Source organism: Helobdella robusta (genome assembly GCF_000326865.2).
Source record: "Helobdella robusta unplaced genomic scaffold HELROscaffold_67, whole genome shotgun sequence".
Classification (NCBI taxonomy): Eukaryota; Metazoa; Annelida; class Clitellata; order Rhynchobdellida; family Glossiphoniidae; genus Helobdella; species Helobdella robusta.
In genome coordinates, this window is record NW_008705379.1 from 255,635 (window position 1) to 327,723 (window position 72,089).

A 72,089-nucleotide genomic window follows, 5' to 3' on the forward strand; every position below is an offset into this window, starting at 1 on the left:
CGACCGGAACTAGCCGTAAATATAACAACTGTCCATGCGTAAACAACAACAACAACATCATCAACAACAACAACAATAACAACAACAGCATTATCAACACCAACAGTAGCAGCAGCAACAACAACAACGGCATCAACATTATCATCAACAACAGCAACAACAACAGCAACAACAATAACAACATTATCAACAGCAGCAACAACAATAACAACATCAACAACATCATCATCAACAACAACAGTATACAAACATATAAACAAACACACAGGCTGACAAATGACGGCCTAAACAATATAAACTGCTCAATAAACAACATAGGCAGCTGGCTAAACAACCATAATTATCTTAATAATAATAATACATACATACATACATACATACATACAACTGAATGCCGACATGTGCAATTAACGACAAATCAAAGTGTTGATCCATTTGTTACTTGATGTTTGACGGTTCAGTGTGACGATGTTTTGGTTTTAACTTACATACATACATACATACATACATACATACATACAAACTTCCATACATACATACATATATACATACATACATACATACATACATACATACATACATACATACATACATACATGCATACATACATGCATGCATACATAGATACTCACAAGATGTATGAAGAGGATAATATTTCTTTGGCGGCAATTAAAAGCGCAACAATGGGTCGTGTCGGATTGTGCCGTGTTGTTTTGCATTAAAATGCCTGTATGTATGTTTGTATGTATGAATGTATGTATGTATGTATGTATGTATGTATGTATGTATGTATGTATGTATGTATGTATGTATGTATGTATGTATGTATGTATGTATGTATGTATGTGTGTATGTATGTATGTATGAATACATGTGCAAAAGCATCAACAACTAAAACAACAACAACAGCCACAACAACAACAAATACAACAACAACAACAAAACAGCCACAACAACAACAACACTAAGTAAACATGGCAATTCTTTGAGAGTACGCTGAGGTAAGAGGAACTATTAAGTGTGGCATGTTACGTGCTAGACATACAAACATACATACAAGTCAAACAGACGTGCATACAAACAAACAAACAATCGCAATCATACATACATACAATACATACAAACAAACACACCAAAAGAAAAACCTATACATACAAAAACATGATGTCATTAAATTAGATACAACACACAAGAAGAGAAACCTTCTAATTAAAAGGAACTGAAGAAAAACATTTTTAAAAAATAACTGTAAACTACACTTTTTAGATTTTCAACATACAAACAAACACACAAACAAACAAGACTAAACACACCAACACACACACACACACACAGACCAGCGAACATACACACACACAGACTCACACATACAGACAAAAAAGTATTTAACAGCAAGCAAACTAACTAACAAATAAAAAACCAGATAAACAAGAGCACCAGCAAATAAAAAAACAACAAACATAAACAAAAACAAACAAGCAAAATCACAGACAGACACACAGACAGACAAATACACACACACAGACAGAAAAGCAGACAGAGTCAGACATGTATAAGACATTAGTCTCATTGCTATAATGTTCTTAAAAGAGATTTCGATTTATAGAAGGTAGCATTAATAACAGCAGACGTTCATCCATCCATCCATCCATTTATTCATTTATATACATTCTTTTTCCTAGCTTATCAAGTAAGTTTCTTTCTTGTATAGGATATAAAAATACAAAAATGGTATGTATGTATGTATGTGTGTATGTATGTATGTATATATATGTGTGTGTATTATTATTATTATCAAAAGATTTATCTAGGGCTAGTTAGTTAAAATTCAAAAGCGCCATCAAAATATAAAATAACACAAAATTAAACATAAGATTAAACATGTCATCACTAAAATAAAGTTAAACGTAGAAATAATTGTCTGGCTGCAAAAAACTGTATCAATTCAACACAATTACTAAAAAAAACACTATAGAACAATTGAAAAATTAAGATATCACTGTAACGAAAACAAAAATGTTTTGAGTTGTATGAGTATGTATGTATGTTTGTTTGTTTGTTTGTATGTTTGTATGTATAATCTTGGAATACAAATTCAAAGAGCAATTTTTTCCAGATCGGAATGAGTAGGGCGGAATGCCAACATTATTCCGTGGCCACGGGGAATGCATTGGCTACCTAACACATGTGTGTGTGTGTGTGTGTGTATCTCTGTGTGTACGTGTGTGTGTGTGTGCAATCGTTTCTGTAATGTTTTTGTATGTGTATTGGTTATACTTTCTTTTGTTACTTTTGCGTTAATTTGTTTGTGATTTTTTCATTTTTGTTTTTTTGTGTGTGTTTGTTTGTGTTTGTTTGGGTGTGTTTGTTTGTTTGTGTTTGTTTGTATGTTTGTTTGTTGGTGTGAGTACGCTCATTAAAAAATTTCTTAAAAAAAAATGTAATCATTCAAAGTCCATTCTTTCGGGTGCTAATTTTTGATAAGATTTTAAAGATTTGAAATACCCTTTGAAATAATTTTTCATTTTTCATCTGTACAGAAAAAATTAATACTACATTGTATTATTAGAGTTGAATAAAATATAATTAATCTATAGTTATTAGTAATGTGTTGTATTATACGGTATTGTATCGTATTGTAAAACATTGTATTGTATTGTATTGTATTGTATTTTATTGAAATGTATTGTAATACATTGTATTGTTTGGTAATAGGTAATACATTGTATGGTAATTCATCGTATTGTATTGTATCGTATTGTATTGTAATAAATTCTATTTTAATATATTGTATTGTATTGTATATAGTACATTGTATTGTATTGTATTGTATGATGTATTGTATTGCATAATTTGCACACCTGCAATAATTGCCTGATCCCATGTTTAATAACTTTGCACCGTGCTTGTTTTTTTTAAACTCCCGAAGAACAGAGCAAAAATTCGTAATTATTATATATGGCACGCCAAGATTTCCAATGGAAAACTTTTCCAAATGTAGGAAAATAAAAACTTTGGAAAGATTTACAACACACTAAAAAGTAAGAGAAAAAAAGAGAGAAAAAGAAAGAGAGAGAGAGAGAACGTAAGAGAGAGAGAGAGAGAGAGAGAGAGAGAGGGGGGGGGAGAGAGAGAGACAGGAAAGAGAAAAGAAGAGATAAAAAGCTGTACACACGTTATCTTATAATAATACTTGGTATTATCATCATCTGCACGTACAATTTTTGAATAAAGCAGGTATGAAGATAAATCCATCTAATGCATTTAAAATGCATTAATGCTTTTGAGATGTATTAATGCATTAGGATGAGGAAAAATTATTTTGTCTCCCTTATTTAGCGAGTTAGCGAGTTCGAAAAAAAGGTCTTCAATCAGTTAATCACTTGTTCAGTCAATCAATTAATCACTTGCTCAATCAATCAATCACTTAATCGCTCAATCAATCAATCAGTGGATGAATGAATCAAACAGTTCTTCCTTCCATCAATCATTCAGTGAACGATCTCAGGTATCCTGTTCTAAGCCGACTCGAAGAAAAGCATGATTATAATGAATGAGTCTTTTATCTGGCTCTTTCACACATACAACCACAAATACAAACACACATGCAAACACAAATACTTACACTCGTACAAACACACATACAAACACATATGCAAACGCACATACATACACATATACATAACACACACATATACATATATCCACACGTTCACACATACACTTTACTAGTTTTCCTTACAGTGAAATTTAAAAATTTCTCATTTATTGGTGAAAAATAAAATAAATTCTAATTAAAATTTAAGATTTGAAAAATGCACAAAACGTTTTTTGCGTACCCAAACAAATTTTTAAGCAAAAACAAAAATTTAATTAGAAACATTTAACAGTCCTAAGCATGAAAAACATCCTCTATTTGCTGAACTCAGGTGTGATAAACTGTCTGTCGGTTTTCTTTCGTGTTTTCAAATTTATTGTTGTTTGTATATCTTTGTATGTTTTGTATTTTTTGCATATTTGTATATACACACGCACACACACAAACACACGCAAACTCAAGCATCTACATGCAAACACATACACGTGACATCCAAGTCCATATAAATAGATTTTAATTTTTTTTTGTAAACTTTTGTCTGTGCGTGTGTGTATGTATGTGTGTATGTATGTGGTCTATGGGTGTATGTATGTGTGTATGTATGTGTGTGTGTATGTGTATGTGTGCGTGCCTCGTTTAATTAAATAAACGTTCACTAAAACAGGCTTTTTGACTCGTTTTACAGAGCCAAATGACCATTTCCAGAATTATTTATAAACAGTGTTTCATTATTTTTTTGTTGACAGCCCATTGAAAAATATTAATTTGAAAAAATTTTTGTCTCCAAATGTGTGTGCCGTTGTTGTTCTCTTTGAAGGGTTGAAGGATTTTAATTGTTTGTACGCATGTATGTTTATGTATGTGTGTGTGTGTGTGGTGTGTGGTGTGTGTTTGTATTTCTGAACGTATATAAGGATCTCCGAGTACATAGAAGTTGGATATTTGTGAATGTCTATATGTGCTTATAGGTTTAAAGTGTGCACACACACATTGTGTGCATTCATGTGTATGTGTATATACTTTGATTAGTACACACGCACACACACACGCACGCGCACACGCACGCGCACACACTTAACTAGATGAACACGAATGGGTTGGTTAATAGTTACATTAAAGAACCAATTCAAAGGAACTAATGATCCAGTGCGTTTACATACATGCAGCTGTAGGGTTGGATGGATGAATGAATGAATGAATGAATGAATGAATGAATGAATGAATGAATGAATGAATGAATGAATGAATGAATGAATGAATGAATGAATGAATGAATGAATGAATGAATGAATGAACGAACGAACGAACGAACGTACGAAAGGATAATTAGATGAATGGATGCTAAATGGATAGATAATCAGATGAAAAACTGCAATTAAAAAACTTTTTAAAATGTCATACAAAAACAATATAATACCATTCCATGGACAGACAGACAGAGAAATTATACCTAATAAATATGAAAAAAAATTTCACTGAAAAACGTAAAAAAACGAAACGCAGTCGCAACTCACGGATGAATGAATGACTCGCCGCTTATTTAAAACAAACGCTCGGCTGAAGTGAATGATGAAACGATGATAGGGGAAAAATTCAGTTGGCTGTATTGAACCTTCCAGTGCAATTTTTGCTCAAGTAACCTCAAAATGACTATTTAGGTGACCTAAAAGTGACTGCTTTTTATTATCTCAGAGCCACCGCCACTTACTTTAAATAAGTCAGACAGGGGTGGCATAAAATAAGCAAAAAAAGCCCGTAACGTAAAAAAAGTTATTTCGAATATTTCCATAAAGTTGGCACTAGAAAAATACGAACTCGTAAACAGCAAATGTGACGTACGTCGTATGCGTGTGTGTGTTTTTTTGTCTTTTTGATATTTATTTATTTTGCCTTGCTATGCACGTTCCACGCAATTTACAAACGCAGATGCAATAATTCTGTTCTTCTGACGTATTCCAAAAATTGGTTTCTACGTAACTGCCTTGCGTATAAATATGTAACGGTATGTATGTGTTTCTCTGTGTTTGTGCTTGCCTGCGTGTGTGTGTGTGTATGTGTGTGTGTGACATGATTATATATGTCACATCTATGCAATGTCAATAAATTTTACACATAAATAAACAATATTATCACCAGCAAAACTTATATACTTATAGACACACACACACACACAACAAACACACATGGACACACGCACGCACACACACACACACACACACACACGCGCACACACACAGAGCTCACATACTTATACATATAAAGTGACGCTATTGATTCGTCCGTCTAACATTCATTCTTTCTGTCTTTCCTAAGGCGCTACTACTAAAATACTATGTTTATTTATTTGTTCGTTTGTTCATTTGTTTGTTCGTTTGCCTGTTTGCTTGTTTGTTTGTTTATTGTTTATTCATTCGTTCTTTCATTCATTCGATTGTTCATTCATTTATTCATTCATTAAATTACCCATTCAAACATTCATCCATTTATTCAGTTACAATCAAAATAAGCATAATAAAAGAAACGCTAATAGGAATAATAATAGCAAAATCAATAATAGTAATAATAATAATAATAATAATAATTCATAGATGACTTGACTCATTCCAAAAACTACCGACCTATCATCGAGAGAATCCTCGTTTCTACCGCGTGATTTATGGCACGTACGAAAGATGAATTATTATTATTATTATTATTCCAAAAATATTATAATTATAGATAATTATGAATAATATAATAATGACATAATAGAATCGTGTAGATTGTAATAAAGAAAGCACACCTATAAACATGAATATCTATATACTACTATACTACTACTACTACTATTACTATTACTACTGCCGCTGCTGCTGCTGCTGCTACTACTACTACTACTACTATTACTTCTATAACTAATATATACTACTGCTACCACAACAACAACGACAACTAATGATATTATTACTACTAATAACATTACTACTAATTACTACTAATACTACAAATAACAACAACAACAACACAATAATAATAATAATAATAATAGTGGTGATGATGATGATGATGATGATTAGAAGAAGAAGAAAATTCATTAGGTACAATGTAAGAATAACATTGTCTAATTTAGAGCCAGGCATAATGGCAGTGGGTTCGACTTTTTTTTCAACATTGTACCTTCTTGTATTTCAAAACATGGCCTCATCTGCTTGAAAACATTTAGCTGTCCATTTGGCAATTAGAATAATTATCTTTTGTTGCTATTTCCAATATTATTATTTATTATTATTATTTATTATTATTATTACCATTATTATTGTCATTACCAATATCATCATCATTTGTGTTTCAATAATTACAAATGACATTCTGATAAAAATGTAAAAGAGTTGATTACTTAATAATTATGATTCCATTTTTGATTTTTTAGGATTTGTAATATGAATGTGAGTTAACATAAATATATATAAAATATTTAAAATATGCTTTCTTTTTTACAATTGTCACTGGCGATCATTACAAGAAAACCATATTTTCTTTTCGATTTCCAGATCATTTCTTTTCATTGATATCATTTCTTTTATTTCTTTGTTTTGATTTGATGAAATGAAAAATGTCAAATGTCAAATTATCATTATTATTATACACACACTCGCTACACGTGCACGTGCACACACACTCCCTCACACGCACACGCAGCAGCCAAGATGCGGCCGTTGAAGCGACCACACAAGGAGACGAGGGACCGATTGAGGTTGATGACGTCATCCGGTTCAGCCCCTGCTGCCGTCGAGGAAAAACTCAAAATATTAAGTGAGTGAGAGAACGAATAGGGGAATGAATGAATAAATAAAATGAACGAACGAACGAACGACGAACGAACGACGAACGAATGAACGAACGAATGAACGAACGAATGAATGAATGAATGAAAGAATGAATGAATGAATGAAATGAAAGAATGAAAAGAAAGAATGAATGAATGAATGGACGAATGATGGATAGATAGATGATAAAAGGAGTGAATGAATGTTCTTAGCACGACACGATATGATAAGGTGACTTTTTGCACATGTAACCTTCATCATCGTCGTCGTCATCTTCACTATGTTTGAATGCGTGTGCGTGTATGTACGTACGTACGTACGTACGTGTTTATGTATGTATGTATGTATGTGTGCGTGTGTGTGTGTGTATCTGTTGGTCATACAACTAAGTGTAATTGAATTTCTAAGTTCCAGCACATTAATAATATTTTTACCTTTTTTTTTCAATCACATCGTCATCATTTTCGTGAACTTCTTCTTCGCCGTCACCATCATCAGCATCATAATCATCATCCCTATCATCTTCAACATCTCGACTAACATGTGAGAATGGTTTTACCTGCCATTGAACCGGTGACAAGCGAGTAACGCAACTTTCACTGCAGACTTTTCTCATCACAAAAAAATAGAGTGAAGGCTGTTGACAAATTTACATTTTAAACACAACACCCCGTCTTACAGACGCAAGTTGAGTACATTGTGTTAGGTTAGATGCATGTTTGTGTGTGTGTGTGTGGCGTGTGTTTATGTGTGTGTGTGAGTGAGTGTGTGTATGCTGGTACATTCGAAAATGCACTGGCGATTAAAATTTACCATTTTTGATGTATATCTAATGGAATCATTGAAAAAAATCAATAGATCACTTTGAACGTGTGTATTTAAATATTTCGTATAATGTATTTCATGGCGGGTACTGGCAATGTATAGCTGGGTATTTTTACCTGTATTTGCAAAGTATATGTTGTATTTTGGTATTTTCAGTGCTTTTTAGGTGCAAATTAAATGCAGTTTCACTTATTTTAAAAATCAAGTAGAAATTTCAAATAATTTGGGGAGTTGAAAAGGTGAAAATGGAATGTGAAACTTTAAAAATTTTTATACCTGTGATGATGATAATAAAATGTTGTCAATCAAATGCCAGAGTATAATGATTATTTGGATTTCAGTTGAGTTATTTGACATCAGTAGCATAGTAGAAGTAAGTTGATGACACCAACACAAACAACAACATAAACATCAACACAAACAAACAGCACCAACAAACAACACAAACAACAACACAAACAACAACACAAACAAATAACACAAACAAACAACACAAACAACAACACAAACAAATGATCCAAACAACAACACAAACAAACAACACAAACAATAACAACACAAACACAAACAACAACACTAACAATCAACAAACAAACAAACAACAATGCAAAGAACGGTGCAAGTCACAGAAATGCATTCATTGTTTTGAAAACAACACGGATGATAATTTAAATGGGCAGTCTATATAATAGAAGACATAAAAATAGAAATAATATGATTATAACAGCAATAACAACAACAATAACAATAATAACAACAACAACAACAACAATAACATCAACAATAACAACTAAAACAACAACAACTACAACATCGACAACTACAACAACAACAACTACTACTACAATAATAACAACAACAATAACAACAACAATGACAATAATAATAGCGTTGTCAAAGACTTGACATGAAAATTGAAATGAATGATTTTTGTAAAGTAAAAAAGGAACGGTAACATCAAGATTATTATTATTATTGTTGTTGTTGCTGTTATTATTATTATTATTATTACGGTATGGCAGGCTGGTAGTCATTATTTGAATGGCTATTACGTATGACACTGATAGGAATGTTGACTACAACTGTAACATTGCCCATGATGATGACAATGATGAAGAAGAAGACGACGACGACGATGAAGAGGAAGAAAATGATGAAGAAGAAGATGATGATGAAGAAGAAGAAGATGATGATGAAGAAGAAGAAGAAGATGATGATGATGACATCGTCGGGTGCGGAAAGAGATGATGAAAGGGAGGCTGATAGATCCATGTTGGTAGGAAGTGCATGGAAATGAACTGAACGCTTGTATGCACAACTGAAATATCTCCACTGTACATACTAAAGTATGTTCTGCTGCTTGTAAGTTAAGGTTGGATCGCTTTTCAGCGCTACTAATGACTGCATAGACTGACTGACTGACTGTGTTGAGGTTGTGTTTTAATTTACATAAATACGAAGCGAAACGAAACGAACTTTTATTTGCTTCTCAAAATAACAATTAAAAAGGCAGAATGATTGTGATCGAGCTCATGATGAGCTCATCTTGCACAGCCACCTTGCTACAGATAAAACCACAAATTTCATAACATTTAGAAAAAGTGTCTTCAGTTAGCGTAATTAGAAATCAGATTCTATACATACCTATACGTACACACACACACACACACACACACACACACACACACACACACACACACACACAAGCACACTCACACAAACACACACACATACACACACACATACATACATACACGTACACACACACATAACACATAACACATATTCAATACCTACTTACGTACATTTACACAGGTTGGGTACTTAAATTTTGTAGCACTTCACTCGTCACGTCCTGACTCTCTGTTCCAAGAATGTTCAGTCTCTTTGGGTTCCTCTTTGCATATCAGATTTTATCATCTTTTTGCTTGCATGTGTGTATATATGTATGTTTGTTTGTATATTTGTTGGTTTGTATGTATGCATGTTTGTTTTTTTGTATGTATTTATGTCTATTAGTTTATTTGTTTGGTTACATGTTTGTTTGCTTGTTTTATATTGTTTATTATGTAAGTTTTTGACCCTGGTCTTTTATCAGGAGAATATTTTTTTGTTTCTTTATTATTTGTATTTTTTACTTTAAAATATTTTATTTATTCGAGAAAAATTTTATTTAATTTTAAGATTTTATAAAAAAATCATTTTAAAATAAAATAACATGAAAAGAAGCTTTCCGAGAATTATTTTTCTGAAGTTTAATTGTATTTACAGCAGAGATTAGTTACCTTGTGAAATGATGCGCGCGCACGCACACACACACTCACTCACACACATATAAACTCATACATAAATACATACACATACTATATACGCGTATTTGTGTGTGTTTGTATGTATGTGTGTGTGTGTGTGTGTGGTGTGTGTGTGTGTGTGTGTGTGTGTTTAAGTTGAATAGTAATGGTATAAGTGAATTTAATGAAGACATTTTATGGGCAAGATTCCTGGTGACTATAAGTATGTGTGTGTGCTTGAAGCAACAGTCTGTTGGAAGATGATTGCATGTATGTATGCATGTATACATGTTTGTATATATGTTTGTATGTTTGTTTGTATGTATGTTGGGTTTGTTGCATGTTGTATCAAATCATATTCCTTTTATTTAATAATCTCAAATAATTTATAATGTATAATTAAATGTATAATTCAATTTATGTATGTATATATGTGTGTGTATGTTTTTATATATGTGTGTATATGTGTATATGTAGATATATATGTTTGTTTGTTTGTATGTGTCTAGTGTGCGTATACAAACACTTCATCATTAGCGCTTAGTGGTTGCAAAGAATATATTAATGTTGATTTATCTGTGCAGTTTTTTTTTCTACGTCATGTGAAACAACCCTCAACCCCCCCTCAAACAGGACTGGCACGTTTGATCATACTTCCTCCAGTCGCTCTTCTCCTTTCTTACTTTCTTTCAATCTATTTTTTGCTCCTTTCTTCCCTCTTTTTTAACTCTCTTTCTATCTTTTTACATTTTTTTTATTTCTCTTATTTTATGCTGTCTTTAAGGCTTAGTAAAACGTACTTTACTGTACTTTACTGTAATGTCGCCCTGACGGCTGCTACATGCGCGCTTGTCGCTTTTATACGCTTGTGTGTATGTGTGTGTGTGTGTGTACGTGTGGATGTGTGTAGGTTTGTTAATGTATACTTGTGTGTGTGTGTGTGTGTGTGTGTGTGTGTGTGTGTGTGTGTGTGTGTGTGTGTGTGTGTGTGTGTGTGACAAATTCATCATCATTGCAATTATCCTCACCGCAGCCAAAGTTTTATCACAACCATCGTCATCATCAGCAACATCATCACTATCATCATCATCATCATTACCATCATCACCATCATCATCGTCGTCATCATCATCATCATCATCGCGACAAACAGCCGCCTACGTGTTCAGAGACGCTACAAACGAAGAGCGCTTACTAGCTTACCTCTTCCAAGACTACGAGCCGATAGCTAGAGCGGTAGTCGACAACGAAAAAGCTGTTGTAGTTGATGTTAGCTTCGTTCTACTAAGAATACATGGATTGGTTAGTGTTGTTGTTGTTGTTGTTGCTATAGTTTTTTTTAATGTTGTGATAAGTTGTTGGTTTGTTGTCGTCTGCATAACTATCGTCATCATCTTCCTCATCATCTTCCTCATCATCTTCCTCATCATCATCTTTCTTCCTCAAATCGTTTACTTGAAAGGCAAAGATGATGACGACGACGACGACAATGATTATGATGTCGATAGTAATGATAATGGTTGTTACGTAACGAATTTTATTCTCCAAATTGGCAACTACTTAGCTCGCCCGGTTAACAAGGTGTTTGTGTATAATAAATAGCAATAAAAAAGTGTAGTTGTGGAAGCCGCTGCTCTGGTTGTTGTTGTCGTTGTTGCTGTTGCTGCTAAAGCTCTTCTTTTCGTTGTTGTGTTTCAATGATACCGTTTAAAAATTGCCGAAAAATTGTGGTCGATGGACATAGAATGAATAATGTTTATGGGCATCTCATATGTTTTCAACAACCTCCAATCAACAAAAATTATAAACACCATAAAAATAAACATTACAGACTAAAACTACCACAAGAACACACATCCACACACACACACACACACACACACACATATATAAATAAATATATACTCATATAAACTCACACATATACGCACGTACACTCGCACACAAGCATTAACAAAAATTGTCAACAAAGTTTCAACAGTAAAATGCTTTCTAGCAAATCAACTCCGCATTATAGATCGGTCTCTAATACATTGATTGATAGCGAAACTTTAATTAGCAGCTGTAAAATAAGAAAAAAAAGAGACGGGGTAAAATTTGGCGGAAAAAAATTGGCGGGAAAATAAATTCAGAAGAAAAAGAAAATAAAGAGAATGACAATGATGACTGGTGATATGCAATAAACAATATGTCTTAATCAGTGACGTGACGAGGCATGCCACCGCACCACCTACATTCTTCATAACTGTTTCCCCTCTTTCTTTTACACTCTTCTTCTCTTTTTCTCTTTGTCTCTCTCTTTTTTCTGTTTTCTCTCTTTCTGTTTGCTTGTTCTATTGTTTCTATTTCTCGCACTTTCTTTTTCACTTTTTTATGTATTCAGGTCCACAAAACCCACTGTTGTTTGTTCCGTGCCTTGTGTTTGTCTGCATTTGTGTGTGTGTGTTAATATGTGCGTTTGAATGCACGTGTATGTATGTATATGTGTATGTGTGTCTGTGCGTGTATATGTGACTGTGAGTGTGTGTGTATGTGTGTGTGTATGTTTGTGTGTTGTGTGTGTGTGACTGTGTGTGTGTGTTTGTGTGTGTGTGTGTGTAACATATGCACTAGTAAACATGTAAATGTTAACATTAATTTTAATGTACGCTGCTGAAAGTATGTATATGAATCCTTTCCATGCGCGGTGTTCATATTTATGTACGCTACTTTATGTGTACGGGCTATACAGTTTATGTATACGTGGTTAGTGCTCCGTCCTGCCAACATCCATCTTTCGGGCTGTTTAATTTTTAAATGGATGAATTGTTCATTTTCCGCTTGTGTGGCTGGTCATCATCTTCGGTGGATTCGTATAAATGGAAGATGTTTATGTTGTTGTTTATGTTGATCTTTATGTAGAACGTATTCATTTGCGAGTATTATATTGCTGAGTTAATATTTTTCGCATTTTACTTTTAATTATATCTTGATTTTGCAAAAAACAATGCAAATATTTGCACGCATTCGAACCAGGACACGATGCAAAGTCTGCAACCTCATACGTTATACGTTGACGGCGCTTCTGTCGTCTGAGCTATCCCACCCTCATATATTAACAGATTTTATGTTTAGGCACAATTTTTTGTGCACGCATAGAGCACATATTTGTGTGTACAACTTCGTGTGTGTACCTATTTGTGTGTACAACTTCGTTTGGATAGAAGTGTGTGTGCGTGTGTGTGTGTCTGTGTTTGTGTGTGTGTCTGTGTGTGCTACTTGTTAGTCTTGCGGCTCTTGATTTTTAATGGAGAGGCAATAATTTGTCGGCCTGGTGTTGAATTACGTTCTTCACTTCTTTTAATGTTCTTGCACTGTTCACTTCAACATGTTTATGTGTGTATGTGTGTGTGCGTGCGTGTGTGTGTGCGTGTGACTAAGATTAAATAAATTTAGGTATTGATGAATAATAATGCCCACTTGTTGGGAATTTGGACAGTGCAAATAAAAGCGAATGAGCGTTGTACGATTTGATTGGTGGGTAGTAATAATTACCTGTAGTAATCTCTCTTTTTATCTTTATTTTATTTTATTTTTACTCTTATTTTCATTTTTGCTTTTACTTGGAATTTCAATTTTTCAGAGTTGGCGTTTCAAAGATTTCAATTCTCAGAGGGAATGATTTGATTTTGAATTCGTTCGACTGATTAAAACAAAAGAATATAAAACCAAGAAGCTTCTTCTATGAAAAAAATTAAATTAATTTTTTTCATTTATGGCTCATGTTGGTTGGGCGGCGTGATGGCTCAATGGTTAAAGGCGCCTGGTCATGCTGCTGCAGTGACTGGGTTCGAGTGCGCAAAGAGATCATATGCAATGTGTATGATGCGTGGTTTTCACGCGTATTCATATACGCTGTGTATGTTTGTCGTTAAAACCTCTGAAGCAAGCGCAAAAGAAAAAGTAACCTTTAACCTTTACATTAATTTATTTAATAATTAATTTAGACATTTAAATATTTTATTTATTTACGAAAATCTGAAAGTTGAAAAATGTTGTGCTCTTACAGGAAGAGAGGAATCAAGTGTTGACAACGACCGGGCTCATTATAGCGGTAAAAAATTTATTCACTATTTCACTCATACATAATTCAACTCCATCTCATATCAAAGAAAAATTTCTGTATTTAATTTCTCTCTCTCCCCTCTCTCTCTCTCTCCCTCTCTCTCTCCTCTCTCTTTCTCTCTCTCTCTTTCTCTCTTACATCATTCATTCGTTTTCATTTTTAATTAAGCTATTAACGCCAGTACTACTGATAATAAATTTTGCACGCTCGAAAAATTACTCAAATTTTTACCTACTATTTGAATGCTTAACACACACACACACACACACACACGCACACACACACACGCACATACATACATACACACACAGATACTTATACGCACACAAAGGTACACACACACGTATGAACAAATATTAATAAGCAGACGGATGCAAAACGTGTACATAAACTTTGGCTTGTTTACGGCTCCAAAAGGAACGTCCATGCAAAGGACTGCTCTCTCTTATTATTTTTCCAAAGAGGATTTTATTTATCAAAGAAAGTTGCTGTAATTGAAGAAGACACACACACAAACACACACACGGAGAGAGAGAGAGAGAGAGAAACGAACATGTACACACGCATATATGTAGCAACATTTGTTCTATTTATACCAAAGAAGTTAATTAATTTGAACATGCAAACGTCCAGCCTTTGAATTTTTAAAATTTAAATTAATCAAGTTTTATGTAATTTAAGATTTTCTGGATTATAAAAAGTTTTTTTAGGAATATGATTTTTTTTCTATAAAGTGTTTTTCGCGTGATGTTGGCAACGCGTCGTCCAATTTGTTTTAGGGATCCATTTTGTGTGGACGGACATGCGCTTTCGACGATTTAATATTTCATGACTGGCCGGCACTGACCGATGGACACTTTCAAAGAATTCACAGAAAAAAATGAAGAGAAAAATGCGCACGGCATTTAGAAAACTTGTGAAATAAAAATTGCTCACGAAGTTCGGGAAAAAATTTGAGATTCTATCTGCAACTGGCGAGAAATTGTTTTTTTTATTTATTTTAATTGAGATTTGTCAAAACTATAACCAAATAGAAACTAAAAATTTAAGAAAAATGATGTGCCAATGCGTTCGTTGCATAGGTGTTCATGTAAATATGTGTGTGTGTGTGTGTCTGTGTGTGTGCGTGTGTGTATGTATGTTCCCGGTACGTGCAAATGACATAAATAACCAAACTTAAAAAACAACACCACAGATTGCAAAATTTTTCTCTGGGTTCACCGGGGTCAAATGTCAAGCAGCTTTTTTCGGCGTGTATAAGAATGTATTTGTAGATTACTAACACACGTTCGTGTATGATTTAAAAACGTCTGTGTACAATCAAATACGTCTGTGTACAGTCAAATACGTCTGTGTACAGTCCAATACGTCTGTGTACAGTCAAATACGTCTGTGTACATTCAAACACGTACATACTTTTGCGTGTTTGTGTGTGTGCGGTGTGTGTGTTTGCTTGAAATTTGTTCTTAATTTGTTTCCAAAAACGTGCTGATAAAGAACAACTATTAAATTTCACAAATTAACGTGAATAACTTAAATCTATCAACCAGCTGTTTAAACCCTCAAGGCTAATCTGAATAAGCATCAAATTCGAACAAGAAAAATTAATCTCCCATGATATAACTCACAAACGATGCGAAAGCATTATAATAAAGCAAAATGACAAATAAGATAGCCCATCACTCTGACGTCACTATGGAAACGATGAATTGCTTTTGCCATTTTATCGGCGTTACTATAACGTCACGTAATTGACATTCTTCCGTCTCTTAATTATCATTCATTCGTCCGCTGCCAACTTTTAACTTGAGGTAATCCAATTTATTCAACGACTTTCAATCTCAGATCCTCACATCACCATTTTAAATGTTTTAAATGATATCTACCTCGTTCTTACTACTACTTACAACACATTCGCGACACATATACAATACAGTTTACATACACATCATCATTACGTCATCAATTTACGTTCGTGACGTCACAAAAACAGGAATGGACTGACGAACGTTTGACGTGGAAACCGGAAAAGTTCGGAGGTGTCCAGGACATCATCCTCAAATCCGAGATGATATGGTTGCCAGAACTTGCCGTGATGAACGGGTGGGTGGGTTGCCATCGTGTTTTATCGTGTGTGTGTGTGTTTGTATGTGTGTGTGCGTGTGTGTTTGTATGCGTGCGTGAAATTTGTGATGATTTTGAAGGGTCAGTGAGACAAAATATCTATACACGAGTAAGATTTTATGGGTAGATATAGACATATAAATCAAGAGAGAGAGAGAGAGAGAGAGAGAGAGAGAGAGAGAGAGAGAGAGAGAGAGAGAGAAAGAAGTAATTGAATTGATAACGCAAAAGAGAAAGAGAGAGAGGAAGAAAATTGAGAGAGATCAAAGCTTAAAAACAAATCCTGTTTTAATACCAGTAAACTTCCCGCTGGAAATTATCTCCGAAGGAATCTCCACCATGATGCCACACGGATCGGGATTGGGATAAAGATTTAGCGCTTGGACAATTTTATTACTCACACACGTTTTTTTGTTCTATATATCACTCGCAAGCATAGATATAAATAAATTGCTTTTAAATATCCGAGATTAGGAGTTCTATGCTGGGAAAGCATGTTTTTGTTGATGCTGCTGTTGTTGTTGATGATGACGTTGTTGTTGTTAATGTTGTGGTTGACGTTGTTGTTGTTGTTAGTGTTGTTGTTAGTGTTATAACAGAGGAGTACGAATAGTGTTAATGTGGTTGACATCATATAAAACGTTCATGTCTTTGTTGTTGCAGTGTTGTTTTAAATGGTTGTTAATGTTGTCGTTGGTGATGTTGTTGCTGCTGTTGGGTTTCATTTTTTAATTTTTAGTTTTGGTTTTATTAACTATTTTCAATTAAACAACCAACCAACAAACAAACCAACAGACAAACAAACAGACAGACAAACAAACCAACCAACCAACAAACAAACATCGTAAATTAACAATTAATATAAACTTACGACATATACGCATTATGTAGGTAGGATGATTGTATTGTGTATTGTATGTGCTCGCACACACACACACACACACGCACACACACAAATACACATACACACGCACACACGCATATAGTTTCACACACATAAATATTCATAAACATCACACTCATACCGTAATACCCTGCGACAGTTTTAAAATTGCGTATTGATGAGACAGTGCTCAACTGACCCCAATAGAAAAAATATCTCAAAGTATAGAAAAACGTGTTTTACTTTTTGTATTTCTAGAAAAAAATGTATAATTTAACAAAAACATTATACATATCAATATGTGTACAGTTAATCTTAATGCTATGCAAACATGTTTCACGATTAAGTTTCACAGGTATGTTTGAATGGAGATGTGTGTTTGCATCTACACACACAGACACACGCACGCACACACACACACGTACACATATAAACACATACACGCACATGCACACGTGCATAACATACACACCTTCGTATATTTCCAATGCAATAATACGCCTGTAGCTGCAGAACTACAATTAATCATCTATTACAAAGTACCTTATGAACACAGGAGGAATTATTAAATTTTTGCTTTATTGATGGCTACTATGTTATTTACCATGTATGTTTCTCTTCATTATTTATTGTTTATGTGATTGAGATGAATTTTAAATGCATGAATGCATTGTGTTTGCTCGTGGAAGGAAAGGATATGTACAGTGCACACTCATTAGTATGCACGTACGTACGCACGTGTAAAACAATGTGTACGCCCGAATTCAAAACACAAACGCAGAGCTGAAGAGCTGATGCCAGATTTCGACCGGATCCGAATCCTGTTGAACCACACGGGGAAGTTGCACTGGGAGCCTGGCGGGATCTTCCGGACAACGTGTGACATCGATATCGCCTTCTTCCCGTTCGACGTTCAGACGTGTCCGATTCTCATCGGAGCATATTCGTACTATTCGAATCGCATGAACATCACTTCGACGCTCGATTATGTGGCCACTTATGATTTTCAAGTCAGTTGGTCGCCTGCTACAGCTAGGAGCAATATTTTCATTATATTTTTTAATCATTTATGTTGCTCTTTTGTTAATTTTTTGATAATTTTACGAGAAATATTGAATGAATTGCAAATTTTACGAGAAATTATCATCATGTGGCTAACATCGTCGTGTCGTCATCATTTTCGAGGCGCGTCAAATAGCCGACGTTCGTTCGTTTGTTCGTTGAAAGAAAATACGCTGAGATATAGAGTTTCAGTTGATGTGTATTATGCATCTATGTATGCGTACATTCCTGTCATAACTCTGTTTTTCATTTTAAGAGTTAAAAATTAAAACATTTTCATCTAATTATTTGTGTCTCGTCACTATCAATCATTACATGGCAGCATCAAACAAATTTTTGAAAATTTCCTCAAAAGGAGAATGGCGAATGGCAGGTTGAGAACACCAGTGCATCGTGGGCCATCACTATCCTCGATTGCTGCCCCGGAAACGGATATGCTCACGTACATTTCACCTTGACATTGAGGAGACGATGCAGGTTCGTTGAATGCACCACGCATTTTTTGGCACAACTATTCAGTTACGTAGGCGAGGGATAATAAACCGCAAATTTTTTTGACAAAAATTTGAAATATATTTATTGAATTAGTTCATTCAATCGTACAAGTCAATTACAGAAAGATGTTATGCAAGAAATTCTTCAAGTTTAAAAAACTCTCTAGAACAAATTGAAAAATAAATCACTAAATAAATTGAAGCATCTACCTTTCAAGATTCTACCTGATGAACATAGTCCTGCCATGCATAATGCTCTCCACGCTAATTATGATCGGATTCTTTCTGCCGCCAGAAGCAGGTGAGAAAATTTCTCTCGGCATCTCCGTCCTGTTGGCCTTCACAGTCTTCCTGCTCATGATTGCCGACAGCATCCCTAGGACATCACTTGCCATTCCGCTCATTGGTGGGGTGATTCGATGTTTGTTTGTTCGTTTATTTGTTAGGTCCTGGTGGGTTTCTAGTACATTTTTTCCTTTATCGTTTTTGAATTGCCTGTCTTAATTTGTTTATTCATTTGTATTCTGTGTTTTTATTTTTTGATAGTAATTTGTATATGATAAGAATTTTCTTTGAAACATCTCTTGAATTTCGTAATCAAACTCTAAAAATGAAAGTTTTTAATTACCCCCCCATCAAAACGGTAGTGGTCTACCTGATGACGACGATGACGTTGGGGACGATCTCGATCTGCATGACGGTCCTCGTGCTCAACGTTCACCATCGGGACCCCAAATCCACCAAGCTTCATCCCCTCATCAAATCCATATTCCTCATCCACGTTGCCAACTTAATCGGCGTTGAAACGGGCGCCAATCGAAACCTCAAAAATGAATTGGCGAAATGTAAAAAAGAGCAAGAGGCTTCAGATAACTGCAATGTTTTAAATAATTTAAACAAATCCAGCAAACAACTGAACAGCGTACGCGCCAACGTCTGCGATAAGAAATCATTAACGAAAGAAAATTTACTGGAAAACGTGCAGCTTCAGAGCACAAACTTGAAAAGACGGAAAAGTATACGCCCATTCACAAATCCCTCCTTTTGTATGGATAAACTGCAGCCCGCCACACAGGACCGATCGAAATATCTGAAACAGCGCATCAAAACTTCCAATATCATCGACCCGCTGAAGTACAGAATATCATTCCAAAGAGTGGACAAGGGCAGGCCAGTGCTGGACAACAAGCAAGAACTCATCTGGAAGAGAAGAATCTCCCTGCCTGAGAACAGTCGAACATCCGAATCGACAGAGAAGTTGAAGGAGAAAATATATGAAGGCGAGGTGTTCAGCGTCAACCTCTGCATGTCCAACTACAACGGTCGGATGAAGAGCGCCAACAACTGCACCAAGCAGTCGGTTCATAATTTCTCGCAGGAAGGCAGCCACCCTCGGACGGTTACTTCTCCACTACCTGCCATCCAACAACAATCTCTTTTCATCGAACCACACCAACCCGTCTTCAACTGCATGCAACTCAACAACACATCCACGAAAGCCACAGAGATTGAAAGAAATCAAACGAACATCTCTGAGCAGAAACAATTCGACAGAGACAAGTGCTACATTCGACAAATTGCCAAACAACATTTTCTAAACAAATTTCATTTCTACAACAAATTAAAAAATCAAAAAACCACGCAACAAAACGACCAACAAAAATTGGATGAAGCCAAATTCCTCGAAGAATCGAACTCCGTCGAAAATTCCAAACCTGCCGCAAACTCCATGACGAAAGACGAACTGAGGGACTTTGTAAAAGTATTGGACCGTATGTTCTTCTGGTTCATATGCATCCTTATGACCCTGACCTCAACCTTAATTCTCCTCTACCCCGTCTACATGGGCTCGTAAAAACAGGGTACATAACATTTACACCACGTAGCACACGACAGACACTCAACTTTCCATTGAATTCAACGATGAATAAATTAACTTTTTAACAATTAATCTCCATCTGTCATGTTTCGTTAATAAGTTAAATTGTTTTCCAGCAAGAAATGGAGCCATCTTTGATAATGCTGGACAAGTTTCTTCAAAGTTTCACGCATACACACAAGGCAAACTGAACAGTTGTCGATGTTTCACGTTAAGTCGCACTTGTATGTTGCTTATAAAATCGAGTCGACGCTACCAGATCTCTTCAAATACAAATCTGTATATTAACAACATTTCACACACACTTACACACACACACACACACACACAAACCACACACACACACAAACCACACACACACACACTACACACACACACAAACCACACACACACACAAACCACACATGCACAAACACACACAAACAAACATTTGTATACGCAGACATGTTAAAAAATATCTATTTTTTCAGTGATTGATAATGCGGGCATTGTATGTACGAGTGACATCATATATTTTTCTGTTGTGATGTATCAAAATAATATTTCAAGAACATAATACCGTTTCGTTACAAAGTATCGTATCGGTACACAATTTATTTCGTTTTAAATTTTAACGGTAATATAAAGATCTGATAAAAATATTATATATATGCAAAACGTTTGTGTGCGTGTGTATGTTTGTGTGTGTATGTCTGTTTGTGTGTGTTTGCGTGTGTGTGTGCGTATATATGTGTACACAATATCTGTAAAATCGCAGCTTCAATGTACACTAGTACATGAGTAATGAAGATAATTGCACAACTGTGATCTCTGGGATAAAAACTCTACATACATTCATTTAAAAACACGCACGCAGACACAAAAATAATATTGCCCGATAAAACTAACGTCTCATTTCACACACACACACACACACACACACACACACACACACACACACACACACACACATTGACATACACACACACATACACACAGGCAAATAAATTTATATACAAAAATTTATTAATTATACATGATAAATATGCGTACTAATAGCCGTAACAATAAAATGGAATAAAAACTGTCCGGGCGAAAATTATTTTAAAAAATAAGCGTATGTTTTGAAAAATAATTATCTATGAACAATATTCGATTTAAATAAATAACTTTTAAATACTGAAAAATATATTAAAACGCATTTAAATTAGCACACAAAACAAAAAAAAAACAAACAAAAATAATATGAGAAAATCAAATTATCATATCCTAAGGCACGATAATAAGCGTAAGATGACGATCGATCGATCAATCAGGAACTGGCAGAAGCCTGGTTCAATTCCTGTCTCATCCTATAGAATTTTGAATTCCTATCAGCCAACAAAACACTGGGACTATCGCATTCCACAACGCGTCCATCTTCCAAAACCAGGATTCTGCATGTGCGCGCGTGTATTGAATAGAAAGGGAATGGACATGAATGATGAAAAAATTATGCACCGGACGAGTTTTTTCCATGGTTGGTTCGGTTAGCAATAGAAGCGCTTGTGACATGCATGCACGTGTTCATAAGTGTATAGTGATATAATAACTGAGCGTTAAATGCATTGTGCTATGTAGAAGATAGACAGACAGATAGACAAACAGACAGACAGACAGTTAGATAGATAGACAGACAGACAGTTAGATAGATAGACAGACAATTAGATAAATAGATAGATAGATAGACAATTAGATAGATAGATAGATAGATAGACAGGTAGACAATGTATAATGTAGATAACTCCTAATAACACTTAACTATTCGAGGCGTGATGAAATTTATCAGGTACAAATTTGTTTAAAAATTCTAACAAATAACAAGAAGCCGAACTCCAAAAAGTGCACATAGCATTTTTTTGAAATCATGCGAGTGCGTGTCACAGAGCAGTAACGCAAATAACATCTTGTCGCAACTAAGAATAACAACATCTCACATGTTGCTACTGCCACTGCTACTACTACTACTACTACTACCACTACTACTACTACTACTACCACTACTACTACTACTACTACCACTTTTACTACTGCGGTTATTGTGGTGTTACTACGGCTGTTGTCGTTACCACCACCACCACCACCACTACTACTACCACTACTACTACTACTACTGCTACTACTACTACTACTACTACTACTACAACTACTACTACTGTTGTGGTTGTTACGAGCGTTTGATGAGAGTGAGCAATTAATAAAAAACTAAAGCGACTCTTTATTATGAATAAAGAACATTCATGCTAGTTATTTCCCGCCTAATCAGAGCGATAATGAAAGCAGTAAGTACCTCATAAGAGCCAACGTACTCGAGTGTATAATGATCGTGACTAACTTAATGAACGTTATCTTCCCAGCAACCATCCTACGCTCTATAAAAATAACTCTTTCATATTCATCGCCATTCACTTACTTGTCGCAATTTAGAACGTTGTCAGTACGGTGTGCCACTATTATTAGAGTTCCCTCTGCATGCGCCGATGACAAAGGCTCGTCTAATGTAGAAACCTCTGATGAATTAGTAGCCAGAGTAGTTTCTGTAGGGAGTTTAAACTCATGAGGTGAAAATTTTGAGATGGTGATGGATTGCTAAGCAATGTCTAAGCAATCTAGTCTATCAATTTGCCGTTACTTCATTTTATATTCCATCGTCAATTACTTTTCTTTTATTTCTCTTCTTATTATTTATTTTATTCTAACATATTTTATTTTTCATGTTTTATCATTTCTCTTCCTCACTTTTTGTATTTATTTTCTCACTTATTTGTTTAATTTTGTTTTACTGCCTTGCATGTTGTTACAGCTTTTGCGTCTGTCAGATCCTGATTTTTAAAGAATAATAATAAAAAAAAAATTTCTAAGCAATGGATTACAAACCTGTCTCGTGATTAGTTTTGTCTCGGGACGGTTTTTTATCCTTTTTGAATTTTTTCTCTATTAAATTCCGAATTCTCTCTTCGGTTTTGCTGTCGACAGATGCAGTCGACTCGTCTAAGATTAGTAGGAAGCTGTTTCTCAGCAGCGCCCGACACAAACACAACAGTTGCTTCTGTCCTAAGCTGGATAACAATAAAAATAATAATAAAATAATAATAATAATAAAGAATAGTAAAAATAATGAGAAATTATGGATGAAATGTACATTCACATTTGCTGTACGAAGGTGTGTTAAGATTGGGGAAAGAAATGTAGTTTTTAATGAAATAATAAAGAATAAATATCATTACCTAAATACATTGTCGTCGGTGAGGCATTCAAAATCCAGGCCACCCTTCAAATCTCTCACCATCTCACTCAATCCAGTACTCTCCAAATGCGTCCATATCTCTTCGTCCGTGTATGAATTGGTCGGGTCGAGATTGAAGCGGATTGATCCGGAAAATAATTGTGGATCCTGTGAATTCGTTAATTCATTCACTCATTCATACATTCATCTGCAAATCCATCCATCCATTCAACCAACTAACCAACCAATCCATCCATCACAAACCTGCGGAATAATTGTAATTTTTCTCCTCAACAACTTGATAGAGATAGCAGCTAAGTCGCTACCTGCAATGGTTACGAGACCCCCAGGCACCGGGTTCAAAACCCTCGTGAGACACATCAGAATCGATGACTTGCCAGACCCCGTTCTGCCAACTATGCCCAACTGATTTTGAAATTACGAATATCTTTTTTTTATCATTATTACTCCTTTTTTAATTAATAATGATAACAACAACAACAAAAACATACACAGCAAGCAACTGACCATTTGACCTTGAGGAAGGTGAAAGTTCAAATCCTTAAGAACAAGGTCACGACCCGAACCATATCCGGCCGACACGTTGGAGAAGCTTACCTCGCCATTTTGTGGCCAGTTGTCGTCGCGATGATGATGATGATTGTGATGATGACGACGATGATGACGATGTTTTTGTTCTGAATCTCCGTCGTTCATTATATCTGGCTGTTGTGAAGATTTAGGTGAGAACAAATAAACGAACGAACAAACGGACGGATGGATGGATGGATGGAGAGATGGATAGTAAGAAGGATCAATGAATGAATAATAAATGGATGGATTCACGAATGAACGATCGAAGAGCGAATGAATATATGACTGATGAATAATAATAAGTAATTTTTCAATAATAACAATAACAATAATAATGATAATAATAACAATAATAATAATAATAATAATAATATAATAAACCTCTTCGTCGATGTCGATATACTCTTTCAATCGCTCAACAGCCACAAGGTTGGTCTCGAGTTCGCAGGACATTGTGACGAGGGTATTCAGGTTCTGTATGATCTGTTCATCATCATCATCATCATCATTATTATTATTGCTATTATTATTATTATTATTATTATTATTATTATTATTATCATTGGTAGTAGAAGTACCAGCAGCAATAGCCACAGCGGCAGTGGTAGTAGCCGTAGTAGCAGTTGTGCGAACGAATGTAAATACATTTGCGAATAAATAATACAATGAGCGATAATAATAAAAATGATGATAAAATGATAGCACTCACATCTAGAGCATAGACAATGGACAGACCGACCACCCCAGAACTAAGATTTTCTCTCTGCAGAACGGCAAAAACCCCGACAAATCCGACCAACGTGTTGCCGATAAACTCGAGCCATAGGCCCAGCCATCTTGTAAAATTTGGTAAGAAAAATTGATTGTAACAATCAATCAATCACTGAATGTTCTTTCGTTCGTTCATTCGTTCATTCATTCATTCATTCATTCACTCATTCACTCACTCATTCATTCATTGGACAGTTTTAAAATAAGTGGAACCTTTGTGAAACTACGTAGAGGTAATGAATACTCTGCATCTTATCGATCTTACTGTACATGCCATTTATGAACTTGTCGCTAACACGAAATGCCCGAATTGTTGACAGACCTGATTAGTTGGTTGGTTGGATGGTTGGTTGGCTAGCCGATTTAATGATTGATTGGTTGGTTGACTGGCTAGTAGATAGATTGATAGACTGATTGGATGATAGATTGATGGACTAACTGATTGATTGATTAAGTGATTGATTGATTAATTAATTGATTGATTGAGTGATTGATTGATTGACTAATTGTTGTTTAATACATGCTTCATACACCGAATTTACACACATTTCATTACGAACTTTTCACAACAAATTTACTTGAAATAAATTTAAAAAACCAATGACGACGACGACAATAACGATGATGACGTCACGATGACGTAAAGTACAACCTTGTAGAGCCTCACTGAAATGAGAGAAGACATGCGACCGACTGTTCGACTCCAACCTTCGCAGATGTCTGGCCGTCACCACAAAATATTTCTACATCGTTATTATTTTCAATCGTGAAAAAAAAGAAGAAATTAAAAGTAAGAAAGTAAGCGAAGTAGAGAGAGATTTTGCGAGAGAGGGAGAGAGAGAAAAAGAAAAGAAGAAATTAAAAGTAAGAAAGTAAGCGAAGTAGAGAGAGATTTTGCGAGAGAGGGAGAGAGAAAAAAAGAAAAGAAGAAATTAAAAGTAAGAAAGTTGAAGTAGAGAGAGAGATAGAAAGAGGGAAAGAGAGAGAGAGAGAGAGAGAATAAGTAAGAAAGAGAAACAAAAGAAAGAGGGAGAGGGAGAGTAGAAAACAAACCTGTATCAAAATATACCCAACGAGTAAGATAGCAAAAGGAAGAAGGAAGAGCGGGATATTTACAACGATCACCAAGACACTTAAGGACGTCATTATTGCGATATTGAAGAACCCGGATATGGTGAAGGGCATGACGTAATCTAAGGTGGCGACGTCGCTGGTTGCCCTGTTTAATATGCGACCTTTCGGGGTGAGGTCAAAGAAGGGAAGCGGAGCACGAAGAAGTGATTGCAGGAAGGATGAGTAGAGTCTTTTAGAAACTCGGCAACAGGCCAGTGATGTGACGAACGATCGAATTAGAAGAGTGATTCCTGGTTAAAAATAACTCAACCAATTATTAGATTATTATCACACCAACACACGCACACACATAACACACACACGCACGCACACGCACACACACACACACACACAGCTTACCAAATAACAGACAAAGAGACGCATAAATGGCAATTCTTTGCTTGTTATTATCTTCAATATTTTCGTTCAGAGTTTGACTGCAATTAAAAAAATTATTCCTTACATCGTTGTTGTTGCTGTTGTTGTTAATGTCATCTTTACTGCCGTTGTTGGTGTTACTGACAATGCTAGTGTCATTAATGTTGCTATAACTGTTGTTGTTCGGGATGATGATGCGATTTTCGTCGTTGTTGACGTTACTTCCATTATTGCTGTTGATGCAACCAACACCACCGTCACGTGATGCAGAAGAAGAAGAAATGACGTCATCATCATCGCTCCACCTACTGAGCCAAATATTTGTGGACACCGATAGCACGTTGTTTAGCACGTAAAATGTAAACATTAGGGCTACCATCAACGGACCAATAGAATATAAATAGGTCAGGAACACTTTTGAACTGACCTAATTAAAATATTTTTAATTGATTTTTTAGTCATAATAATGAGGCATAATTATTATAGATGATAAATAAATAAGCAAATGAATGAACGAACGAATGAATGATTGAATGAATGAATGAATGAATGAACAAAAACCAACTTTGCCGATATTGATGATTTCTTTTTTAGAAACTCCCGCCACTTTTGGTCTGTTCATCTCACTACTCGAGTCTTCCACCATCATCTTGTCATCATCCTCACTCATCTTAACATCAACATCATCGTCATTAACATCAGCAGTGGCAGCTGTAGTAGCAGCATCAGCAGCAGTAGCAGCAACATCATCGGCCACATTAATCACATTATCAGCACTATTATCAACACTACCAATTTCCTCATCATCACAATCCACTTTATCATCATCATTGTTATCCCTATCGTCATCTTCATCATCTTCGTCGTCTTCACCGATGACGTCATTTGATAATTTTGATGACGTCAATTTGACGGTGTTCAGCAACAGTTCCTCCATTGATGCGTATGATCTTGTCGTCAATCTGTTATCACTTTGCAGCTGATAATAATAACAATAATAATAATAAAAAAAAATAATAATAACAATATAAATAATAATAATAAATAATATTAATGTGAACTCTTTTATTATTCAAAGAAAACCATTAAAATTAAAACAACCGAAATAAAATAGGTCAATAGAAATGTTAAAATTAGCTATGTATAAATCAAAAAATGATAAATTTATGATAAAATAATTATGAGTAGCCATCAATGTTAGTTAATCTAAAATAAGTACAATGATGATGGCTTGTATGAAAATAGGAGAGAGTTTATTCACGCAATGTTTCTATCGCAATACAAGCACACGATGACGATATTACGCTATCGATTAGGCTAGATCTAAAATTATAAGTCCAATTTATATCGATTAAAGACAACTTGAAAGGATTATAAAAACCTATAAGCGATATTTCAAAAGTTTTATTAATAGTAATAATAATAATAATAACAATATGTCATTTATATAGCGCTTGAAATCAGCTCTTTAAAAACACATTTTGTGCGCGTGTGAAAATAAACGCTATACACCACATTCACTTTAGAATTGTGTGTGCGTGTGTGTGTGTGCGTGTTTATGTGTGTGTGTGTTTGTGTGTGTGTGTGTCATATGAATATGAAACTATATAGAAACATACGTAAAAATTGTCATCGTCGTCGTCGTCTTCATCTTTCCGAACGCATTCGTAATTAATGTTCGTCCACGATTTAAAAATAGACTTGCATCTGCAATTATGATGATGATTATAACGATGATGGTCATGATAATGATGGCGCGATTTGTCGACTAGATTAACTGAGGCTGACGATGACGATGACGTCATTCGGATGTATGGAAGACTTAAGGCCTTTTTACGGCTGTCATCATAATCTTCGGTAACATTCTCTCTACTCGACTCTGTTATATGTAAATTATCACTTCATCATTACCATCATCATAATCATATTAATAATAATAATAACAATTATTATTATTATTATCATCGTCATCAGCAAAATCATCACCACAACCTGCATGCACTGAGCTCTTCTCGATCAACTCTAGCAATATCTTTTTATTATTATTATCGGCATCATTATTGCTATTGTTGTTGTGGTTATTATTATTATTGTTATTATTGTTATTTTTATTATTGTTGTTGTTATTATTGTTGTTGTTGTTGTTATTATTATTATTATTATTATTATTATTGTTATTATTGTTATTTTTATTATTGTTGTTGTTGTTGTTGTTGTTATTATTATTATTATTATTATTATTGTTATTATTGTTATTTTTATTATTGTTGTTGTTGTTGTTGTTGTTGTTGTTATTATTATTATTATTACTCAGATGACTAAGCGACCCGACAACAAGATCGTCGGTGGTGAAGATGATGACGTTGTTATCACCTGACATGATGACGACCTGGTCAAACTTCGATAGGAACGTCAAATGGTTGGTGGCTATGATTCGCGTCTGTTTTTTTGACGTGATGATGACGTAATTAACATCTGATGATGATGTAATTAAAGTGATGATCTGACTATGTGATGACGACATGATGACCAACCAGCCAACCAACCAGCCAACCAACCAGCCAACCAACCAACCAACCAACCAACCAACCAACCAACCAACCAGCCAACCAACCAGCCAACCAACCAGCCAACCAACCAACCAACCAACCAACCAACAAACCAATCAGCCAACGAACCTTATCTCTCAGCAATCCATGATCATTACTGAACAACTTGTCAAACAGATAACTAGCAACGTTATCGTCAACAGAGCTAAAAGGGTCATCGAACAAGCAAATGTCCATAACCTCTGCGTAGGCGGCGCGGGCCAAACTGACCCGCTGCTTCTGCCCACCACTTAGTGTTACGCCCTGTTCATTTTGATGGTGACGACGACGATGATGAAGATGATGACGACGGCGACGATGTAAATCATTATCATCATCATCGTCATCATCATAGTCATCATCATCGTCATCATCATGAACAACAATCACGTCATCATTATCACCAATAACATCATTATCATCATTATCCTCATCCCCATCATCATTACTATCACCTTATCTCCGACTTCAGTCAGATCGCCGGCGTTTAGCTTTTGAAGATCGGGCAGTAGGGCGCAGGCCTCCAAGGTCCGCTGGTACCTAGCAGAATCCATGCCACTCGTGAACAGTATGTTTTCCTGTGTTTGTTCGTGTGCGTGCGTGCGTGTGTGTGAAAAAGAGAGAAAGAGAGAGAGAGAGAAAGAAAGAGAAAGAGAGAGAGAGAGAAAGAGAAAGAGAGAGAGAAAGAGAGAGAAAGAAAGAAAGAGAGCAAGAGAGAGAGAAAGAGAGAGAGAAAGTGAGTTAGTAAGTGTAATACGGTGTTATCGTCATCATCACACGTGCTGATGCGAGAGATTTAGCATGATGTGATGTGACATGATGTGATGTGACATGATGTGATGAGAGTTAACATCATCGTCGTCATCAACATCGTCGCTACAAAGAAATGAAAACCTGAATGGTCATATTCTGCAGCCAGGGCTCTTGGCTAGAGTATGTAACTGCACCCTTACGTGTCGATTTAAATTCATCATCATCATCATCTTCTTCATCTTCACAATCATCACCACTATCACCATCATCTTCTCCTCATCATCATCATTATCATCATCATCATCATCACCAACATCATCGTCTTCTTCATCACTATCATCACCACCCTCATCATCTTCTTCATCACAATCATCACCACCATCATCATCTTCTTCATCACAATCATCACCACCATCATCATCTTCTTCATCACAATCATCACCACCATCATCTTCTTCATCATCTTAACCGTCGTGTAGATGCACCCACTAATGCACCTGACCTCCCCAATTAAACTCTGCAAAAAAGTCGACTTGCCAGCCCCAACAGCGCCGACTACGGCTACCAAACTACCTCTCTTTATCTTCAAATTCACCCTTCGGTGAATTATGAAATTAATAAATAATAAATCATAATTAAACTGTGTGTGTGCGTGTGCGTGTGGTGTGTGTGTACTGACTTGTTGAGAACAATCTTTTGACAGCCATTATCTTGAAGGTAAGCCACACTTGCATCATTCATTATCACAGAATCTTTTAAAAAATAATAAAAGTAATAATAATAATAATAATTAATAATAATTATTATTAATAATTAATAATAACAATATTGTTAATGATAATAAAATATAATTTCAAAAGAAAAAAGTTGAACAAAAAAAATTTTTCAAATTTTAAAACTGATTTAACATTCATAAGCGTTTTCAGCGTTATAATCGGGACAATTGCAGGGTTTATTATTATTATAATTGTTGTTGTTATTTTTGTTGTTATAGTTGTTGTCATTATTATTATTATTATTATTATTATGATGATGATGAAGATGATGACGATGATTGCTGTTTCTATTATCATCATCCAAAGATAAAAAATTCTGCAGCCTTTCCAGTGACACTCTCGCCTAAATAAATAATTAAAAATAAGAATAAATACAAAAAGATGAAAATGTTTATGAGGATTCGTATTTAAACAAAGATAGAAAAATCAACAACAACAACAACAACAACAACTACTACTACTACCACTACCACTACTACTACTACTACTACTACTACTACTACTACACAAAACATACATAAGCATGATTGACGAGAACAACATCTTCAGTGACGTCACAAAACAAAGAACTAACAACGGTGATGTTAGTAACGAAAATAGGCAGCATAGACAGAGGATTTCTGAGAATGTTGAACAGAGTCAAGGCAACGAATGCCTTCTCCGCGTTGAGAACGTTCTCTTCGGATGAGAGAACGTATACGGCGAAAGTTGTCAATGACACCTTTTAAAAGTGTGCGTGCGTGTGCGCGTGTGTGCATGTGTGTGTGTGTGTGTGAGCGTGCATGTGTGTGGGTGTGTGTGCATGTGAACGTGCATGTGTGTGTGTGCGTGTGTGTGTGAATGACAAAAATTATCTCCCCGAAAAGAGAGGAAGAACTGACCAGAAAGGGTGTACAGGTCCAAGCAAACGACGCAAGTGAAGCCAGATAGGCTGACCTTTTAATGACCTTGACTTCTTGAACTCTGACCTTTGTTATCTTCTCGGCAAATACATCCTCCCAGGCGTAGAGTTTTATCAGCTGGGGGAAATCGTTAGCATTTCATTTTTCATTTATTTAGATTTGTTTTAAATTTTTTGACGGTTATGATACCCCTGGTGATAATGACGACGACGACGATGACGCAACGATGACGTAATGATGACGCAATGAATATCGCGAGGAGGATGAAGATGAAGAAGATGACGAAGTGAAGTGCAACAGCGGTTAAGAAAGAGAGTAATAACTACCATAAACAACTAACCTTGATGCCGTTGATAACTTCATTCATCATTCTGATCCTGGCGTCCTTAAACTTCATCTGATCTATCTGAAACAACACATTAACCATAACAACAACAACAACAAACAAACGACAACAAACAACAACAAATGACAACATCAAGCAACAAAAACAAACAGCAACAAACAACAACAACAACAAACAACAGCAACAAACAACAACAACAGCTACCACAACCTGAAATCGTCTGCACATCTTTGCAACCAAGGCATTAACAGGTAACATCAGGATGACCATAGCGACGCCGGCCAGTACGGATGGTCCGACTAATTGCCACAGAAAGTAGACGGCCAGTCCTATTTGAATGGGGGCCGACCATAGATAGTTTAGCATAGATACGAGATCTACTAATTTCTGCGTGTCGACTGTTGCCAAGTTTAGGATTTCGCCGATTTCAATGTTGTTGTTGTTTTTGTTCTTTTTATTATTGTTGTTTTTGTTGGTGGTGTCGCTAGTGTGGCCACTGCTTAATTTCTGAAGCGACTGCGTATGTTTATGAATTAAGATAAACCAAAAGTAACCATCAACACCATCCATATCATATCAACGAAAATCATCATCTTCAGCACATCAGCATCAACACAATCATTATACACAATTGTCACAAACATTTTAATTCATATAGCGCCTGATTTCTAGATTCGAGGGTGTCTAAATTCCAATTTATATAGCGCCTGATTTCTAGATTCAAGGGAGTCTAAATTCCAATTTATATAGCGCCTGATTTCTACATTCACCTTCCCGCGAAAAAAACACGCGTAAAAGAACGCACCTTCGAGTCCTTATGCAATCACTAATACACCAACCAAAACAAAACAACAACATAAGGCACGAAACCTTCTCATAAATGGCAGAGTGGAGAGTAGAGTGCAACTTCAATCCTATGGTGGCATATAAGTGCATGTACCTATGGCGTAGAAGTGTCTGCGTGCACGCACATGTGTACAACAACATCACGTACAGGTAACATACGCCGTTGCTGTCGCTAGCGTTGTTGGTGTTGCTGACGTCATCGTCGTTCTTGTTGTTGATGACGTAGTGGTTGATGATGTCATTAGTGCTGTTGATGCTACTCAGGCTGTTGCTGCTCTTCTGAGGAGAATTATTTAGATGGGCCAGTAAGAGCCTGTCAACAAATGTGTGGCTTATGATTAAACATCAAACAAAACTAAACAAACACAAACAAACAAACAAACACAAACAAACAAACACAAACAAACAAGCAAACAAAAAAACAAACGCGAACAAACGAAAAACAATCAAACTCAACAAACCTTAGTAGGTAGGGTGTTGCAAACATGAGCAAGTCACTTATAACATTAAGCAATGCGCCATTTATAAACATTTTATAGAACATGCAAAACAAAATATTTGTTAACTTTATTTCAAAATTATTATTATTATTATTATTATTATTATTGCTAATATTGTTGTCGTTATTATTGTTACCGAGATCATTTGCAGTTATGACGTCATCGTGATTATTATTATTATTATTACGTTTATAATCATTTATATTATTTCCATCGCCATCCGGCAATCGACATTGTAGATGTCGTTGCTGATGATGTAGCAGAGGCAGGTCCTGTTGCTGCTGCTGCTGTAACCGCCGCTGCTGTGGTAACCACCGCCGCTGCTGTGGCCGCTGCTGCTGCTTCTCTCTCAACATTCGATACAGTTGATGTAATTTTTGGCTTGCGTGGTCATCATTGAGGGACCAGATGTCATCGCTATCTATGCTTTCTCTGTCCGCCGATACCAGAAATCTGCGTTCGTTTTGTTTTTTTTTCTTTGTAAACTTTTTGTTTCGCTTTCAAAGTGAGAATCAAAGTTTGTCAATCCTTTGAATTCATTTGTGTGTGTGTGTTTGTTTGTACGTGAGAGTGCGCGCGTACGTGCATGTACGTGTATATGTATGTGTGTGTGATGTATGCGCGTGTGTTTTTACCTTGTGAACCAACAAAACGTCAACAGAGAAACAAAGGAGGCCCTGGTCTCCGGCGACTTTCTCTGATGATTTCGAAAATAGAAAAAAAATTTTCACTCAATTTTGAATCAACAACAACAGCAACAACAACAGCAACAACAAAAATAACAACAACAACAACAACAGCAACAACAACAACAACACCTTTTCCAGAACTTTCGTCCTTTGCAGACCGTCTAGGAAACAAGTGTAGACAATTATTTGCGCGCTATTCAGTGCGAGAGCCATGAATAGCATGGAGCTGCTATTTTCGTTCATGAAGTGATGATGATGATGATGATGGGAAGGAGGAAGAAGATTAAGATGATGATTGTTATTATTATTATTATTAATATTGGACTGTTGATTTGCAGTTGGATTTTCACCTGACTGAAGTAAAAAAATTAAAAAAAAACTTTTCCAGACCTTTTCTATTTAAATATTTAAAATAATATGGACACACTATCAAAAAGTATATAGACAATATACATAAATATGTGTAAATGTATCTCTATGTGTGTGTCTGTACGTATATGTCTGTCTGGTATGTGCTTGCACGCACACACAGACACACACACACGCACACACACATACGCACACACACACGCACACACACACACACTCACACAAAAGACAGACACACACACACACAAAAACTTACACACACATAAATTAGAAAACAAATCTGACCTCATCTCTACTCCACATCAATCTCAAATTGACTTGCAAGAGGTATAGAACTACGATTTGGAAGAGAACCTTATAAATGGCTACCAGTGAGTTTCTCTTATAGCCATAGATGCAGTCATACAGCAGCAGCAACATTATAATAGCCTGATATATCAATAATAATAATGATATTTAACACAAATATAATAAAAATAAATCATAATTAGAGATATTAATTAGGTTTTTGTGATTTAATTTTGATAAATTTGAAAATAGATTCAGAAAAAAGCCATATATCGGACCTCAACAAATATAACATAGCAACCGGCGAACAAATGCAACGGACTCCTAACAATTCCATCTGAATATTCCTTCAGTCTAAAGTGAAAATCGACAAAAAATATCCCTAACAGAAGAAAGCTGAGTGTCTGAATAGGGAAAGATATAACAGAAAAAGTATATTGTAATTTGAAAAATGAATATAAAGGACTAAAATTTAAAAATGAATCATGATACATTTATTTGTGTGTGTGTGCGTGTGTGTGTATGTATGTGTATGTGTGATGGTGTGTGCGTTTGAATGTATGTGTGTGTATCTATTTTATAAATATTAATTACATAACATATTAAAATGGTAATACTGTTAATTTGAATAATAACGGAAGACTGACCAATTTTAAAATCTTCAACCTGACAAGAGTTAATGGACATCTCTTGGCAGGGTAAGTTAGGAAAACATAGATAGGGGTACAAATAACAAAAAATAAGCATAGAATTATAATTAAAAAATCTTCTTCGCATCCATTTAGGTTCCAAATACTTTCAATGCTGATGGGGACGGTAGTGGAGTTTGCAGTGGAGTCCTACCAAACATATAAAAAACATTTTTTATAAAATCACTTATTCATCCAACTAAAATAAGATAAGAAGATATTATCATATGAGAGCATAATGATGTGATATGACATTATTATATGATATCATATGATAGGCCATGATATGATAGGCCATGATATCATGGGCCATATACAATTTATATATGATGATACAAGTACATACATACATACATACATATCTCATCATACAACACCATACAATTACTTACACAATATGAATACATATGTATGTAGTTAGTTAGTGTTGTTAGTAGTATGTTAATTTAAAATAAATTAAATTTAAAATATCAACACTGGATGTTGATAAGTGATTTAAATTAAAATTAACTGACAAACTAAATTCTAACAAAATAATAATTAATTAGTTTTATTTTTATATAAAAAATTTAATAATGCCAATAATTAATAAATAATCAGTATAAAAAAAATACCATGATGAAAATGAAGGATTATTTTACTACATATTTTATTGTTTATCGATTTGAATTGAAGTTAGTTATAAAAAATAATATGGTAGCCAAGAAAATGAAATTTTTCCATATAAATTTTGTCCTAATTTTTATCTTAGTAGTTTCACTAAAGTGTAAAAATTCCCAAAGAGATAATGTTTATTTCTTAAAAGTTAACTTCTATTTTTAACACACACGTACACACACACGCACGTTAACCCTTGCTATGTTCAATTAGCTCAACTTACGAATTAATCCTTCCTATTTGTACGATTACGAAGAAAAAAGCAAGGAAAAAAAAATAAAACATCTAGCAAACAAAACAACAAATGTGTGTATGTATGTATGTGTGTGTGTGCATGTATGTGTGTGTAAACTCTATAAAATAAACGAATAAGTCTAGAAATAATAAATAACGAATACGTCTAGAAATAATAAACAACTTAACTAAAATGAGATAAAACGAATTTTAACTCTTCAACATCTATAGTTTCCCTGTGAACATGAGATTATGGGTCCTTCATGGGCAAATGATTTACCACATAGATTTTTTGTGATGTGTATAGGAAAGCCTATATTGGCTCCAGGCTCAATAAGGTTTGTGTCGGCTTTTCCAACTATATAAAATTCAAAATTTTGTTACATTTTTTTATTCCATTGTAATATTTAATAGACATTTTGAATAAAAATTCTAAATATAATGCTTTTTTTCAGTAAATAAAATGGAAAAGGTTTCTAAAAATTTTATTGGACACCCATCAGATTCAATTGACTCAATAAAGCTAGAGATTTTACTAGTTTCTGAGTTGACGCATTTAAAAAATTTATTATTTATAAATGTTGAATTTGAACTCTTTGTAATGTAAATGTAACTCTGTAAAAAATGTAACTTTGTGTAACTTCTTTGTAGACATTTTTTGTTAAAATTTAGCTCTACAAAATGCTCGCCTTATTAATATTCTTCCCAGCGCAATGATGTCGGTTTACTTTTTGGATTTCGTTAAACTAAAAAATTTCCTAACTTACTGGAATTTAAAACTAATTTAATTTAATTTAATTGACAAATTTGTTTGTGTTCAACAGCCATAAGCGAATTAGTGGATGATTTTAATTTTATACTTTTTATCGACTGATTATTAGTTATTATAATCATTAATAAAAATAAGTTTTTAGTAAGTAGTATAAGAAGGAGAGAAGGAGTCAGATTGAATTTTTTTTCCTAACTGCCCTCTACTTAATTTAGTAATGTTTATACTTTACCTGCACGAAATCTAAAATTAGTAACATCTTATCCATCAAAAAATATACATTGATATTTATAAAACTGATTGCAAGGTGTTTGAAATTTGACTTGTCAACTGCTCTCTGTTTTCAGTTCTGTGCCCTTGAATAAAGTAATAAAAAACTTAACAAAGTAAGTTTGAAAACATTTTTTTATTATAGAAACAAAACTTTATGAATAAAATTTTTTTCTTTTTAAGATTAAAATGTCTGAATCGTTTGATGAGAATAATGTGGAAGACCATTTAGTCATTGACGTCCAATGTTGTGGAGATGATACAGAAGAAAGAGCATCACAGTCCGCACCAGCAAACTCACACCCTGTTAGTTTGGGATTGCCTTTTACATTTTATATATGTAAACTTATATTTAATTGTCCTGATTCATCAGTTTTTAATTCAATTTTTTATGAAAACAACAGAAAACTAGACCAAATGCTGAATGTGAGCAAGATCAGAACAACGACATTGTTGGTATCCATCACAATTCCTCCTACATCTCACTAACCTCATCAGTAGACGTCTGCAGGATATGTCACTGCGAGGTCGACTCACAGCACCCCCTAATTTCACCTTGTGCCTGCTCGGGGACTCTCAAGTACGTTCACCAACACTGTTTGCAACAGTGGATCAAAAGTGCCAACACCAAATCGTGCGAGTTATGTAAATTAGAATTCAGGATGACAGCTACTGTTAAACCCTTTTGCAAAGTTTGTTTTGTTTTTTTGTTTCTTTCACTAAGCCTGTCTGCCTGTTCATTCTCTTATTTGTTGTTTGTATGCCTAATTTCAGTTCAGTATTGGGGTCAATTTTATATATAATATTATCGACATGATTTTTTTTACTTTTTTACTTTGAATAAACAGTTCCACATAGCTTAAATTTAATTTTAAAATTAATTTTCCCATTCCTTAACAACCAGTGGCAGACGCTAAACATGACAAAAGTAGAACGTCGTAAGGTCATATGCTCGGTGACATTTCACGTAATAGCCATCACCTGTGTGGTCTGGTCACTCTATGTGCTCATCGAGAGAACGTCGGAAGAGATTAAGGTGGGCAACCTGGAATGGCCTTTCTGGACTAAGCTAGTCGTAATTGGGATCGGGTTTACGGGTGGGATAGTCTTCATGTACATCCAGTGTCGCATGTACTCTCAGCTCTGTACCAGGTGGCGAGCTTACAATAGGGTCATCTACGTACAAAATTGCCCAGATAACGTCATAATTTCGGCCAATAGACGTAGAAATAATGGTAATAATAATAATATAAATAATAATATGAATAATAATAATAATAATGTTATTGGGGCCGATGAGGTTTTAGTACCTCTGTCTACATCGAGTAAAAGTAGTAAGAGGTCCGACTCACCTGAAGTTTCATTGTTATAATTGTATGTAATTGACATAAAATGATATATATCATACATTTATATCATATATATATATATATATATATTACTATTACCAATATATATATATATATATATGTGTGTGTGTGTGTGTATGGGTATGTATATATATTGATAAATATGTATATTAATTATTTAGTTGATTATTTTATTTATTTATTTTATTTTAAACGGCTGTTTATTCATAAAGTGTTTCTGATATTTTATTTTTACCCTTCGAAATATGTTTCAAAATTTTTTTTTATGGTTTGTAAACTAACAGAAAATTTTGAAATCTGTCTCTTCTTTATTCATAAAATGCTCATTTAGCTTCTTTTTCAATACTTTTTTTAGAGTTTTATCCAATAAAATTATATATTCTAATATAATAATATTCAAATATTATTGTTAATTCGTTAATTAATTCGTTATTTAAATGATAATTAAATTAATTAATCAATTAAACTTTTTAATTTAAATTGTGTGAGGTCAACTAATGAATCAACCGGACTAGGTCGAACATGTTATCAAAAGTGATTCATTTTGTGCTTATTTGAAAGACTGATTGATTATATCACATGTGACTGCTACTAATAATTTTTTATTATAATTTTAATCATAATTAATTATAGTTAATATTATTGTCATAATAATTATTATTTCCACGAGAAGTTTGTAAATGGGTTTCTCTGAATCGTTATTGATCAATTAAACACAAGGAGCATCATAAACTATCTATATACATCAGTAAATATTTATGTTTGTGTGTGTGTGTGTGTGTGTGTGTGTGTGTGTGTGTGTGTGTGTGAATATTATGGCTACAATTTCGAAATTATCAATTAATTAATTGATTGATTAAGTTTTAAAATTAAATCACACGGAAAAGTTGACGGTTTTTTGAGTTTTAGTCAGTTTATTTTTATCCTTATTAATGTTTTTTCAATTTTAAATTAATCAATTTTTATTACTTTTGGTTTTAATTAATTTTTCCGATTTATTTATTCTTCATTCTTTTATTCTTTTTTGCCAAAAAAAGGAAGGTCGTCAGCCAGATCTTAAAAAAATTCTCCCCCATGTCGAAAAAATTTGCTATTTAAGTACATATGCGGCCCTTCAAAGATGAAATAGTTTTCAATGCGGCCGGCCCTCACAGCAAAAAGTTTGCCCACCCCTGTATCACACACAAATTAGTTTCGTGTATATCTGTATTTTAATTGATGGGCAGTATGCATTTTACTTCTAATTATAAAGAAATTTTTAAAGGCGTTTAAATGCTAACGTGGAAAGATTCATTTCACTTACTATGTTTATATACAGTTGTTTTTGTTGTTATTTTTCGTCGTACGTTTGTTTTATTATTAAAAGTATTATTATTATTATTTTCATATTGATGTTTTAATTGCTTTGTTTTTTCGTTTTTTTTCCGAATGTTTCAAAATATGTTTTTATGTGTTCGTCTTTCAGTGGGTTATTCTGATCATTCATTCATTCGTTCGTTCGTTCGTTTATTTATTCGTTCATTCATTTATTCATTCATTCATTCATTTGACTATAATTTTCATCGATGCTAAAGATTAACTTGTATGTTTGAACGTTTCTTGGTATTGTGATAATCACAATTTTTCTATATAATTCGACACAGATAAACCTATTATATAAATAGTAATTGTAATATATATATATATATATATATCTGTGTAAGTGTTTGTGTGTGTGTGTGTGTGTGTGTGTGTGTGTGTGTGTGTGTGTGGTGTGCGTTAATTAATTTAATTACCTTTAATTCTTTTAATTTATTCATGATATACGTGTGCACCTTTGATTTTATTTTAATTTTCACTCGTTCATTCATTCATTCATTCATCCATTCATCGTTCATTCATTCATTCACTCACTTATTCATTCATTCATTAATTCGTCCATTTCTCCAGTCGTTCATTCATTCATTCATACGTTTATCTCCGTTTTTGACCAATTTTTCGATATGCAGATAATGAAATGAGATTAGCGATTGATTTTTATAATTGATAATAATAGTAATAATAATAACTAATTGTAAATAACATTATTATTGTATTGTAAATAATAATGTTAATAATAAGAATGAGTTACAGTAAATTATTGTTATAATAATAATAGTAATAAACTATTTTCAATCACATTGGGTCTTGCCTAGCTCAACTGGTAATGTAACTGCATTGCAGCTGATGTACGTGAGATCAAATGCAAGCCCAGTCCTGATAGTAACATGATACCGTGTATGTGCAACGTAAAACAGTGTAGTAATGTGTAACAAAGTTATTTTATGTAATTTGAATTGTAGTTATTTGCCTGATGAATTTGGTGTAGTGTTGTCAGTTAGTTAGTGTGATCTCGTAATCTGACTGGAGGTTATTGGAAGACATGATGTAATGTGTATATAGATATGTTTTGTAATTTAATGTCTTCTGAGACATGTTACGATTCCTTTTGTAACGATTCGACTTATTAATAGCAGTCGTCAGATAAATAATCTGATGTCATATATCTAAGAAGTTTTATTCGAAATTATTTGACAAAAGTGATAATTAGGTCTTATAGGGCATCAATTTCAAAGTTATTTACATGTTTAAAAAAATAAGCACAGCGAGAGAGAGAGAGAGAGAAAGCAGGGTGGAGAGAATCTTGAGATTCTCGACTTGAGAACTGTCGTACATAATATTCTGAATGTGTATCACATAAGTTTGCTTAATATCTGTTATGTCGAAGTGAAAAGAGAAATTTAAGATGATGACTGGGTGCTTAAGCCGGATGGATCAGGAAGTGTGGCGAAACATTTAAAAGAATGAAGTTAGTTTTTACATTCTATTATTCATTCATTGTTTGTTTGGCTGATTGATTATTTAGCTGGTTGATTAGTTGGTTGATTGACTGATTCATTGATTGATTAGCTGATTGGTTGGTTGGCTGATTGGTTGATGGATTGATTGATTGATAGATTGATTGATTGATCAGCAGCAGCACCATCATCATCATTTTCCTGCTTGAAACGAACGTGCAAGCGTATATATTAGCTCTTCCTAGCATCTTTTTTCATCACTCTTTCATTCATTCATTCATTCGACTCTTTATATACATACATACATACATTCATACATACATACATACATACATACATACATACATACATACATACATACATGTTTTTCTTACATACATACATACACACATGCATGCACACATACAATTCACAATATACTCACAAATTTTTGTAAATTTTCAACTCAAAAAATGGATCTATATAATATTGTTAAAATAAATTTTAACATTTCCAACTAAAACTTAAAAACTATGGAAGCTAAAAATGTGAGTTAAAATTATCATTATTAGTAGTAGTAGCAGTAGTAGTAGCAGCAGTAGTATAATTATTATTATTTTATTCGAAGATTAATCATTTCGTAAATTATCTTTAATGTGTTATTATCTATAATAAGGCCAAACCCAGAATTTTAATAGATATATTTATGGCATTTCCGTTATATTAAATTTAGGCCATTCAGCTTAGCTAGAAATTAATTATTTGATTTCAGGGTTTTTGGTAATAATTAACGTTACATCATGGCAACATGAATATAATTTATAAATCGGCATAGAGTGTATTTGAATTGAATTTTAGGAAATATTATAAATTTTCAATTATTAATAAAGATGATGCTTAAGAAGATTTAATAGTAGTAGTAGTAATAGTAGTAGTAGCAGTAAAAGTAGTAGTAGTAGTAGTAGAGGTACTAGTAGTAGTTGCAGTAGTAGCAATAGAAGCAGTAGTAGAAGCGACCAATTTTTGTCATCATCGACTAATGTAAACAGACATAACACACTCACACACACACACACACAAACTCACATTCACTTAAACACACAATCAAATACATATACTCACACATACACACACATATTTTACAATAAAAACAATGCGATTGTAGCGACACGTATCAATTACGATCATTCCAAACCGAAATTTGTTTGCGGCATATTATAAGGCCGTTTATAATTTTGTGGCAATTTCGATCATTTTGTTGTTGGTGCTGTTGTTGTTGTAGTAGTTGTTGTTTGTGTTGTTGTTGTAGTAGTTGTTGTTTGTGTTGTTGTTGTGGTTGGCTTCAATTTTAGAATACTACAATTTATTTAGCTGTTGTTGTTGTTCCTGTTGTTGTTGTTTGGTTATGGTTTTTGTTGTTGTTGCTGTTGATATCATAAACTTCATCAGCATCATCATTATCACAAACTACACACACCACACACATACACACGCGCGTGCAAACACACGCACATAAACACATACTCATACAGAAATCCAATTTGGAATCAACATTTCTGAAAGCAATAAGCAGCGGGGACCTCGACGAAGTTATCAAATGTTTGAAGAAGAATGTTAACACGAACTGCAGAAATTCTGTAAGTTCTGTTGTTAAGAATGACAAAAGGTATGATGTTTTAATTGCTTTGATGCGATGATGTTGCATTTATTGCCGATGATGATTTGCAATTTATTTTGATACAAAATTAAATTGAAAAGATGAATTGTTTGTGAAATAAGACAACATCAGACAACATCACAGACAAACACATTCAACATCACAGACTAACACATTCAACATCACAGACAAACACACAACATCACAGAAAAACACATACCACCGCACAAGCGCAAAACACACCCAACTCATAATTCATCCCGCCTTTGTATATTTTCCATGAAATTGAAAACAACAACAGCAACAACTTCACTGAAACTTTACTTGAACAACTGAAAAAAGTATATTATACAAATACACGTACTATGGGTATATACATACATACACATTAATAATCTCTCTTTCTCTCTCTCTCTTTTTCTCTCTCTTTTTCTCACAAACACACACACTCTCTCTCTCTCTCTCTCTCTCTCTTTCTCTCACAAACACTTTTTTTTCTCTCTCTCTCTTTTTCGCTCACACACTCACTCTCTCTCTCTCTCTTTTTCTCTCTCTCTTTATACCTAACTAAATAATGAAATTCCCCAATACGCACATTCATAGCTAGACGTTGTATAGAGAAAAGTTTTACTTTCATAAAGTGAATGAAATCTTGGTGAGTAACGAGGATCAAGTTTCATCGTTTCAACGCTTTCACAGATTTTTTCTAAGATTTCCTGAATGAGTAAAATTACCGAACAGTTATTTTCAACTTTGTATGAAGTGAAGTGAGTAGAACCACGGAAATTTAGCTCAGAAATTGAACTATAGATCTCGAATATGATTCTCTAGATCTGGAAACAACTACATTTGTTATATAGTTACCAAAAATCAAATTTTTATCTGTTAATACATGTTTTTTTTATCTAAAAAATCATGCATAATGAATGTGTTATATCAAGCATGTGAATGTGTGTGTGTATGTATGTGTGTATGTATGTGTGTGTCGTATGTGTGTGTGTGTGTACGCGTGTTATATAATTGGTTATTTTTAGATGGGTTTTATAATTCGTCATCTCTTCGGTTATAAAATATTGTAAGTAACCTACATCGTTAGGATTTCACATGATGATTTGATTGTTTTCAAAAAAATAGCAATGAATTTTAGATTGTTTTCCAAAAAATAGCAATGAATTATATAGCAGGTAATTTTGTAAAAAAAAAAAAAAAAAAAAACAACAAACAAACGGACTAAAAGATAATTTTACAAACAAAAACAGAGTAAAATTTTATTTTAAAACAAAAAAAACTCCACCCCAAGACAACGCTAAGTAAGAAGCGTAGTTTCTTTACCACACGCGCAACTGTTTGGCTCAGCTCTAAACTACACGTATACATACAAACCCACATACATACAAACGAACATACATATAAACACACATACATACATACATGTTTGTAAGTAGGTCAGGCATAAACATTTCCACGAGTTATTCCACCAACGTTTAAAACTTAAACGGCATGTTTACGCGTCTATTAATTTAATTTGTTTGCTAACTGTAAATGCATCGTATCGTTTTGTTTCGTTTCGATTGAGTGTACCGTTTCGTTTTATCGCCAACATCACAATTATATTATTATTGTTATTATTATTATTATCATCACATCTCATCACCGTTCTTGAATTTATTTTCAGGAGGAATATTTAGAACAAAAAATGTTCCGAGCGTAAACTTATATATGTGTGTATTCATCATCATCATCATCATCATCATCATCATCATCATCATAAACTTATGTATGTGTGTAAACTTATGTATGTGTGCATGAAAAGATTGGTATGTACCTAAACTTATGTATGTGTGTATGTGTGTCTGTTTGTATGAGTGCGTGTATGAGTGTGTATGTGTGTATTGCATATGTATGTATATCTACACGCATACAGATAGGACTGCCCCCTTTGTTGCTGGCAGCCAATAGGAACGATGTACAGATGGTAAGGGAGCTTTTGAAGGGGCGTGTAGATGTCAATCAAACTTCAAAGGTTAAACACATATACACAGAGTACACACATACTCACACACACATACACATACGTACACACACACACATACGTACACACATACGTACAAACAAACACGTCGACACGTACGTACAGAGAGGTAATACAGCTCTGCATCTTTCTTGCATGGCGGGCTATATTGACTGCGCTAAAGTTTTGGTGGAGTTTGGTGCTAATGTTAACATCAAAGCGAATGTTAGAATTGCTTTTTGTTTAATGATTAATTTATTTAATATATAATTAGATAATATTTTACGTATAGTTAATTAACTTTCAACTAAAGTTATGAAGAAAAATAAAAAAAACTTATTGCCAAAATCACCAGGACGGCTTAACCCCTCTGCACATTGCAGCCAGAGAGAATGATCTGACTATGGTTCAATTTCTACTTTCGCACGGAGCCAATACTAAAATTAAAAATAAAGTTAGTTTTGCGTGTGTGTGTGTGTGTGTGTACGCTTTCGTTGATTGAGTAAATAATTCAATATAACTATTTTTGTATTTTAAAAATTCCACAGTCTAGCCAGACAGCCTTGACCCTTGCCCTCAAGCAAGGCAACGACATGGTGGTCTCCATCTTGATGAGTCATGATAACGATGGATGCGACGGTTATGATAAAGATCGTCGTTACGGTAGGAGTAATAGTAACGATGATGGACATGTTGGTAATGAGAAATCCAGTTTTAGAGCTAACAGCGTTAATAGAAATTCTGCCAAAAAGTTGCAGACCTCAGAAAGAAGTAGCAGCAGTAGCGAGGGGAGGGTGAAAATTAAAATGCCCTTTCTTCATGCGGCCGCCAAGAGAAATGATCTCCAGTCCGTGACGTCATTCCTACAGAAATGTCGTCACGATGATGAATGCAGCCCCGGCGGTTTGAAAGTTAATGAGACGCTTAAAGTTAGTTTTTGATCAAATTTTAGGAGTAAATTTTATACGAAAAATTATTTCACTTTTTTTTCTCTTGAAAAAATTATTGTTTTCGCGTAAAATGGACGAAGCATTTGTTTGAGTGGAGATGCAGTTACACAGTTTAAGATTATCATAAGCAATACAAAAATAACAACACAAGCAAACATACAGGCATACAAAAACATACAAAGAAAACGCACAAACATACAAAAACATACAAACGAAACATACAAAAACATACAAACGAAACATACAAAAACATACAAACGAAACATACAAACATATAAAAACATACAAAAACGTACGAAACCATACACCACAGAACGGCTACACGCCACTCCACATAGCAACCCACTTCAACTACATTCAAATGGCTCGTGTACTTCTAAAGTATGGTGCCAACATCAACCAAAACGCTCAGGTATCATTATTATACACGATACTACACAATATCATTATCATTTTTTAATCATCATCATCATCACTGTATAATCATCATCATCATCATCATCATTGTATCATCATCATAATTAGAACTTTGTGACGCCATTACACATAGCGAGTAAGTTAGGATACGTTGATATGGTCCAGTTGCTTCTTAACAATGGGGCCGATATAAATTGCGGCACGGAAGTTTGTGCATGTGATTGGATGTTTTTTGTTTGTTCGTTCGTTCGTTTGTTTGTTCATTAATTTATCATTTGTTCGTTCATTATTGGTTAAATCATTCGCTCGTTCATTCGTTCATTCGTCGCTTCTATCATTCGTTTGGTCGTTCGTTCATTCGTTCATTCGATCGTTTACCCATTCATTCAATTTTTCATCAATATGCCGACCAAATTTTTAACAAATCAATCAATTTATCAACTAAATTTTTAATAATTAACAACCAGTCAACCAACCAACTAACCAGTCAACCAACCAGTCAACCAACCAACCAACCAACCAACCAACCATTCAACCAACCAACCAACCAACCAACCAATCAGGACCGCCTAACCCCACTACACTGTTCCAGTCGAAGCGGACACACGGGCATCGTGGAGTTACTATTGAAAAGTGGTGCAGACGTGACTAAAAAAACGAAAAGTGGATTGAGCTCTTTGCACCTCTCAATCCAGGGAGACCACACAGAAACTAGTGATGTGCTGCTACGTGTCGGTGGAGCCGATATCGATGATGTATCTTCGGTCGGTTTTTCGTTATACGTTCCTTTTTCCATATTTGATTTTATTATCTGTTAATAGTTTTTGGAATTTCTAAAAAGCAACATCAACGAACGCTACTCATAATACTACTAGCAGTAGTAGCAACAGTAGTAGTAGTAGTAGCAGCAGCAGTAGTAATAATAATAATAATAGTAGTAGTAGTAATAGTAGTAGCAGTAGTAGCAAAATAGTAGTAGTAGTAGTAGTAGTAGTAGTAGTAGTGGTGGTGGTGGTGGTGGTGGTGGTGGTGGTAGTAGTAGTGGTAGTAAAAACGCTTAAGTCATCGTTCAGAAAAATGTAAATTCTCTTCAGGCATATGTATCAATTCATTAGTGAACTCTTTATAAGCAGTATAACAATGCTACTGCATTCGTTATTTAGATGAATGAAACTACAATAAATACAAACAACAACAACAACAACAACAATAATAATAATAATAATAACAATAATACTAACAACAACAACAACCTTAACTATAAAAATAAAAATGATAATAATATTAATTATTATTAATCGTATAATTGATGATGTTGTGGGAGTTTTTTTTCGTGTAACCCAAGAAAAAATTATAGTGTAAAATTGAAATGTTAACACACACACGCAAACACACACACAAACGCACACACACACACACGCACACACACACACGCGCACACACACATATATAAATATATATTTATATATAAATTTGCTTATAAACAGAAACTATTGAAATTTTGTGAAATAACCAACCTGTTATATAAAGTAGCCTTAATACCGCAATTGTTATTTTTCAAATGGTTTTCAAGGGTATAATTATATATAAATAATAACTTATAATTATGAAATAAATAATTATATTAATAGTTAATATAATATAATAAATAATATTTATGATAAATAAAAGTAATGATAATGATGTTGATAGAGATGATACTAATTACTGAGATGATAGTAGCGATCGAAATGTTGATAGCTGAGATAGTACTTGAAAGAGAGGACATCAATGAAAGACACTAAATAAGACTAAACATCATCATCATCCACATCATCATCACCCCCACCACACCATCATTATCATCACAGCCATCATCATCATTCCCATCCCAATCATCACCACAACCATCATCATCATCATCATTATCATCACAGCCATCATCATCATCATCATCTTCCTCATCCCAATAATCATCATCATCGTCATCATCACCGCAGCCATCATCATCATCCCAACCAATATCATCATCATCACAACCAATATCATCATCATCAGCATCACAAATGCAATCATCATCAGGATTGCCTAACCCCTCTCCACATAGCGGCCCATTGCGGGAACTTCAGTGGGGCCCTCTTCCTACTGGAACGTGGGTGTCTTGTTAATGCCAAGGCCAAGGTGCGTTCGAAATTGTTATTATTATTAATATTATTATTATTAATATTATTTTTATTATTACTTGACTTACACCCATGCATATACACATACATACAAAGATGCATACACACACAAACACATACATACAAATAATACATACATTCGTTCTTTACATTCTTAGTTTGAATTAAAATATCTGGCCAAAAATTGTTGCTACACCTGCAAAATCACACACACACACACCACGCACACGCACACACTACGCCAAACTGTATTCAAACCAGGGCAACTTGTAATAACTAAAACTCAAAATCTCGGGCTTCTACCGTCTGAGCTAACTCGTTAACAAAACATACCAATACAATTTTACACATTGAAACTGCACAGAACGGTTTCACAGCACTGCATGTAGCCTGTAAGAAAAACAGGATAAGAATTGTTGAGTTGCTTATAAAGTTTCAAGCAGCAATTGAAGCTACGACTGAGGTTTTCGTGTGTCTGTGTGTCTGTGTGTGTGTGTGTGTGTGTGTGTGTGTGCGTGCGTGAGCGTGCCTGTAGATACGGTAACTTTGATGCCGATCAAATCAAAATACACTTATCTCCATCTTTCAGATGTGCTTGACTCCCTTGCACGTTGCAAGTTTCATGGGCCATCTGGATATTGTCAAGTTGGTTTTTGTTTATTCTGCTGTGTTTTGATCGTTTATTTACTCATTCTTTTGTTCGTTCGTTCGTTCGTTCTTTCTTTTATTCATTCAAACATTCACTCGATTGAAAGATCAACGTTTACATTTTAGACACTCTTTAATCATTTCTTCCTTTCTTCCCTAAAGATTGTTGTTAGACTCGGGCGCCCATATAGACTGTCGAAACATGCGACTGGAGAGTCCACTTCACTTGGCCATGAGGGGTGTTCGACGTGACGTTGTTGAGTTTCTGCTACTGAGAAACGCTGATGTCAACTGCAGATCCAAGGTCAGTTGATTGGTCGGTCGGTTGGTCAGTCAGCTGACTGGTCCGTTGATTGGTCGGGGAAGATTTGTTCACTAATTTTTTTCTTTATTGTAGTATTTTGTTTTGTCAAATCACCTTCCAACAAAACCACAACCAAACCCCTTCAAACCAGGAACACCAAACCGCACTGCACATAGCAGTTCACCAGAACAACGTGCCGTTATGTCAGTACCTCATCGAAAGAGGGGCTGATGTGAATGCCGCCACTATGGATCAGTACACCCCCCTACATCTCGCCGTGGTTGAGGGCACGGAGGAGGTTGTGACATGTCTTCTGAAGTACTCGGCTGATCTGTACGTCTTCACAAAGGTTGGTTGTGGTTTCGGATTTGTTGGATGTGATGGAATTTATTCGGAGGTTTAGTTCAGAAAGTAGTTATTTGTAAGCTTGTTATCCAATTGGTTAATGTCTGAATGTTATGTCATAATTATTGCCTATCTTATTTCAATTTACAACTAAACAAACCGACCAATAAAACCAACTTTATAACAAAAATCTCTTTCAACCGAAGCGAGGACTGTCCCCACTGCATTTGGCCGTCAAATACAAAAGATTCCAAATAATGAGGATGCTGTTGGGCGCCGGATGTCACGTGGACATAATGGGGAAAAACATGCTGACCGCGCTCCATCTGTCCGTGCATTACGACAACTATAAAATATACCAACTACTAATTAGTCACGGAGCCGATATTAATGTTGAGGCTCTGGTTAGCTTTGTTATTATTATTACTATTATTCTTATTATTATTGTTGTTATTATTATTGTTGTTGTTGTTGTTGTTGTTACTGTTGTTGTTACTGTTGTTATTATTATTATTGATTATTATTATTATTGTTGTTGTTGTTGTTATTATTAATACTGTTATTTTTTTACCATGATAATTTCACAATCGTCTGCAAGACTCGCGTTTGCATTGTTGCTTATCTATCTAACGTTGTAAGTGGTCTATGTGACGTTGCTGAAATGAACAAATGTCACTCAATCACTCTTTATTCATTCATTTGTTTGTTCCTGCATTCTTTTATTTGTTTATTAATTTCTTTGTTCGTTCGTTTGCTCGTTCATTCATGCATTTGTTCAACTGCACAAGCTGGTTCATTTGACCAATACATCATTTAATTGTTCATTCTTTCATTCGTTCCTTTGTCCGTCCATCCATTCATTTACTTACACATTCAATCATTCATTCATTCACTCATTCATTCATTCACTCATTCACCCATTCATTATCAATTCTATCATTCCTCCACTTTCTTATTAGAACGGGTTTTCAGCGCTGCATATAGCTGCCAGAAAATACAGATTGAAGTTCGCTGAAGACCTATTGAATAGGGGTCTTAACGTTAATGTCGTCTCTATGGTAACATTATTATTATTATTATTATTATTATTATTATTAATATTATTATTATTATTATTAAAGTTAATATTAAGCTAATTATAATTAAGTTAATTTGTCACTCATGTTTATGCAATAATTTCATCGCGAAACCGCGTTAGGAAATTTATTTATTCCATCAAATCGAAAAAAAATGTAACGAAAACAAAATAGAAGAAAAAAAACAACCTTAAAAACACAAAAACCACTTTAATTTACACTTTCAAAGAATGGATTTTCCCCACTGCACCTTGCCAGCAAAGAAGGTCACAAAAGAATGGCGGAACTGCTACTTGGCCGTGGTGCGCAAGTCAACTGTACCTCAATCAACATGTTGACCCCTCTCCACCTTGTGGCCCAGGAAGATAGGGTGGATGTCGCCGTCGTTTTGGTGGCCCATAATGCCCTTGTCGATCCGCAGACTAAGGTTATTGGGTTTTGGGGGTTTTTTTGGTTGGATTTTTGTGGTGTATGTATGTGTGCGTGAGTGTGTGTGTGTGTGTGTGAGAGAGAGAGAAAGAGAGAATGACTGATTGTATGTGTTTGTGTGTGCTTGTGGGTGTGTGTGGATCTGATTTTGATTTGTGTGAAATCAGTTTTTTTTATTCAGTTCAATAGAGTTTCCAGTATAAAAAGTAAACTAATATTTTATTTTTAATTCTAATAAATTGTTTAAAAAATGATTTAGTTCACGGCGTTTTTTCTTGAAACGTACCTATATACCTGCCAGGCTGGATACACGCCTCTGCATACAGCCTGCCACTTTGGTCAGTTTGCTATGGTTCAATTCCTGTTGTCCCACTATGCCAACCCGAACATCCAAAATAAAGTTATTTCATTCATATTAGAGTTTAAAATAATTTTATTGATATATAATATTTTAAATAATTTTCAAAAAAACTTTAAAAATTACGCAAACAATAATTGAAAAATTAAGTAAGTAAGAAGAGACTAATCATGATGACGTCATAATTTTGTTATTCCTCCATAGCATGGGCACACTCCACTGCACCAAGCCGCCCAGCAAGGTCATCTGAAGGTCATTGAACTATTGCTGAAGTTCAAGGCTGATCCTAATATACTGTCAGATGTAATGCGATAATTTTTGTGTAAAAAAATTTCTTTCTTAAAGTTGAATTGATTTGTTTAATTGTCGTCGCATTTGACTCGTATATGAAAAGTGCTATAGAAATATAAATAAGTGATTGATTGATTGAATGAGTGATTGATTGATTGAATGAGTGGTTGATTGATTGATTGAGTGATTGATTGATTGAATGAATGAGTGATTGATTGAATGAGTGATTGATTGAATGAATGATTGATTAATTAAATGAATGAATGATTGATTAATTGAATGAGCGATCGATTGAATGAATGAATGATTGATAGACACATACATTTCCCCGGTTTATTGACTGGTCAGGTAATCTTTTGATTAGAGTCCATAATTAACGTTTAAATTTGATCTCGCAACAGACGGGCCACACGGCTTTATCAATTGCACAGCTTTTCAACTACACATCAGTCATCCACTTATTAATGTCAGTAACAACAACAACAAATGTTGACAACACATCAGCAACAACAACAAATGTTGACAACACATCAGCAACAACAACAGCAACATCAAATGTTGGCAATACATCGTTGAGTTATTACAAATTAATGGCTCCAGAAACCATGCAAGAGGCTAGCCTGGCAGAACTCGACGATACATACGCCAGTGAGTTCTTGGTTTATTGGTTTCTATTGGGTGTTTTCATTTCGTTTGTGATAGTTAACTAGTTAATTAATTAATTAATTCATTCATTCATTCATTCATTCATTCATTCATTTATTCATTCATTTATTCGTTCGTTCGTTCGTTCGTTCGTTCACTCTCTCATTCATTCATTTATTCGTTCGTTCGTTCGTTCACTCTCTCATTCATTCATTCATTCATTCATTCATTCATTCATTCATTCATTCATTCATTCATTCATTCATTCATTCATTCATTCATTCATTCATTCATTCATTCATTCATTCATTCATTCATTCATTCATTCATTCATTTACCCATTCATTCATTCATTCGTTCGTTTGTTCGTTCACTCATTCATACATTTACCCATGCATTCTTTCATTTACTCATTGATTAATTCATTCATAAACTGCATGCAATAACATGTAAATATTATTGGATAAAATTAATAACAGCGAAAAAATTTGGGTGCACTGCGTTATAAACTGAATACAATTCGTACTAGCGTAGTAGGTAAGGACGCTCGGTCCTATTTCGCAGTTACCGGGTTCGAATGCAGTGAGACCCTCACCTATAATAATACGAACTGCGTATGTGTGTGTATCTTTTATGTTGTGTGTATGTGTGTGCGTGTGTGTATATTGCTGATATCTCCGATAAAAACAAAAGAAGGCATGAACTTTAACCTTTGATCTGTAACCCTGACCTTAACTTTAACACTAGCCAATCGGAAGAGATATTTCATTGAGCATGACAACGTCAAAGTGACCCCACTTAACCCAAGTAATTCTGCCCTTAATTTTCACGTTTTTAAGTAAAAAAAATACTGATGAGGATTGGAATGATAATAATGATTATTATAATTTTGATGGATTTGTAGATATTTATTTGTTTTATAATAATAATTTAATTTTGTGAAATTTTTTATTTGTGATACTTCAGATATGGAAAACCCTGAGAAGACCAGGCTGAAGCTATACGTTGTGGTAAATGTTTACATCTTACATGAAAAAAAAAATTAATTTAATTATGTTTAAAAATTTTAAAAATATTTTGTAGCCGAAATCTAGAGACGCATCCAACAGATATGCGGAACAACAATCACTATCGCTGCAGCAACAACAACAGCTACTACTACTACCACCACATCAACAACATTCTCAACAATGGGATTATCTCCAACAACAACAACAAATGAACCCTGGAGACCAACACCAAAAACATTACCACTACCAACAACAATGGAACTACCAACAACAACTCTACAACAGTTCTAGCAACATCATATTAGATAACAGGGAACTCGAGAAGGAATTGAAATATACATCAGAACCGTTTCACAGCAGATACGAACTGAACCACCCATGCGAATATTCCGATACGATTATCAGAAATATTACTAAATCTCCAGCATCTTTTTCTCTAAGACCACTATCCGTATTTCAAGATGTTTGTAAAATCCCTTTATTTTATGTTGTTTAATTTTATATTTTATAAACTGGACTGTGGGGTGGTGTGGTGGTTAAGACGCCTGGTCTTTCTGTCATACTGACTGGATATGAATGCAAAAAGATCCTCTCTTACCTCATACAATGTCTGGATTTTTGGTTATTCAGAGCGCTTTTTAAGTATTTTTTATAATAATAATAATTATTATAATTATAATAATTATTATTATAACTATTATAGAGAAGCAGCACCTTACAACCGCTACCAACATCAGCAGCAACAGCGGAAAAGCCAGTAACAGGAGCGACGGCGATGATGGTTGGGATAAAAAAATCCGGAGTTCCTACTTACAAATCGTTGAGGGATTTGAGCCTACAATCTCATTTACATCATTTCGCTCCCCTGTCAGGCAGTTTTTTTTTATATTTTTTGATTTATTTTTTTTAAATTTTTATAAAATTTAATTCGTAACCTAAATATATTGAAAAAAGCCAAATTGATTAAACGATCTAAAAAAATATTTTCTCAAATTGACTTAAAACAAAACTAAAGTAGATGAATAACTTATAAAACAATTTAAAACTAATTAGCTAAAAAATCTTTTTTTCACGAATAAATCTGATAAAAACTAATTTTTTCAAAACCACAGAGCGTCAAGAAGATCAGAATCAAATCTACAACCATCCAAGGGCCTTTACTGCAAACTTCTACATCCAGATGAATTTTTGATGGCTTCTACGACGACGGCTGCTACTCCACTTCTTTTGCCTCATCTTTTTCGAGGCCAGGCTCTCGCTTCCTGGATTGTTCACTGTTTCCCAGCTGGGAAACAGTTTTCAAGGTATGTTAGATTACAATAATTTCACGCAACAAAATGGAATGACTGATTCTAATGACTTTTTAGCTGGATTATCAGATTTAGATGTCTATTTCATAATAATCATTGTCAACGTCATCTTCATCATCGTCCTCATCATCCCGTCATAATTTCACACCAGGCCAATTTTAATAGACATTCCACATTTTGCGAGTTTAAGAAACGGCGAAAGAGAAATCCAGATTCTGAGATGTTCCGACGGATGCAACTGGAGGGAGCATATCCCTCCCAAAATCGATTGCAATAAAACTGTTGTAGCTCTACTCAAACCAATTTTCAAAGGTTTGCTAAACATTATTATTAATAAAAACGAGTCAGAAACAATTTCAGGAAAACAGTTTTAAGAGATTAAATGTTAAATTTGGAATATAGCCTACCGATTAATCCCACAGTTTATTTTTGTAAATTTTGTTTTTAGGAGTTTGTCTGAAGAGTGATTTATACAAAAAAAGATTTGTCCGCATTGTGACAGCCAACTTTCCAATGTACTTCGCCCTTATCTCAAAAGTTTCAGAATCTTATTTGAAGTTTTGCATTCCGGGCTCCATTTTGTCACCTCCAGATCAGACTGTGCCAGTTTTTGTAAAAGTCGGTCAACACGAATTAGGTGGTGTTAAAATTGGCAGCAGTCTTGGATCGAATATCTCTATTTCGGTTATTTTTTATCTTTTTTTATTAATATGCCATAATTAATAATGAACACTATTTAATAATCTATTTTTTGATTGATTAAAATCAAAGTTTAATAGAATAATAACAAACTTGAAATTACTTTCAGACGCAGAAATTATCAAAAGAAATTATCGAACTAACTGGAACACAGTTTCATTGCACGCCTGTCATTCACGTCAAACCATTCAACAGAAATTTTAATTTCCCACTCGAGATGAACGTAGCCTGTTCATTTCTCAAGCATTCTCTTCACGAATTCAGCCCTCTAGAATGCCATGATAGTGCTAATCTGATGAAAATCTTTCTCTATTCAACCTCTAATGGTCAGCTACTTCATTAACATAATTAATTTTCCATATTTTAAATTGGATAAAGTCACAAATTTTTTTTTCAGGCAAACAGTGGTCAGACGTGACAAAGGACACTAAAGTTATAGTCAAAAAGAATAAAGTCAACGATCCAATTGTAATATTTTCTATTATAAAAGGAGGAAGGTAAGCATACTGGTCATACGTTTTTTTATGAATAATCAAATTATTCGTAATATAAACAATTTATTTAATAAATTAAAAAATTTATTTATATTTTTACATTCAAATAAAAAAATAATTTATATTTTGTCACATTCTAGTTACCTGATAACAGACAGTCATTTGAACGAGAGAGTATTAAACTTAATCCAGCACAGTCTCCACCATGTTCCATTTTACGCCACGTTCTACATGTTTGAAAAGAAGCACTTGAAACCAAATTCTGAAAAAAATGAGAGGGGAGATGAGAGTGATGTCGATTTGGAAATATTTTGTGGTACCTCTGATGTCAGCGAACGTTTCGTTGATGAAAAAGTCCACAAGGATGACGTGGTGCAATTATTCAAGAGTCAAGAAATAGAGGTAGCAGTGGTTGTTTATTACATAATACAATTATTATTATACAATAATTATTTAGCAATTTTTTGTTTTATTTAACATGTTGTTTATAATGTGCACCACATTCGTTCTCACAGGTTGACAACAATACCTACCTAATTTTCGATTTCCACGGTGACAATTTTAAAGTAACCAAACCTTCGTTAATTTCCGTTTTATTCCAAACTTTCAAGATGAATTCAGTCCTTATGAGTGCAAAGTTTTTGGAGAAAGAAAATTCCACTTTGATAAGTAGAGATCAATTGAAAAAAATTCTTCTCGGCAACGTTATCATAAGCGAGCAAGTTACTGGAATCAACGGTGAAATGTACAAACATTCTCTGTGCAAAATTATCTTCGGAGGCAAGGATCTTGCAAGTATGTCAATTGCATTTTTTACCATTTTCAAAAAAATTATGTCTCAATAAATTATTTTTAAAATTAGGTTCAACAAAATTTTTCGCGCAAATACAAACGTCTCAGATAGCAGAAGATTCTAGATCACGAACGACGTCATCGTCGTCGGCGGTGTCAACTTTCAAAGAGCAATCACCTCCATCTATGAAGACTTTCAAAGAAATCAAGATGCAACCAGTCGAAATCAATCCAGATGGGTATGACAGTTCTATGAAAATTAGTAACGAAATTAAGTTAAAACAGCCTATTTCTGTAAATGAGAAGCCGGAGCAAGCATATGCAACATCAACTCGCCTGGAAGGAGAGGTGAAAGTAACACATTCAATGCAGGAAGGTTTTGAACTTGGCAAGGAGAATTCATTTTTGAAAACTAAATCCATCAAAACCGTGTACACAAGACCCATAACTGAGAATAATTTTGAAGATGGCGTTCTTAAAAACAGCAAAACGTTTGATCAAACTCTCAGAAATGAACACGAATACTACAGTGTTAATCTACCTTGTGGATGTTTCGCACCAAAAATTGGCGCCAATCCAATAAATTTAACGTTTAAAAAGCAGATAGCAATAACAGAAGGAAACGTTGAAGATATCAAGAGTGATTTGTGCATCTCTCTGAAACTGGAACCCTCATCTCAACTTGCCTACAATGAGTTTGAAAAAATTGACGGCAAACATTATAAAACAGTTAAAATTGTTGAAGGTCCTTTGCAATGTTTCAGTGAAAAATCATTCAAAAGTAAAAAATTACTCTCTGGGACAACTTTCATGTCTGAAAGAATTCAAACATCTTACGTTTTACCTATATACGAAATTTTAAGCGCATCTGGCCGAGCTGAAAGAAGGCGACTTCTGAGGAATAACATTTACGACATTCAAATCATTGAAAATGATATCGAGTTTCCTAAAAACTTTCAATCTTATCAGCTGAGCGATATGCAATTCACCAGCAACATAAATTACGATGAAGAAGTTTTGGATGGGAGCACGAGAGCCAGCAAGAAAATCATATCAACAGTAGTAACCATTCCAGATAAGCAAGTGGAAGCGAGAGATGAAGACCACTTCAAACAGACATTTGAATGCCCTGTAGAAAAACAGACTACGTTGACGGCAACTGAAAACTTACAACCAGACGACGTAATCGAACACCAAAAAACATTGGTCACTCGTTGGATCAAGCCTATAATAAAATTAACATTCAAAAAAGATTCAGTGCCCGATATAAAAGTGAATAAGACAACGGAATGTAGCGATATAAGAGACGTACTACTCAATGTGCAGAGCGGGAAAGTTGAACCACACGCAAAAAATTGTGAAGTTTCAATTATCGTGATCCCAGAAGCACCACAAAAATTAAACGCTGACAAACAAGCAATCCCACCGCTGACTCACTGCGTGAAAAGAGTTGTGTTCGATGTGAAGATGATAGGACCAAGAGTAGTTGAGAGAATGTTTGAAGGAGATATCGTTATTAAAAACGACATAGAAGAGTTTAATAGAACGTTAGAAAATGGCCAGATAGTACAGCACGTTAAAGTTTACACTTCAAAACATTACATGCCAACAACTGTTGTCACTGAACAAGAAGGCAGACCCATCAGAACTGAGAGAGATGATAAGCTGATAAAAACCGTTGTCAAGGAAAACATTTTCGAAATGGCAAAGTCGAAATTAAACGCTCTAGATTGCGATGTTAATATCGATGTGGTTCATTTGGAAACTAAGCAGCCTGACAATTCAATCGTATCGAGATTTACTGCCACCATGTCACTACTACCGCAAAAAATCACCTCATCAAAAAAATCAAAATTAGATTTTAGCCCGGATGAATATGACATCGAAGAGGAAACTCAAACTGATAGCTCAACGTACACAACGATATCTGTTGACGGATGCACGTGTCAGCATGAAGTGAAAACTAAAAATCGAGTGAAAAGATACTTCAAAAAAATTGACGGGCAGGTGAAATTGAAATCTCACAATCCGTGCGAAGAAGTACTGATCGAGCAAAACATAACGGAAAAAATTTTAGAAATTCCTGAAAATATAAAAAATATAAATGATCGGGATGTCTGGACAAAAACTACCGAAAGATGGATCAACAGCAGAACGGATCGTGGAGCTTTTAAGTTTCACCACATCATAACAACGAGAGTTTTTTTAAAAGGTGAAAATTTGGAGTATGACTTTGAAAAATTTGAAGCAGATCATGTTGAAGAGGTTGAAGGAGAAATTTTGATCGTGAGTGAGACAAATGAAGAAGAAAAATTACTCAACGATACAAGAGTCAAACAGAAAGTTGTCACAACAAAATACATCAGGCCTATCACAACTTTAAATTACTCAAATTCAAACAAAACACCGGACATAAGTGTAAGAGAGGAACTTTTAAAAATTGAAATCAATGAATATGTTATGGAGTTGGATTGCGAGTTGTGCGACCCTGACGACTGCATCTCTACGGTTGATAGCTACAATTACATCAAGTACTTGCCAAACGGTGTACCGGTTAACACGGAAGTTACGAAGATCACAGCTAAATTGAAAAAATCTAAAAAGGAAACGTTCATCACACCAGCTACTCAATACGAAACTGCTGAAATTGAGAGTGGAAACATTCTCGATAGTGCTGTTGAAACGATTAGCGATTCAATTTTACTTCCGACTCATGCCAACATTTCCATCAACCCAACGCTAGAACTGAGTATCAACGTCGACGATAACAAGTTGCAACAACGTCCAACCACTAAATCAATTCCTCAAACAAAAGTTGAAACTGAGATGAAGCAGAAAGTTAGCACTAGCGAAAACCTGCAACAACTTCCAAATGGACACCTGAAGAAAACAAAAACCATCACGATCAATCATTTTCAGTTGGAAAAAACTACAGATTTAATGGGAGAAGTTGATGTAAATGAACATCTTTTTAAAATCGATATTCAAGAAATCGTTACTGTAGTCGCGAATTTTAAAATCAATCCTTTCGCGTGCAACTCAGAATCGGCAGTTCTGTCAAAATTTGAAAAATCTTTCATCGATAATGGCATCGAAGTGAACAAGTCGACTGTTACTTTTGTCGTTATGCCAAAAAATCAAAACCTCACAGACATAAATTTGATAGAAACCCTAAAAAAGAACCAGTTGATGAACATTAATTATGGTCTAATCGAAGGAGAGTCAGAAATTAGAGAAGTCGTAAAATTTGATGAAAAATTTATAAACGAATCTACTATACGTAAAACAAGAACAGTTACAATAACTAAATTTAAACCATTGTACGTGATGAAAAAATGCAAAGAAAGAAATGAAAAGTCAAAAATTTTCTTAAAAGAATGCCTGGAAGAAATATACACATTAGTAAACAAACTTGATGTGCCGAGAAGCATGTTGAACAAATTTTCTTCCTACGATTTCGATTTAAAAGACTTTCACCACGAATACCACGAGTATTTTCAGCAAGGTATTTTGTACAGAAACAGATTAGTGAAAACTTGTTTGATGGATTCAAAAATATCAGATGACCCTTCTTTAGAGATCGAAGAAAATATGGAAAATCGTACAGAAATAGTTCAAAGAAAAGACGATATGCATTCCAATGGCTCATTGTACAGAGAATTAATTATCAAACACAGGCAAGTAAAACCGATTATTAAGTTGAAGCTTTCTTCAAATTTGCATTTAGAATCAGAAGTAAAAGATAAAACAATTGATTGCAAAACGTTCAACTTAGCTTTTTACATTCCAGCATGCGATGTACTTAATGAAAACAGTTGTACAGTTGAAATAAACTCTTACGTTAACGAAAAAATTGACAATTCTACCCACAATTATCAAATACACATTCAACCAAGCACACCTCTAGAAAGAAAAATATACGAATGGGGAGATATTGAAGAGAGATTGTCAGAAGATGAAAAAGAAACATTCTTGAACGACGGAACCCTAATTAAATGGAAAACAACCACCGTTCAATCATTTTGCCCGATTATTGAAAAGTTTGAGCAGACTGAATGTCAAACAAAATTTTGTGACTTGCTATTAAGAACGGAAATGTACGTCGTTATCGTCGAGTTGAGTCCAGAGATTGAAATAGATAGTGAAAAGCGTCAATATTCGGTGAAAATGACAAAAAATGTTTCCGAAGTTTATCTACCGGACGAAAATTCTGTAACTAAAACGGTAATCAAATTTATCGTTTCGGCGAGTCATCATGCAAATAAGAATATCTTACCATCAACGTCATCATCCAGCGCTACAGATACCAACATGCCAGTTCATAAGGAGTTGAAAGTTGAAAAAGATTTGAATATTCTTAGCGATGGTACCAAAATATTTCAAAACATTGTCATCGTTTCAAAATTGAAACCATTCTACGAAATATCTGAGACTAGAGAACCCATGCTGAAAGATGATTTGATTAACGAAACGGTTGACGAAACAGAAATTCATCTCAATCCAGATTGTAAGTTATTCTTCGATGAAATAGCTCCTCGAAGACTTAAATTTAACTCAATTAAATATTTAAACGAAAAGGAAAAAGACAAACAAAAAGTTGTTTTTGTTGTGACATGTTCCGAAGATGCTATTCAAAGTAACAAAAATATTAGCAAAGAATGTTGTTTCGAAGAAGCGGATGACGGTTTCACATTTGTCGGAGTCTTGGATTTCAAAGAGGAAATTGACCACAATTCGATAACTTCAAACAACGTGGCTTCAGAAACGATGTCCTGGTCCAACGTCTTCTTCACTCCGCGCTTTGAGTTGGTCCTCAATGAAGATGCCGATGACGTATCTGGCTGCAATGTAGATAGGATCGTTTTATTTAAGGAACTTTTGCAGGCTGCTTTGAAGTTGAATCTGGGACTTTTGAAGTCAAATTCATGCAATGTTGTGATTGATTCAAACCGTTCATTTTATAACAATGAGAATGATATAAATAACAAAGAAATTGTGTATCCAACAAAGGAGTTTAAGACAAACGTTAAGATAACTCCTAGATTGGATATTAAGCCGGCGCTTCCCAAAAAACCAATTTTAAAATCAGTTTCCTTCAAAAGTGAGCCTGCAGTTGTAAAAGATGAACTTAAACTAACGACGAAAATTGAAGAAGGAGACGTCAAATCACGAGAGACCGAACAAACTGTTGATGAACAACTTCAAGACGGATCTATCGTCCGGAAAACAATATTGACAACCAGCTACTACAAAGCACGCATTGAGAAAGTGTACATTGATGACATAGAGACTGCCTGCAACGTAACAGAAGTTCCACTGAATGCCTACGTAGTTGAATCAATGCTTCATTTGCCAGCTGGGGTGGATCAGTATGATCCAGAACTATGGAAAAGTGATGTCATATCCGTTGTCGAGTCCGAGTTTAAACAGCCTGACGGATCGAACGTTGAGAAAAAGACGATACATTTGGTTTTAACTCCGAAAGAGGTGCTACCAGTTGTTTCAGTAACAGAACCTGAAACTAAAGATGGTGTAATCGAGACCAAAAGATTGGAAGGCGACATTCAATCCAATGTAAAGGTTAACGAAGGAGAAGAGTCATTATCTGATGGAAGCGTTTTGAAGAAAAAATTCATCATTACGAATTTCGTTAAACCGATAACTGAACAGACCTTTAAAAATGGAAATTTAATTAATGAAGTTACTTCAATTGAGAATATTGGCATCGAGGTTGAAGAAATTTATTTGAATCTGCCGTCTGGTGTCATCGAACCATTCGGAAGTAACTTGGATACGGAAACATCGATAAACCAATACGATGACGTCTCGCCTGAACAACTGCCCATCAAAAGGAAAGTCATCAAAATGAAAGTGAAACTGAAACCAATCAGTACCGAAAAACCGATGCAAACTTCGGTTACTAAAATAGACGCCGAAGAAACCATTCCAGTTAGTAATTCAACGTATAAAAAAATTGAAGGTGACATGGTGATATCAACGAGTTATTCAGAAAAAAATTCGTTGAAAGATGACGGCACGAAGCTCTCATTTAAACGAACAACAACCAGATTCTTCAGACCGGTTGCAGAAATTACCATAATAAATGGATGCATTTCTAATGCGGAAATTAACGAACAGACGAGTCACTTTGATATTTTTGAATCAATCACAGAAATAGCGCCAGATATTTCAAACATCAACGAGCCTAACGTCATCGCGATGAACTCAGAAGAATTTTTCAACGACAAGACGCCTGAAGGTGTGCCGATATTAAAAAACGTGAAGACGACAAAAATGGTGAAATCTTCAAGTGGCGACCCGCAAAAACAACACCCGAAACAACAAATTCAACAAGAAGAAATTGAGTATGAAGCATGCCAGGATGAGTTAGGTGAAGATTCAACTCTCTGGCACACTACAGAATGCCTGGTTGACGGACAGGTATACAAAAAGCTCATAATAAATGACATTGATTTGATAGATGATAAAAATATTGCTCTCATGAATTCAATTTACCCTTCACTCTTTCTCAGAATATATGAGATCCTTCCTTCTATTAAAATTTACACGAACACCATTGAAAATCAACCGGTGATTAATTCTAAAGTTCAAGAATCCATCGAACTGTTACCTGACGGGACGAAAGTGAAGCGGCGAGTTACTAAAACAGTTGAGAAGAAGACCGTGATCAAAAGACTCGCACTTGAAGACGGGCAGATCAAAAGTATGAAATTGAAAGAGCTTTTTGACGCATTTAACCTTTCTGATTCCAATCAAAAATTGGAAAACGTTGAAGTTAAAGAAACATTTTGCGATAAAATGATGAATGATGGCGGGATATTGAGGAAAAGGACGAAAATGTCCGGTGGAAGCAAATTTTCGTCAGAAACCGAGTTCATGGTCACAACCGCCCACGCAAATAATGTTGACGATTTTTACGACATCAACTTATTTTAACAAACTCATTTGATGTATACCTTTTTTCATTTTAATGATTGTTTTATCTACACACTATACATAGTCCTTTCTTGTTTCTTTATAAATTTGAAATATTTTTGTTCAAACGTTTCATACTTGATAGACGATTTGCTTTTTATTCGATTGACATACTAATTATAATTTCATGTTTTCAGTCATTTTTTTAAAAATAATATGAAGCTATCATATTTAGACGTATTAGTTTACTTTTTTTTACTGGAACTTTGAAATAAAATTGTCAAAACAGACATTTAATGCTAGAACAACTTAGTATCCCATTGAAATTTAATAAACCAATTCTCAATTGAAAGCTAAAAATATTTCATCTGGAAGAAATTTTTAGTTTTTTGAAACGATTTAGCAAAGAGAATGATGAAAAGCAAAACAATTTCTAAAGTTTGAAAGTTTAGTTAGAAATAGGTTGACTAAAAAAGTATAATTGAGCAATAGAGTGATCCAGAAATGATATTTTTATGAAAAAAATTATGACTCTCTTAGATATTCATTTATATGTCGAATTTGTTTGGCTTGTTGTCAACCAATTTAATACAATTTTACACTTCTAATGCTCACATCTACGTTCTTCACACTAAACTGAACATTAAAATTCATAATATAACTGTTTAATTGATCAAATCGTACTCAATAACCGTAAACCGTAAAACAATCATGAAGGACAAACAATCCATCTCTATAACCTTTCGAGATTAACCTTCGTTCACCTTACCGACTCTAGAAAGGTTAATAGTCGGTATGTAACTACATCCCTATATATCACTTTTAAGTAGATATACCGATATATACCGATATATATACCGATATATACCGATATATATACCGATATATATACCGATATATATATATATATACCGATATATTGTGTTAACTCCAAAGTTCAACCCGACATCTTGATTTAAAGCACCTGATAAAAGCACAAAATGGTTAATTTTATTTGATTTTGGGTCGCATTTTGTGCCATTAGTATCACTTCGTCGTTTGGTCGCGATAGGAGTTGAATTTTTGATAATTTAACTAGAAATTATAATATGGATCGGGCTCTGATCTCCAATGACTGAGATCATGGGTCCTCAAAATTTAGGTGAAATAAGTGACGAAATCAAAAAATGACATTTAAAATTAACTCATTTATTATCATTTACGTTTGATTGTGAGGAATTTTGTCTAAATTGTTGCCTTTTAAATTTGTTCTAGAGTGCTCCCAAAGCTCCAATCCGTGTGGTCATCACTGGTGCAGCCGGACAGATCGCTTATTCCTTGCTCTACCCAGTTGCCAAGGGAGACGTTTTTGGCCATGATCAGGTTTAGTTTTCAGCAATTTTTCATTTTATTTGAATTTTTGTTAATTCTAAAATTTAAATTAAACAAAAACGTCTAAGAACTTATCAACCTTTCATGATTATAATCATTTCTTAATTTTAAAATTATTTCTATTTGTAATTAAAATGTTTTCACAGCCAATTGTCTTGGTCTTGTTGGATATCGAAGTCATGTTGGGTGTTTTGAAGGGTGTCGTCATGGAGTTGGTCGACTGTGCACTGCCTCTGCTTAGGGGTTGGTTTAAAAAATTTATAATTAATTCTACTTTATTAGATTTGTTGGCTTACTTTAGTTCAGTATAATACAGTGTATCAGTTTATTAACCCTGATTTTGCTGTGTAGAAATCATTCCAACTGCTGATCCAAATGAGGCATTTGAAGGTGCTGATGTAGCAATCCTGGTTGGGGCCATGCCCAGAAAGGAGGGTATGGAACGAAAGGATCTCCTGAAGGCCAATGTCAAAATTTTCAAAGTTCAAGGCGAGGCACTGGACAAACATGCAAAGAAATCCGTGAAGGTTAGATCAAAAAAATAAATAAACTCCCAACTCTTGATTAATTTCACACTTTAAAATTTAAAAAAAAATAATTTTAAATTCTAAAAATTTTTTCTAATTTTTCCTGCATAGGTTGTGGTTGTTGGTAATCCAGCAAATACAAATGCATTCATCTGCAAGAAGTATGCACCTAGCATAGCACCTGAGAACTTTACATGTTTGACTAGGCTTGATCAGAGCAGGGCCCAATCACAGGTTAAAGCATAATTATATTTATTATTATTATATTAATATTATTTTTATTAATTTTTATTATAATTATGAGTATTTTATATTATTATATCTTATCAGAATTTATTATATGTTTGGTTTATTTTCACGGCGCTACCTAACATTCCATTCATTTCTATTTAAAACTGCCGATGTAAGCTTGTGAATATTTAATAATGGCAGCGATTATGCTAATTATAATCATGAATATGCTAATCATGATAATGTGTGTGATATTTATTGTAGTAATTATGTGAACCATTACAATAATGATTCAAATGTAATCATATATAGTATTGTAGACTGTGTCCAATAAAACTTCAAGGTAGCTTCAAGAGTGCACATATCAGCCCAAGATGTACACAACATCATCATCTGGGGCAATCACTCATCCACCCAATTTCCAGATGTCAGCCATGGTTGTGTCCTTCTTAATGGACAGAAAGTGAAAATAATGGACGCCGTCAAAGATGAGGCTTGGCTAAAAGGAGCTTTTATCTCAGTCAGTTGATCTTTTTTCTTAATTTTTTACTCTATCTTCTCTTCAGTCAATAAATTTTGTTGGTTTAGTATTTTAGTCGTATAATTTATTGACATCATAAAAATGCAGACAGTCCAGAAAAGAGGAGCAGAAGTGATAGCAGCTCGCAAGCTCTCCAGTGCCCTCTCCGCTGCCAAAGCCATCTGTGACCATCTTCATGATTGGTGGTTTGGAACTCCAGAGGTAAAATGAGATAGTGAAGTATTAAGTATTATTACATTATTTTTTCAATTCAGAACGATTTCTCTTCTATATGAAACGAAATAAATAACAAGTTCAATTTTATTTCCACAAAATCAGGGTCGCTGGGTATCCATGGGTGTGCCCTCGGACGGTTCATATGGTGTTGAGAAGGGCTTGATCTTCAGTTTCCCCGTGGTCATCAAACCAAACAAGACCTACTCAATTGTTACCGGTCTGGAGTTGGATGCCTTTGCTAAGGAGAAAATTTGTGCTACACAGAAAGAATTGATTGAAGAAAGGGATCAGGCATTGGAGGCATGCGCTTAAGTTATAGTGGGCGGTGCCGTCAGTTAGTTCTCACAAAGCAGATGGTAATATCTCGTTTTGTGACTGCGTGGTTATTTTTTTTTATCTGGAAACAAGCACGATATTTAAATTAATTTGATAATAATTGTAGCTATGTTTCTAAGTGTTCATGTTTGTGAATATTAGTAGTTAATAAGAAATTTTATCTGAAATTTGTTGATTATTTTCGAAATAAAATCATTTCTCATGAAGTTCATTCGGTTCCATCAGTTTTTTTGTATTTCAACAGTTGAAATGGCGTTTGTTTAAATAAATCAGTCCAGATAGCAAGCGGATCACATGCTGTCGACCAGCGTGACTTCAGTCAATGATCCGTCCTGATTTGTAACATCTAACTTGTTTGTACAGTAATACTTTACCATGTCTTGCACACTGTCAAACGTCTGAGAATGTGTTAAGTAAATGAGTTTCCAATTGTTATTTAACAGTTGATGCGAAGATTTCAAATTAGTAATAAAGAAGGGTGCCCAAAAACATGTTCTACTTGTTCGTTAGTTTTTTCCGTTATTCCAAGCGCAAATTTGTTCATTTTCTTTCGTATCGGTATATTTTTGATCGACCCGTTCAGGTAAACTGCCAACGTATAAGGCTTCCCAGGTTCCTTTGCGCTTGGCCTTACTATAAAAACGCCGTTCTGTGGAACATTTGAAAAAGAACATGAATTAATGATTATTATGTAAAAATTGCTGTTCGATGTTTAGTTCAATCTCACCTTGCCACTTTTCTGCAGCATCTTCTCTCCTTCCTTCCTGTCAATTTCAAGGTACCAACCGTTACTCTCCAGTGTGTTCTTCTGTATAGTTTAGAGTTAATTGTAGAGTGTTGCGTTCCAATATGATTGATGTAATTTTTAAAATAAGTGATTAAATACAATAACTGACATTAGAATTGGCGGGTGGTTTGGAAATTAATTTTGGCGAAACTGCAGTTTTCACAGGAAAAGCGTAAGGTAGCGGTACATTTTGATTGTTGGCAACGCCATTTGCTATCTTAGTGTTAACACCGGATGGCTTCAAAATGTTTGGACCAGGTGAGTTGGCGGGACTCGTGTATTGAGGGGGGGTTTTCGGTTGTAGGCCACCTCTTTGAGCTGCGTTTTTGAATTTCTGAATATCTTCTAAGCTGACTGGCAAGGCGAAACCACCTCTTCCAATTGGTGGTTGTGCCTTATCTGCAGTGACGATTTATATTTCCATTTAGAGGATGTTTTGTTTAAGTTGCTGTATAATTTAGCTTACCCCTCTGCTGCTCTTTGGAACTTTTTGGAGTCTGTGGCTGATAGAGAATTATATAAAAAAGGTTAAATAAAAATGTTAGTCTTGATTCAAAATATTAACATTATACTTACGAGGTTTTCGATTTCGTACTCCGTTTCTTCTAGTTGTTCTGCATTTGTTTAAGTTTATTATTAGACTAATCTTTCGAAATTTGATTAACACAAGATTGTAAATACGTTTTACGAGGCATCATGCAAAAAACAAATTACCGAAATTTTGTGGTGGTGGCCTGGTTGGTAGAATTCCTGGACCCGCATTCTGTTCTGCTTTCTGTTTGAACAGCAAAAATCGTTAATAACGTTCTCTCATGAGTTTGTCAAAACTAAAATATTATCTACCTTGGCTGAATTGTTATTTTTAAGAGGGGGCAAGCATGGGGCAAATTTTTGTGGGCCGTTTAGAACTGGTCTCGCTGGTGGAAGAGCTGGTGGGCTCATGGGATCATCTGGCTCATACTCGACCTGAAAAAGTAAAACATATTTTGTTTTGTTAATTCTTTTATTTTTTATGTTGGTTTTGCAAAAATCTTTTTATTTTCTAAAATTCAATTCAGGAGATACAATATGGACAACAACAACATTAATTAATACTTCGTTGAATTCTAAGGCATCATATTCATCTTTAGCATCACATAGCTCATTAGAGGTTATGTTCGGCTTGTGGTTCTGTTGCTTTTCAATGACACAATTTTTCTGTTTCCGTGAAACTAATGGTGGGGGTTGTGAATCTGCAAGAAGGGGCAGAGTCAGGTTTGGAAGAGGTGGAGTCAAAGCCGGGGCACGAGAATTCGGTGGAGGAGAACTAGGAAGTGACGGAGGCAAGTTTCGAAAAGCAGGAGGAGCGTTTTTGGGTGGGAGAGTCTTAATGGGGATGGGAAGAGAGGGGGCCGGGGCTGGCTCAAGGGGGGGAGGTTTCAAAGTGTTTCCGTTTTTTTCATAATCTTCCCCTTTCTCGTACTGCTCGTAATCTTGATTTTCATCGTTGTCATCTGATTGTGGAGTGAGGGAGGGATTTTTGGCTACCTAGATTGTCGTTGTTATTGCTATTATTATTTTTAAAAATTTCATCTTTAATATTATTATTAAATTATCACGTCGTATAGACAACAAATAAGAGCAAATTAGATCGATAACTTGCCAACCGGATACTCGTCAAGAATTGTTGTATCGTATTGGTCATCTGTTCAAAAAGTTCATCGATTAATTCACAGTAACTTATCAATTTTAGGTAATTAATTCTTCATATAAATAGCTTATTATAATTAATAGTTAAGTACATTATTCAATTTTGTTAATTAAAATTTTGCATGAATCTGCAAGAAGGGGCGTAGTCAAATTTGGAAGAGGTGGAGTCAAAGCCGGGGCACGAGAATTCGGTGGAGGAGCAGCGCGTCATTTCATCACACCAACATACAACTTTCAAACGCATCCTTAATTTTACAAAAACAATTTCTTTTTAAAAATTTTAATAAACTAACCTTGCTTTCCATCCACTTCCTATAAAATAAGTATTTTCAAAAAAATTAATGTAATTGACTGACAATGTAATTAAAATAAAGTAGAGTGTTGTGGTTGCGTGTTGACCCGGTTCGAATGCTGCCAGCGTATGACGAGCAAATTTTAAATCCACTGGTATGGCGAGGATATATATATATATATATATATATATATATATATATATATATATATATATATATATATATATATATATATATATATATTCATATAATACATATATTCTATATATATGGAAAAGAAAACACATGAATGCTACAAACATTGCAACAAAGAAAGAGAAAGAGAAAGACAGTGAAACGACACTTTAGCAACTTTAAATGTGCTTTTAATTTGTCATAAAGCCATCTAATGTTTTTTTTATACATTTTTCAAACCTACATAAGAAGTAAAACGTAAAGGAAAACTAACGTCGTTGTCATCATCGTCAAAGCTTCCGTCAGACACTTGATTCGGTAGAAAAATGTTTTTTTTTACAAAATTTTTGAAAAAAAAATTTATAAAATCTGTCTGATCTTCATTCAATTGTGCATCCTCTCTCTCTCTCTCTCTCTCTTTCTTTCTTTCTCTTTCTCTCTCTTTTTCTTTCTCTCTTTCTTTTTTTCTCTCTCTTTCTCAATTGATACATGTGCAAAGAATAGATTGATGATAAGCTCAGTTCTTACCGTTATAGACCTCGTATTGTTTTTGAAGTTCTTCGATAAGAGGGGTCATTTTTCTGAAAAGAAATTTGATAACATCAACTATGATGAAGTGAATTAAGTTAATTAGTATTCTAGCATGACGAAGTGGCGCAGTGAACTGGGTTTGAATGCAGAGTAGGTTCTTGGTACTTTTAAATGAGTTTATTAAGAGAAGCTTTATTAATTGTTTAATAAATTAAATTATTTTATTACTTCGTCTCGTTTTTGTCCAAATTAAAATCGGTTTTCATTTTAGAAATGTTCATTGTCTGTGTTTAAGAAAGTTAAGGAACATTATTATATTTTCACGATAAAACGTTTCTACGCTTTTACTCATTCACTCATTCGTCCATTCATTCAGTCATTCGTTCGTTCGTTCGTTAATTTTATTTTTGTGAACTGACCAAGAACTGGCTACCAGTTATATTACGAGATTTCACTGCTTTTGCTGCACTTTTCATAGAATTCTGCGACGATAACCAATTAATTAATTGATCATTTAACACTAATTAATTATTTAATTTTCTAATTATTCAATCAAAATCAAACGTTCCAAAGTTTTTAATACTTTAATGTCTTTTTTCAATCAATTTAAATATTTAATCTAATTAACTGATACATTAATTAATTGATCAATTATTTTTATGATTTTAAAATTTAAAGTTAAAAACTTAAATGGCCAACAAAACCTTCTCTAGCCAACGAGTTAATTCTTGAGCTGACCATCCTGCTACAACTTCCGGTTTTACAGAGGGCATTTTTTGTTGTTTTTTTTTAATTTTAAAAATTACAATTAATCTTAAATTAAATTATTTTTTCTCTTTATATATACAATA

General features: G+C 34.4%; 5 protein-coding genes across 5 annotated transcripts; 3 read left to right on the top strand and 2 right to left on the bottom strand.

Moving 5' to 3' along the window:
- Nucleotides 1-11,438: 11,438 nt before the first annotated feature.
- Nucleotides 11,439-19,996, top strand: HELRODRAFT_89022 (hypothetical protein; the record flags this gene model as incomplete). Its single annotated transcript, XM_009030300.1, has 6 exons — nt 11,439-11,867; nt 16,619-16,728; nt 18,414-18,642; nt 19,050-19,171; nt 19,407-19,594; nt 19,836-19,996. Coding segments are annotated over 6 exons (1,239 nt in total), but the record flags the coding sequence as incomplete, so codon positions are not given.
- A 1,652-nt stretch (nt 19,997-21,648) lies between these two features.
- Nucleotides 21,649-35,629, bottom strand: HELRODRAFT_115686 (hypothetical protein). The gene is made up of 30 exons (XM_009030332.1): nt 35,503-35,629; nt 35,222-35,365; nt 34,697-34,921; nt 34,514-34,575; nt 33,840-34,331; nt 33,403-33,691; nt 32,740-32,982; nt 32,527-32,592; nt 32,166-32,303; nt 31,859-32,005; nt 31,558-31,627; nt 30,978-31,186; nt 30,650-30,703; nt 30,211-30,333; nt 29,846-30,019; nt 29,546-29,607; nt 27,733-28,117; nt 27,390-27,594; nt 26,730-27,040; nt 26,326-26,419; nt 25,890-25,998; nt 25,615-25,741; nt 25,287-25,388; nt 24,840-25,037; nt 24,576-24,737; nt 24,313-24,479; nt 23,963-24,144; nt 23,499-23,622; nt 21,988-22,482; nt 21,649-21,967 (listed from the first exon to the last, which is right to left on the bottom strand). The coding sequence occupies exons 2-29, from the start codon at nt 35,354-35,356 to the stop codon at nt 22,359-22,361; spliced, it is 4,779 nt and encodes a 1,592-aa protein (XP_009028580.1). The 5' UTR covers nt 35,357-35,365; nt 35,503-35,629; the 3' UTR covers nt 21,649-21,967; nt 21,988-22,358.
- Nucleotides 35,630-38,334: 2,705 nt separating this feature from the next.
- Nucleotides 38,335-39,215, top strand: HELRODRAFT_89090 (hypothetical protein; the record flags this gene model as incomplete). Its single annotated transcript, XM_009030303.1, has 2 exons — nt 38,335-38,535; nt 38,748-39,215. Coding segments are annotated over 2 exons (669 nt in total), but the record flags the coding sequence as incomplete, so codon positions are not given.
- Nucleotides 39,216-65,466: 26,251 nt separating this feature from the next.
- HELRODRAFT_186114 (hypothetical protein) lies at nt 65,467-67,975 on the top strand. Its single transcript, XM_009030333.1, has 8 exons — nt 65,467-65,525; nt 65,797-65,904; nt 66,060-66,156; nt 66,265-66,440; nt 66,552-66,674; nt 67,015-67,191; nt 67,300-67,413; nt 67,531-67,975. The coding sequence occupies exons 1-8, from the start codon at nt 65,523-65,525 to the stop codon at nt 67,738-67,740; spliced, it is 1,008 nt and encodes a 335-aa protein (XP_009028581.1). The 5' UTR covers nt 65,467-65,522; the 3' UTR covers nt 67,741-67,975.
- A 79-nt stretch (nt 67,976-68,054) lies between these two features.
- HELRODRAFT_181053 (hypothetical protein) lies at nt 68,055-71,284 on the bottom strand (the record flags this gene model as incomplete). Its single annotated transcript, XM_009030334.1, has 9 exons — nt 68,055-68,162; nt 68,264-68,413; nt 68,492-68,572; nt 68,661-68,950; nt 69,018-69,054; nt 69,395-69,517; nt 69,647-70,078; nt 70,198-70,235; nt 71,236-71,284. The coding sequence occupies 9 exons, from the start codon at nt 71,282-71,284 to the stop codon at nt 68,055-68,057; spliced, it is 1,308 nt and encodes a 435-aa protein (XP_009028582.1).
- Between the last annotated feature and the right edge of the window lie 805 nt (nt 71,285-72,089).

What these genes read in the sequence shown, in the direction of transcription:
- HELRODRAFT_115686 (XM_009030332.1), bottom strand. Translation starts at nt 35,356, where the DNA reads ATGTTGCTGCTGCTGTATGACTGCATCTATGGCTATAAGAGAAACTCA. An exon ending in TGACTGAAGTCGGAGATAAG is followed by an intron (nt 30,020 to 30,210) that starts GTGATAGTAATG and finishes CAAAATGAACAG; the next exon opens with GGCGTAACACTAAGTGGTGG. An exon ending in ACCTTCCTCAAGGTCAAATG is followed by an intron (nt 24,738 to 24,839) that starts GTCAGTTGCTTG and finishes TTTCAAAATCAG; the next exon opens with TTGGGCATAGTTGGCAGAAC.
- HELRODRAFT_186114 (XM_009030333.1), top strand. An exon ending in TGCACTGCCTCTGCTTAGGG is followed by an intron (nt 66,157 to 66,264) that starts GTTGGTTTAAAA and finishes TTTGCTGTGTAG; the next exon opens with AAATCATTCCAACTGCTGAT. An exon ending in GGTGGTTTGGAACTCCAGAG is followed by an intron (nt 67,414 to 67,530) that starts GTAAAATGAGAT and finishes CCACAAAATCAG; the next exon opens with GGTCGCTGGGTATCCATGGG.